The sequence below is a fragment of the Lactuca serriola genome, chromosome 2, assembly GCF_051521515.1.
Source record: "Lactuca serriola cultivar US96UC23 chromosome 2, Lser_US96UC23_V15, whole genome shotgun sequence".
NCBI classification, from domain to species: Eukaryota; Viridiplantae; Streptophyta; class Magnoliopsida; order Asterales; family Asteraceae; genus Lactuca; species Lactuca serriola.
The window spans coordinates 156,450,264-156,522,352 of NC_136409.1; the positions used below are offsets into that span (position 1 = coordinate 156,450,264).

At 35.6% G+C, this 72,089-nt stretch overlaps 5 protein-coding genes across 5 annotated transcripts; 1 reads left to right on the forward strand and 4 right to left on the reverse strand.

Moving 5' to 3' along the window:
• Positions 1-5,966: 5,966 nt before the first annotated feature.
• On the reverse strand, positions 5,967-7,044 carry LOC145087120 (protein RSI-1-like). The gene is made up of 3 exons (XM_079025023.1): positions 6,851-7,044; positions 6,572-6,596; positions 5,967-6,468 (listed from the first exon to the last, which is right to left on the reverse strand). Exons 1-3 carry the CDS (start codon positions 6,932-6,934, stop codon positions 6,287-6,289), a joined length of 291 nt encoding a protein of 96 aa, XP_078881149.1. The 5' UTR covers positions 6,935-7,044; the 3' UTR covers positions 5,967-6,286.
• A 23,445-nt stretch (positions 7,045-30,489) lies between these two features.
• Positions 30,490-31,414, reverse strand: LOC145087121 (protein RSI-1-like). Its single transcript, XM_079025024.1, has 3 exons — positions 31,212-31,414; positions 30,966-30,990; positions 30,490-30,865 (listed from the first exon to the last, which is right to left on the reverse strand). Exons 1-3 carry the CDS (start codon positions 31,293-31,295, stop codon positions 30,684-30,686), a joined length of 291 nt encoding a protein of 96 aa, XP_078881150.1. The 5' UTR covers positions 31,296-31,414; the 3' UTR covers positions 30,490-30,683.
• Positions 31,415-40,372: 8,958 nt separating this feature from the next.
• Positions 40,373-41,401, reverse strand: LOC145089694 (uncharacterized). The gene has a single exon (XM_079028094.1). The coding sequence runs from the start codon at positions 41,399-41,401 to the stop codon at positions 40,373-40,375; it is 1,029 nt and encodes a 342-aa protein (XP_078884220.1).
• A 4,289-nt stretch (positions 41,402-45,690) lies between these two features.
• Positions 45,691-47,431, forward strand: LOC145087122 (Pentatricopeptide repeat (PPR) superfamily protein). The gene has a single exon (XM_079025026.1). The coding sequence runs from the start codon at positions 45,741-45,743 to the stop codon at positions 47,385-47,387; it is 1,647 nt and encodes a 548-aa protein (XP_078881152.1). The 5' UTR covers positions 45,691-45,740; the 3' UTR covers positions 47,388-47,431.
• A 114-nt stretch (positions 47,432-47,545) lies between these two features.
• Positions 47,546-49,010, reverse strand: DHAR3 (dehydroascorbate reductase 1). The gene is made up of 6 exons (XM_079025027.1): positions 48,723-49,010; positions 48,475-48,565; positions 48,259-48,402; positions 48,060-48,177; positions 47,841-47,981; positions 47,546-47,739 (listed from the first exon to the last, which is right to left on the reverse strand). Exons 1-6 carry the CDS (start codon positions 48,937-48,939, stop codon positions 47,653-47,655), a joined length of 798 nt encoding a protein of 265 aa, XP_078881153.1. The 5' UTR covers positions 48,940-49,010; the 3' UTR covers positions 47,546-47,652.
• Positions 49,011-72,089: the final 23,079 nt, after the last annotated feature.

A 72,089-nucleotide genomic window follows, 5' to 3' on the forward strand; every position in this document is an offset into this window, starting at 1 on the left:
GCTAATCTTCGCAAATCACTTGCAAAAATAGATGTGAATAACCAACTTTCGCATACTACAACATGGATGTGAACCATGGATGCGAACGAAACACTTTGATACCAACCCAATCATCAATCTTAGATGCGAAGCCTAATCAATACAACCTCATATGCAAACTCAATTGAGACCCAGATGCGAATGGACAAATCAATCTGTTCGTTCACTACTTCAATCTGCATCAAGCGAACTCGCACAAATCAATCTTGCGAACTGATTTTGACCTCAAAATTGTTTAACCAAATGCGAAGTGAGTTTGACATCTAGACCCAAATTCATGATCTTGTTTGATGACATTTCTGGGTGCATATCTAACGACCCTTTTTCTTCACTTCTCGTTCCAGTTGCAAACGATCTTGACCTCCAATTCAAAACAAGATCGATATGCGAACCCAAAATTGATTCTCATGTAACCCAATGAAACTGATTTCAATCATTCGACCATTTACTATCGATTGCGAATCTTATTTCGTTCATCACTATCGATTCAAGCTTGACAACCATCAATCGTAAATCAAATTCGACCATTGACAGTATATCATCGAGCTTTTGCTGTTGAATTTCAAAATCAATCGACATTCGCTTTTTCTTTCACTAAATTCGTCACTTTGAGCTTTGAGACCTTCACACACATCAATTACAAATCAAATCCTCAAAATCTCGTTCCCAATTCATCTCCTTTGAAAATTCGACTTTAGTATCAGTTCCATACAAAATCAATTTTGACTCACTGAACAAAAGTCGATTTTGACTTTTCTTAATGTTTGACCGTTCAATTCCAGTCAATCGATCATAAATCAAGTTATAATTCTATAAACAACTCCAACCAACACATTCTGTTCGATTTTGATTTGAGCTAAACCAGATCAAATTTTGAGTTTTGATTCACTTATCGTGATGTTCGATGATGAACATTCAAATCAAATAACACTTCCGAATTAGAATTTGTTTTCAGTGAATCAATAAACATCAAGTGATTATTAGAGACAAAGGAACGAAATCGGGACTCAAAAACAGTCGTTTGATGAACAATCGACGAAAGAGAAACCGATGAAGACTGAAATCAACTTAGAACAAATTGTACAACTAGGTAAAGCGTATGCGTATCAATTTGCTTATCTACAATCAAATGATATCGGATCCATACATATGTGAACAGGCTTGAGATGATCTGACTCATTAGATTGCAGATTGGGCTTAAATTTGAATAAAAGCATGAACAGTAACCGAAATATTGATTTTGGGCTTGAAAATCGGATCATATGAACAGTAACAAATTAACAATTCAAGATATTAGATCTGAATTTTGATCTTAAACTCAATTCAAACAAACACTTGTAATTTGAAAATCAATTAGAACAAAAGAATATGAGATTGGATCGGGCTTTGATCAACAAAAAAATTATTGGATCAACAAATGGATTTTTCAAAGAAAATTTGATCCAATGAGTCAAATGATCACAAATCAAAAAACGTAACGCACGATTCAATGAAATTAAGAGAGATCATAGAGAGAGACTCACCAAAATTGTTCAAGTTGCGACAAAAGTTGCCAAACCGAGAATCGTTCTTAAAAAATCACCTTGATCTTGAAGACCCGCTCTGATACTAATTGTAGTGACAAAAGAACATGGTTTGACATGCGGAATTAAAGCTTGCACAATTGAACATGGTGATTTGGGTGTTTAAGAGATGTATTGATTGTATATGGTGTTACAAAAAGGATCTAGATCTAGACTACATAAATAACACACACTTACACACTCAACTTTTACATCTTTAAAGCACACCTCTACAAGTGGTATGAACCCACTATTTTATAGAGGTGTTTACATGTCTCTCTCTCACTCTCTATCTCTCATGTGTCACAAGGCTAATACTCCACATGCAAGTGGGTTTTACAAAAGTCAAACATTTACAAAGTCATGAATGAATAACTTTGCACCCCAACATTGTATGTCTTTAATTCACTTGAATTTTCTTGAATTACCAGTTATCAAGATATTATTGCAAATTCTTCAAGTGGATTGATCTTCCACTTAATCAACACTACTCTAACGTCCCAAATTTTCAACCTAAATTTTCATTTTAAAACAAAAGCCATCGCTTCCAAATTCATTCTCAAAGAGAGATAAATAACCATTTGTTTTTAGTTGATAAACCATAATCAAATCATAGTAACAAAAGATAGTAAATCAAAAGTACGGAAGTCTCCAAAGCAGTTCCACGGATATGATGCAATCAAACCGTGCCTTCCCCTTTTACTACCAGAGCAACCTGAAAGCATTTAAACTTAACAATTAAGTACAAAGCTTAGTGAGTTTTTCAAAATATCACACACCCACAATAATAACCATACATATCGATAATGGGTCTATAGGCTTTCTCCGTCATTCCTTGGGCCTGTTTAGCTCACGAATCTATGTCGGTCTTGCTATCACCCCTAAGAGTTTGTTTAACTCATAGCTCCATGTCGATCTTGCTATCATCCCAACGGGCCTCTTTAACTCACGACTCCATGACGGTCTTGCTATCATCCCTACAAGCCTGTTTAGCTTACGGCCCCATGCCAGTCTTACTATCATCCCAACAAAGCATGAAAACATACAAGCATACAAGAGTGACCATGCTAGTCTATCTAATCATACAATCATGTCATATTGTTACACAAGCATCCAACACACAAAGGATCCAATCATGACATAAGTAATACAGTGGGAAGACTTACATAAATCAAAGAACTGAATTCCAACTACTCGAAGTCCCAAAGAATCAGCTACACGAACTGTCTAAACCAATCAGAGGCTAAAACTCAGTCTACAACTCAAAACCTCCAATTTGACTAAATGTCAAACCGGTCAAAAAGTTAACAGTCAATGGTCAATGTGTCGCGACTAGCCCTTTGTCGTGTCGCTACCACTAGGCGACAAGATAGTCATAATTTCTTCCATATGTGCACCACAACCATCCAAAAGGTTGTGCCGCTATTCTCGACTAATCATACTCATTCTTTAAGTCCTTAATCCCTTCAACCAAGGGTCATAACTTTTAGATATGAAACATATGAATGTATTAATGGATAAAGTTTCCAGTTTGATCCATTCCTTTGGCTTAATCGAATCCAATATCAAATTCTAACTAAATAAGAGTCCTAAAAAGACTTCCTTTCTTGCATGGTTCCAAAGGAACCCCATACATGCACTCAAAATGTATTAGAAATGTCCATATATCCAAGAATAACAAGTCTAATGTTATGTAGTTCTTCAAACTCCAAAGTTCAAGCATAAGGGACCATAAAGACCCAAAACACATCTACATCCTAGATCTTAACATGAACACACACATTTTCTTATATGATTATATAAGCATCAATTCACACATACACAAACTTTTATCCATCTTATTATACATATATTAGGTTATGTATGATTCAAACATATTTTTAGGTTTACGCACACCAAACACACATCAAGCACACACATAACCCTAAACTAAAGCTTATTTCTTATTTTAAACACTCACACCCAACCAAACTTGTAAGACAAATTGGGTTATGTTTTAACCGTAAAAACTTAAAAGATTGAAGTTTGTTGGGCCAAGCTGGATTTGAACCTACATAGACTTATATATTCTCAACAAGTTTAGAATCCATCCTCATTAGCCACTCGGGGATCAACCCAACACCTAACTAGACATTCCATAATCAACTTCCTTTGGTCTCCTAGACGAAATTGACAAATACATTTCAACTTTGATAAAATACATTAAATGAAGCTGCCACTAAGCATAGAGAGAAGTTTGACAAATCCATTTCACGTTTAATAAAATGCTACTCCTATAGTCTTGATGCACCCAAATGGAGTTAAATTTCATATTCTCCATGAAAGAAAAAGGTCGTAACCAATGTACACTTATCAGAAACATTAGACCACACGGTATGGGTACAAACGAGAAGTAACGCCGGTGACATGGCGCATCGCGATGGCGTCGTAACGGGGGGAACACCGCCCCCAACTCGTTGCTTCTCGTCATGTAGTTCTTGTGGCCACGGAAACGAGTTGAAACACGTAATATTTAACCGTTGGAAAAGTTACCGTTTGAAAACGGTCAAATGCATTAATTAAAAAAATAAATAAATAACCTTTTTACCTCTCTCTCTCTCTCTCTCTCTCTCTATATATATATATATATATATATATATATATATATATATATATATATATATATATATATATATATATATATATATAGTTATATATATTTACATATACTCATTTCATTTCAAACCTTATCTACATTCTTATTTCTTTCTAAAAAAATGAAACAAAACCAAAACACCTCCTCATCATCAAACCGAAACACAACCTCGCTTGTCGGGTTTGCCGGTTATGAAGGTTATTTCAACCTTTTATCGACTCAAGGCTCACCACAGATCCCATACCAAGGCGCAACTTTCAACCCCGCTTCACCGCCACTACAGTTTCCCAACTCACCTTACTTTCAACAAAATCAAGGTGGTCAAAACCCAAATTTACAACAAAATCTTTTCCCTTCTTTTACTTTGATGCAACAACAAACCAACCAACCATCGCCTACGACACAACAATCGGGTGAAGCGGAAGCGGGAGGTAGTAGGAACAAGAAAGGGAAAGGGAAAGGAAAATCAAAAGGGAAATCAATAGTGGTAGAAACAGAAACTGCAGACGTTCCACAATGGTGGACACCGGAGGAGGAATACGCTTTGACGGCGGCTTGGTGTGCTACTTCAAAAAACGAACTTCACGGAAATGGAATGAAAAAAGGAGCTTATTGGGGGGCGGTGCTCGACAAGTTTCATGCTATTTTAAAGAAAAATCCATATCGCAACAATGACATGTTGAGCGGCAAATGGGGTATGATAACTAAGCGGTGCAACAAATTCAACAATATTTACAACCAGCTTGAGAAGCAACAACAAAGCGGAACCAACGACTTCGATTTGTTCAAATCTGCTAAGGAACAATATCGGGTCGAAATTGGTCATGTTTTCGACTTTGAAAAATCATGGGAATTGTTGCGAGCGGATCCAAAGTGGAATAAAACGCCTACATCGTCGGAGGTTCAATCCAAAAGGTCTCGCAATTCTAGGTCAGTCGATGTGTCGGACGCATAGACTAACATCGACCTAAACGCCGATGACGATGAGATCCCGGATGATATCCAAGAGATATCCCCACCACGACGACCGCCCGGACGCGACAAAGCGAGGCGCGCTGCAAGACATGCGGAGGAGGTGGAGACGAGAGCAAAAGATGCGGTGGAAATGAGAGCCAAATTCGACGAACACAATTTATTAATAAAAGAAAAAAATGAGTTGAAACGTCGTCATTTAGAGTTCCTAGAAAGGCAGACATGGGAGAAGCAGGAACAAAAAGAGAGGGAACTAATGACACATCAGTTGTCGATTCTTCAGACAAGCGGGGAGGGTTTAGCGCCTGCTGATCTAGCGGTGCTACAAGCGATGAAGGAACTAATTAGGAAAAAATATTTGAGTTAATTAGGATTGGTGTGGTTTTAGTAGTAATTTGAATGATATTTTAGTTATTAATTTAAGTTTAAAATTATGTTTTTTAATTGTAATCGAAATTTTAGATTTTAAATGTTATGTCTTTTTTTGTTTTTAAAATTATATGTTTATAAAAAAAATATATTATTTATTAAAAACGAAAGCAAAAAAAAAGTAAAAAAAAAAACGAAATAGTAAAAAAAATACAAAAATAAAAAAATTTATTTTCAAAAAGTTGGTGTTGCATCTTGTTGCCCATTTCCCCACTTGGTGTCATAACACCATTTGCTTATGTGACATGTGAAGTGGCATAACTTGATGTTACACCTTGTTACCCACACCCAATGCTCTTAATGATTTTTTATTTTATAAGGACATGCACTTATGCCAAACACCAATTAATATATTTTTTTTCTTCATAAAGATACATTTTTCTTCACGACACATCATCATAAATGCTCTAAATACATAAAGACAAAAGCACACTTACAACTTGATAAGTTGACATGAGATCCTAGTTTAGCTTAGCATAAAAGAGGGCAACACCCTACGGACAACACTTTGACTAAAATACCCCTCGGTTATCCGTACACTTCCCTTATTCGAATCAACAAAACAAACATAAACTGGTGAAAGAAACAGTTAGACCCTTTGACTTATAAAATTGTCAATGAAACCCCTCCGATCTTTGAAACATAAAAATCAAGGACACTTGGGTTTGCCTTCCTTAGTCTTCCAGTTGTTGTAGCAAGCACATGCCTGTTTGTTGCCATAAACACCTTTTGGTACACACAAGCATTTCGCACAACACTTTTGACAGAAGAACATGCATGGCTTCTTGTGTGATGTTGCAGAGCATCGATATGTACATTTGGGTTTACAATCTGCACAACAAATCCAATAAAAAAAACAACATTTTAGATCAAAAACAAAACTTCTGTTCTAAGTATTCACAAACTGAATTTGAATATGTTCATAATGCAGTACCTCTAGGACGAAGCTTCTTGTATCCCTGTAAAAATGAAAATCCAAAAGTTAGGTTAAATATAAGAAGGCTTGAACTCATGATTTCGTTACAAAATTTGATCCAGAAAAGTACAAATGTGTTCTTTAAGTTTATGCAAATCAAAATCATGTAATCTTATAATGAATTTCAGCATTATGCAGACAAATTCATCATCGTTAATGCATTTGAAAACTACTGGGTATGCTAGATCGACGGAAAACGTAGCTAATTCGACCTGTTTTATACAGAATGGAAGTTACCTGAGCAAAATCGGCGAATGCGATCAAGAGAATCAACGATAGGACCAAAAGCAGAGCAGTGTACGAACGCCCTCCTCCTGCCATTTGATCTCACTCACTCACTCACTGAAAAAGAAAATGGAAATCTGATGATATGTGAGTGAGAAAGAACAGATAGAATGCGATGGAATGTTGATTGTGAAGAAGAATCGCAGTGGGAAGGTTATTATTTATAGGGAGCAGGGGATGTGTTTTTCTTGGAGAATGGGGGTTGGTTCGTAGCTCAGATTCACACACAGTAGATCGTGTTTGTGTGTGTGTGTGTGTGTGTGTGTGTGTGAGAGAGAGAGAGAGAGAGAGAGAGAGAGAGAGAGAGAGAGAGAGAGAGAGAGAGAGAGAGAGAACAGCGGTGGTGGTGGCCTGGTGGAAGCGGCGGGGTGGTGGTCGATGCGGAGGTTAAGGCGTGAACAGGGGATGCAGCCACTTCCGTCCTCCGGATCGTGAGATCGAAGGAAATTAAATTTACCGGATAAAATGCCGCGTTTCAGGAACTAAGGCGCCATTATTTTGTGTCCCTTTCATACTTAATTTATTATTATTATATTATATTATTTTTGGCTGTTGAAGAATATTTATTACTTTGAGGCTTTGGGCAATAACGAGATATGTCTAAAATGTAAATGCAAGAAAATAATAAGGATTAATTACAAAAATATCAAAATAGGAGGTGTCTTTGTAGTTAGTTGATATATTTGTTCAACATTTGTAACAGGATGATCACGTATATTGCGAATGTTGTTTTCATGATCTCCGAAATGGAAATCAACGGTTATCAACTAAGGTATCAAACTTAGGGTGAGCAATTGGTCTAGTTGGGTCGGATTGAATCGAACCAAGACCATTTATCATATAGTGGGTCGGACATTGGTTCTCAAGACTTCTGCCAATTTTGTGCAACTTTGTGATAGAACGACCATTCTAAGGGATACATTCATACATATAGGTTGCCCTCCCACACTTAAGGTATTGTGTTACACGTTAAATGTTTGGATTTAGCGTTGTTGTCAAGCATCTTATTCACTACTAAAAAAAGGTGTGGATATTTTGCTCGAAAGCTTGACGAAAAAGTTTAAGCAAAAAACATATTTTAGGAAAGAGGTCCAGGTAGCTTAGGTGGTTACAACTAATGAATGGAAAAAAATGTGTGATGATTTAGATTGAGAAAATTCGAGGAATAACCAAAAAAAGTGGATGGTTTGAAGAAAAATAAACAAGGAAAAACACATTTTGGAAAATGACCAAAGGATCCGCAGAGCACCCTCTGCGGATCCATTAAAGCCTCTGCGGATCTAGCTACAGCTCTGCGGAATGTTGGTTTTATAATTTTTATAATTTTTTTTCGTTTTTTTTTTTGCGTTCATTTTCGTTTATTAATATATATATTTTTTAAATACACTTATACCTTATGTGATTATTATGTAAAAAAAATGACAAAAAAGGGTTAAACATAATGAAATGTTAAAAAAAGGTAGTCGGACATGGCCCGACTCGTCGTGTAGACTCGTCATTTATCGGGGATTTAAGTGGCCTACTCGACGAGTCGGGAGACTGACTCGGCGAGTAGGAGTTGTCTGAGTGAAACCCTAAATTTGAGGGTTTGCACCCTATTTAAACACTTTATGAGGACTCCATCCCAGCCTCCATCACCTCCATACCCTGTTTACGAAACCCTAATCCTTATTTAAGTGTTCTTGAGCTTTTTGGTTCCATTTTTGTGTGATTGAAGTTTGAGAAGGAGAAGGAAGCTTGTGAGATCAAGAAGGAGCAAGAAGATTCAGGGTTTTGGGCACATTTCCAGCTTATTTGAGGTATAAAGCTGAAACCATGGCTACTCATCGCTTAGATCTTGATTTGGGGCTATTTTCTATATCTTTCTAAGTATTAGTGAAGTTATATTTGGGATTGGGCTAGAAGTGGGTTTGTGCTTCAGATCTGGAACCAATGAGGGTTCCCATGGCATAAAGGTGCCAACTTTATGGCCATGGGAGACCCATGCATCTTGTAGACCTCTTTTTATGGCTTTTTGAGCCAAAGGCCCCTTGCATGTACATCAAGTTTGAAGCTTTAAGTATAAAATGGACCCTAGGAGGTCAGATCTATGGTTTTGACACCTTAAGACCCATTATAATCGAGTGTATAGTTTTGGACATAGAGGGACTCGACGAGTCGTTCTTGGGTCTCGACGAGTCGGGGGTGCATTTTCCACAAAATCCTTCTGTTTTTGGACCAGTTGTTAAGATCGAAGGTTTCCCCAGTTGTTTAGGTTCACTAGGGACCTGAAAATCATAGGACTCGATGAGTGGATGAATAGACTCGGCAAGTTCAAGGCAATGCCCCAGCCACATGAAGACGAATTCGGTGAGTTCAAAGGGAACTCGGCGAGTCATAGACTGAACATCTTCTTATGGATGAAGATAAACTCGGCAAGTTCAAGGACGAACTTGGCGAGTCGGTTGAAGATTGTCCGATGTGTTGTTGAAGGTGAACTCGTCAAGCTCTTGCTAGACTCGATGAGTAAGGATGGGATTATGGCATTTTGTGGATATGGGGACTTGACAAGTTGAGTGGCTCACTCGGCGAGTTGAGTCAACCAAATGTTGACTTTGACCAAAAGTTAACTTTGGGCATGGATTTGACTTTGACTTTGACTTGGACTGAGTGACCCTTGTAAGGGTTACGAGTATGAGTCGATAACGTAGAAGAGTTGTCGTCTAGGGATTAAAGAGGCGGGGAGAGTCAATTTCCACATCGAGATCATTGCAGACACTACACGACTTCGAGGTGAGTTTCCTTCTAGTAGGGGTGGGTCTATGGCCACAATGTCGGCCCACAAGTGAGAGTGTTGGATAAATGATTGTCATTGTGATAATTATCTAGGATTGATATGTGATATGCTTACTGTGCTTGATATGACTAATGTGCTTGATATGATTTTTTTTCTAAATGTGTGTTAGCAGTAGTAGGGGTGAAATAGTCCCCGGTTACTGGTTGAAAGATACCGAAGGGGAGGTTAGCTCCCAGTTACCGGTTGAAAGATACCGATGGGGAGTCCAGCTCTCGGCTATGCCTGACGGTTACCGGTTGAAAAATACCGAGGATTATGCATTATTTGGTATGGGTATGATGGGGGAACTCACTAAGCTTTGTGCTTACGGTTTTTAGTTTTCATTTCAGGTACCTCTTCATCTAAGGGGAAGGAGCCGACGGTGTAGCAGCGCATCACACATTTGCACATGATTTCCGCATTTGAGAAACCTGGGATTTGCACTTTGTATTATACTATTTGTAGGAATATTTTTGAAACTTATGACTTATGATTTTGTGGTAGAAGGAATTGTAATGTTGTTTTCGATGAATATTTTATAAGTAATATATTTTTAATCAAAAAAATTTGGGTCCCGACTTTGGGGTGTTACATTTAATATTGACACTTTTTCAAACCACTTGTATTCCTAGGAAAGTTAGTAGACAGGTACCCTGTCAGGCGTTGCAAAGACGGAGCATAGTAATATTACATCTTATCTTTTGCTATAGTTTTGATGTAAATCAAGCAATGTTTTGAACACAATTTAAATTATATATTAACAATACAATGGTTGTTGTTGCTTTGATTACTATTATACAACTGTTGTGATATTGTACATGATGTCATCCACCCCTGAACGTTTCCGCCGTTCCGGTTTGGGGGTGCGATAGTACTTGAGTTCCAAAGCACTCCATAACTCTCTAGGATCTTTGACCATCGCATAAAGATCATAGATCCGATTAGACTATGAGTTCTTGATGTGACCCACACATAGTTCCTCATACTCTCTACATAGAGCCCTTTACTTTTACAGATCAGAGATCATCATTGGATCCACAGTTTTTCCTGCATCGGGAATTGGATCAACAAGAATTTGGGTCAGTTTTGGGTCCAAAAAATAGACGAGGTTCAACACATGAAGCATGAACTACTTCTTGTCGGCCTAGCGGGTGTAGTTCTTACCATCAAATTGCTCAATCTTGACATACTCTTGGTTCATGTAGTGGAGACTAGCAGCTGGGATTTGGGTGTGTAACACCCATAAAATTCATGCCAAATTTAAAATTTTAAAAACATCTCAAATACTAAGATTTATTATAAATTTGTTTTCAAAATAGTTTCATATCAGAGTATCCCAGAAATCCAAATCAAAATATGAGGAAGTGTACGGTCACGCCTTCGCCTTCCTGCGATCACCAGGAGTACCTGAAACAAAATCAACAACTGTAAGTCTGAAGCTTAGTGAGTTTCCCCCAAAATACCAACGTCATGCAATCATAATCATATCATATAAACAAACAGAACAACCATGCATCTCGAGTCTACAATGTTACTGGTCCGCCCGCACTGGGTCTTCAGTCCACCTGGTCCACTCTCTGAGTCTACAGTATGACTGGACCGCCCGCGCCGGGCCTTCAGTCTATCTGGCCCACTCTCCGAGCCTCGACACATCTGGACCGCCCTCTTTGGGCCTTCAGCCTATCCGGACCGCTCGTCGGGCCTTCGGCCTGACTATGTGCCCTCTTGGGCCTGCATTCTATCCGGTCCGCCCTGGGTATGTTGGCCTACAACACGAAGCAGGACCCGCCTCAACCTAACCCCCATACAAATCAAACAATCATGTGCACATAAATATCATACGCTAGCATGTATGTAACAAATAATCATATTGATCTAACATATCACTAACACATCAACCATCCTACAACCAGGATACTGACCTAACCGGTCACTAACATAACATCATCCTATATACCAGGATACTGACCTAAACCAAGTCACTAACATAATACCATCCTAACTACCAGGATACAGATCTAGCAGATCAATAAACATATCAAGCGAATACCCGGATACAAATCTGACAAAGGGCCGACCTTGGTGCCTTAGACCCTGTTGATATAGTGAGGATAACTCACCTTGCAATGTCGATCTGAACTGAAGTATCGACTACCAAAGTGCTGTCTCACCGAAAATCCCGAACTATCCAAAATAACGAATGCTGAGTCAACATATGGGCTATCAATCCTGACTAAGGGCTCCATATAGTCCATTTTGTCTTTTTCTTTAATTTGGGCCAAGACCCAATACCAAAGCAAAACCCAACACTAGGTAGGCTTTCCAATCCCACTAGTGTCCCACTAATGGCCCAATTTTCTAAATTAGGCCCAATCCCTCTCATGTGCCTTAACCAAAGCCCAAACATCTTCTTGGACCACATTATCTGACTTCTAATGGGCCACCAAGGCCCAAGAACCAAAATCCCCTGCATGGCCCTAATCGAGGCCAAAAACTCGCAAGGCCCATGTCCGATGAGTATGTTGGGCGTACTCCTATGTACGCTGGGTGTACTAGCTAAATGGTGAGTACGCTGGGCATACCTGCATTTACGCTCAGCGTACTGCCCTGTTAAGTCACTTTCCCATTAAGTGCTTAACACTCCAATCCAAAAGCTACAATCACAAATCCAAGCCCTTTTCAACGTCTTAATACATAAAGTCACTGACTTGGTGACTTTCAATGACCTTAATAAGCCCAAACTCCAAAATAGCATTCCATTCGCATAGAAATGATCTTAACTCACGCATGAATCCAATAAGACGTTCAAGATGGCAACTTTCTGCCTTAGGGACTCATTTTGAACTGAGAGTGACAACTCTAAGTCCAGAAATCGGATTTGAACCAAAAAGTTCTATACTTGGGACCAAAATGACTTCAAAATCAAACCACACTAGATCTAAGCATTCTTGAGGAAAGTTATGAACTTTATATCTCCAAATAGTCTCAAATGATGATGCTATTCCAGATCTATGAGCTCAAACTTCCCAAGTCCTTCCTTGTCAATTTCGTCTTTCTTCTTCCAAGCTTAAAAATCACCAAGATGGGCTTCTCAAGGTTAAAATCACACAAGAATGAAGGGATGTGACGTTCTAAGGTTTTTCTGAGGTTGGGGAGGCTGATAAGGGGCTAGGGTTCAAGTCCTCATGTTCTTTATATAGTGCTCGACCCTAAAATTAGGGTTTAGTGTCACTGAGTTTACGTTGGGCGTACATCTCGTACGTTGGGCGTACGTCTCCAACACCCGCGACCATTTAACCTTCTACGCTAGGCGTACCCCAGCTTACGTTGGGCGTACATGGTCCTTTCTTGCCACTTCCTTCCAACCAAGGGCCCGAAATGACATAATTAAAATCCGAGGGATGAATTTGAAGCTACTTGAAAAATGGGATGTTACAGGGTGTGTATTAGTTTGAAATTTATAAGCACAAATTCTAAAAACCTTTAAGAATGTTAAATATCAGAACCAATTGATACACAATGAAACCGAAAAATAATACATACCTTTGCCTTTCCACGATCATCTGAGGTACTAGAAACATAACGCAAAACTGTAAGCCCAAAGCTTAGTGAGTTCCCCCCTAAAGTACCAACACAACAAATAACACATATACAATAACAACATATTATGGGTCCAATCAACCATCGGGTTCGAATACCCCAGACCCCTCAACCATTAGGATGGAATGCAAACATACTATGGGTCCAATTAACCATCGAGATGCAATACCCAAGCCCCTTAACCATCGGGTAGGAATGCCAACATACTGTGGGTCCAATCATTATCGGGATGGAATACCCTAGGTCCTCAACCATTGAGTTGAAATGTCCCGGCCTGTTGGCTTACGCACAAAGCAGTGAAGCCTCAGCCACTAACCAAACATGTGCACATAATACAAATAAGCATATTATTAACCAACCATCAGACAAATAAACAGATCTTACAGATCACTAAGCACTGCATCATCCTATCTACCAGGATATCGATCTAACAGATAACTATAACATAACATCATCCTATCTACCAGGATGCCGATCTAACTTATCTCAACAACACAAACCATGCATAACAGGATATCAATCCAAGGGTCGGCATTGGTGCCTTCGACCCGCAAGTATAGTGAGGAAAACTCACCTCACAAGCAGCACAAAACTGATTAGGCCCGACTCTGAATCTCACATCTCAACTCAAATGCCTAGAACCATCAAGTGACCAATTCCATCAAAACCCAATAATACCCAAAATACCCTTAAAATTCAAACTTGGTCAGTCGTGGTCAAACTTAATCAAACATGGTCAACTCAAGGTCAAAACCCATAAACCCACTGAGTCAACCCAACCGAGTTAACGCGAAAATGGCTGAACCATGCGAGTACGCGGGGCGTACTCCTGAGGTATGCTCAGCATTTGTAAGCCTCGCATTGACTGCATTACGGGGACGTTGGCCGAGTATACAGGGCGTACTCCCTCCTACGCGGGGTGTACCCTCATAGAGCCCAAAACTTCATTAAGTGCTTAATGGCTTAAGTACTTAAGCCCAAACTTCATATCCATGGTCCAAATGCGCCCCAGAGTCATAAAGTCTCGAAATTTATGAATTTAAACCTCCAAAAAGTCCTTAACACATCGTCTTAATCCATTAAGACCATCTACAAGAAGCATGGAGCCAAACTAGCTAAAGGAACCTCATTTTTATGACTTAGAACCCTTCCTAGAGTTTGAAAGGACAACCCAAAATGTCTAAAACCAAACATGTATAACAATGGGACTTTTGGGACAAGAATAACATCATAAAGCTACCAAAATGAGATCCAAACAAACAAAGCATAAAGGTAGCAACTTTTTACCTTCTGGAGTATCCTAAGAAGGTGATGATCTAAGATCCATAAGCTTGCTTCAACTTCTAATCTCCTTGATGCAACTCTTTCTTCCTTAAGCACACAAAGAACACACTTTTAGCTTAAAACACTCTCTTATGGGGTTAGGATTTACCAAAAACGACTCAAGGGCTTGGAGGCTGAAAGGATGAGGCTAAATGATCCATAAAGGTGCTTAAATACCCTACAAACCCTAAAAATTATGGTTTCACTCAGACATAAGTATGCTCAGCGTACATATGTGTACGCCCAACGTACTAGGGCGCGCTCTAGTACGCTTAGCGTACTCACATGTATGCTCATCATACAATTCATGCTCCCAAAATTACCATTTTGCCACTAGGGCTTCTTAGGGCCTCATTTTTACAATCCAAGGACCAAAATGACATAATTTAAACCAAAGGAAGGATTTGATAATACATGAAACCCGAGATGTTACATCCTTAAAGTTTTTTACTTTGCTTCTATCTACTATAAGAAACATAGTAAAACCCCCTGAATTTATTGCAGATTTACCGAGTTTCCAACATCAATGGAAAACGATAAACACAATGTGAATACTGAGAATCCGGGAAGAAATCGCCAAGAGAGAGAAAGAGCCTTGAGTTTTCGTATGTAGAATATAGCTCCTCGGGAGATGTATTTATAGGTTTCGAAATCCTAGAAGGCAAAAAAGGGACGTCATAGGCCGACCCCTAGAAGTGAAACATGAACTTGACCTTGTCGGTCGAGCGGGTGTACTTCTGACCATCGAATCGGTCAAGCTTGGGAAACTTTTGGTTCATGTAGTGGAGACTAGCAGTTGGGATTTAGGAGTCCATTAGTTTGAAATTTATAAACACAAATTCTAAAAACCTTTAAGAATGCTAAATATCATAACCAATTGACAAGCAAGGAAATCGACAAAGAATATTGTGAATTATATGTCGATTAGTTGAGAATAATGGATCCAATTATTATTAATATGATTACCACGTTGCGTCAAGAAACCAGATCAATCCTTCTCGATTAGATCTAATTATAGGAAAGGTAGGAGAAGAGTGTCCTGTTATTGGATGAAAGTAAATGCAAGACAATAATGTAAAACCGAACTATTGACGGTTGATCTTTATCTTAGAGAACTGAACGGATCGGACTCATGTCCTTAAAGGTTTTTACTTTGCTTCTATCTGCCGTAAGCAACAGAGTAAAACCCCCCAAATTTAATGCAGATTTACCGAGTTTCCAACAACAATGGGAAACAATAAACGCAAAGTGAATACTGAGAAACCAAGAAAAAAATCACCAAGAGAGAGAAACTTGAATTTTTGTGTGTAGAATATAGGTCCTATGGAGCTGTATTTATAGGTGTCGAAACGCTAGAAGGCAGAAAAGGACCCTCATAAGCCGGTCCTTAAAAGCGAAGCATGAACTTGACCTTGTCGGCCCATCATGTGTAGTTCTAACCATCAAATCGGTCAAGCTTGGCAAATGCTTGGTTCATGTAGTGGAGACTAACAATTAGGATTTGGGAGTCCATTAGTTTGAAATTTATAAACACAAATTCTAAAAAAACCTTTGAGAATTTTGAATATCAAAACCAATAGACATGCATGGAAACTGACAACTAATATTCAGAATTATAAGTCGATTAGTTGCGAATAATAGATCCAATTATTATATTAATATGATTACCAAGTTTCGTCTGAAAACCATATCAATCCTTCTCGATTAGATCTGATTATAAAAAAGGTAGAAGAATAGTGTCCTGCTATTAGGCAAAAGTAAATGCAAGACAATAATGTAAAACCGACCTGTTGACTGCTGATCTTGATCTTAGAGAACTGCACGGATCAGATTCCTATTCTTATAGGTTTTTACTTGTATTGGTTGTAAGCAACAGAGTAAACCCCCATGATTTAATGCAAATTTACCTAGTTTTCAACAACAATGGAAAACGATAAACCAAAAGTGAATACTGAGAAATCGAGAAGAAATCGCCAAGAGAGACAGAGAGAGAGAGAGAGAGACTTGAATTTTCGTGCGTAGAATACGGCTCCTAGCGAGCTGTATTTGTAAGCGTCGAAACCCTAGAAGGTAGAAAAGGACCCTCACAGGTCGTCCCCTAGAAACCCTATTAGATCTGATTATAAGAAATGTAAAAGAAGAGTATCATGTTATTGGACGGAAGTAAACGCAAGACAGTAATGTAAAGCCGACATGTTGACGGTTGATCTTGATCTTAGAGGACTGCACGGATTAAACTCCCGTTCTTAAAGGTTTTTACTTTGCTTATATCAGCTGTAAGCAACATAGTAAACCGTCGGGATTTAATGCATATTTATCGAGTTTTCAACAACAATAGAAAACGATAAACCAAAAGTGAATACTAAGAAACCAGGAAGAAATCACCAAGAGAGAGAGAGAGAGAGAGAGAGAGCCATGAATTTTCATGTGTAGAATACGGCTCCTATGGAATTGTATTTATAGGTGTCGAAACCCTAGAAGGCAGGAAATGGCCTTCATAGGTCGCCCCGTAGAAACCCTAGGGTGACGACTTACTCTCCAAACAAGCCATTTTCTGAGCCTTCGGATCGGTCAAACCGACTTGACCCGAACTCGTAAAAAATAAAAACTCATCAACTTCCAGCAACCGATTCATCATGAAAAAGTGTCAAGTGTGCAGTGGCGGACCGTCTTAGGGGCCAGGGGAGGCCATGGCCTCCCCGCTTTTACGTCTCGTAGTATTTGTTTATACATCATTTCGTAATCAAGTTGAAAGAAAATAAAACTAGAATGACATATTTGCCCCCCCCCCCCCATGGCCTCCCCGCTTTTACGTCTCGTAGTATTTGTTTATACATCATTTCGTAATCAAGTTGAAAGAAAATGAAAGAAAATAAAACTAGAATGACATATTTGCCCCCCCCCCCCCCCCCCCCCCCCCCCCCCGGTTTCTTGATCATATGAATGAATTTACATAATATAGATATGAATAGCTGGTAACAAAAATTTCGGAAAATACTAACGAAATTAAAACCAACCTTGTTTCTTTAGGATTATATAAAATAGGAAACATAATATTTATTTAAAACTACAAAAACCCCACTATCTAAATAAAAAATTACAACATTTAACCCAAGTTTGAGGTTAAGAAAACTGAAATGTTTAAACCTAAAATCTAAAGTTTATTCCGGCCGCCGGGAAACTATTTCTCGAAACTCACCGGAGAACAACGTCACCTACCGCTGTTGTTTTGTATTCTTTTCCGGTCGCCGGATTGTTCACAACGTTCGTACCGCACTCGCTCTCTCTCCACTAGTCGCGAAAGCAAGGACTGTTGATTGTTGAAACTTGAGCTCCGTTGTCCGCCGACCGTCGTGCGCTTGAGTGCTCTTTTCTAGTCTCCGTTCTCACTTCTCTGGTACGTAGCTTTGTTTCTCTCTTTTTCTTTATATCTTTGTTTATTGTCTTTCTCTCACTAGACATTAGGCTAGAACAATAGTGAATAAAGTAGAATTAATATATTTCACTATTTTTTTGGTGATTATGACTATACACAGCTACACCTTCTGATAGAAGGTATATGTTGAGTTAAGCTGTGTAAAAGTATATGTATATTTTACTTTATATATTTATTAGTTTATTATGCGTTCTAAAAGGAATTTTTTGTTACATTTGCAAATAAATTCACACCTCAAATGGTATAGTCGAAATAAGATGTTTGATATATATATATATATATATATATATATATATATATATATATATATATATATATATATATATATATATATATATATTACTTCATAATTATTAGTTTACTATTCATGTTAAATGAAATTATTGATTTATTTGTATATAAACTTAGAATATATTTGTCTATATATATTTGTTGTTATTAGATCATATATAGTTTATATTATTTTTTGAAAATAAAAAACTGTTTTTATTTATTAATATTTGTTAATTGTTAGTAAATCTGGTTGTATAGTATATATCAACATGAAAAAACAATCAACTATTCATGGGTTTAAAAAAAAACACAAGTTCTTCTCAAGATTCCAAAAAACCACTAGAGATTATTTTGGATAAAGATAACCTCACGCCTAATGTTTATAATACAAAAAATCGTTTTGATCTTAGTACACCAGAACTTAGTACAATAGAACGATGTAACAATCTTTATATTTTCTTGTTTATGGTTTTGATATGTAATAATTTTAAACAAAATAAAACTTGTTTATATAATTAAATTATGAAGTTTTGATTCTGGCCCCATAGTTGTAATGCTTGTGTTCCGCCTCTGCAAGTGTGCCTAAATCATGCAATAAAACCTTTCAACACCTATTAAGGGAAAAGTCTTATAAACTCACTAAATGTTTCTTCCCTATCAATGTGAGATAGATGCAACTTATCAACTTGTTATATTTCCTTTATAATTTTCAACATTATATATATATATATATATATATATATATATATATATATATATATATATATATATATATATATTAAAATGTTAAAATCTGTTGGCTAGTGTTGTGATGCACATGAGGAAATGAGCGGTTGACGCCGGCAGTTCGCGAAGCAAGCAGCGGCATATGGGAGACCGTGCTTGTACTTTCTGTTCCTATACTTCACATCTAATTAAAATGAAGCTTTCATACCCATTACCTACTAAAAAACGGGTAACTTGTTAACGGTTTACTTTTAATAGTATTATTCTTGTACCTTTCAAAAATCTAATTGTCTATTCTGTTGTTTTCAAATGACTTCGAAATAAAGGTTTTTTCTTTTTAATCTGATCGAGATAATTTATCTTCTTTGATATGTTTTCAAATAGTATTATTCTTGTATTTCACATCTACCAATGTACCATGTTACACTAACATATATGTTAATTTATTCTTAAGTTAAATCACTGCTTCTGTTCGAACTATCAACCATTTGGTGTCAATGATACAGAAGATGCCAGTGAGCTACAAGCTTTTGATGTGTGTATTACTTGTACGACTTTATGTGTTGTGTGTGTTGAGCATTCAAAAATACATATTAGTTTGTCGAATAAAAAATTACTTTTGGATAAATTACCATATAATTATTTTCATCTGTTTTAGATGTAACTTTGTTAAAACAATATCAGGACAAATTACGTGAGCCAGATTCCTACACCGGTTAGTTTGATGGATAATGGATTGATGTTGCTGACTATACTCTATGTCCTTCATGTGATGAATCTGGTGACTGTGGATTACTTGGTCTTAGTTGCTCGATTTCTATGACTATTTGGGGTTTGATCGGAAGATGTTGGAGAATTGACTGCCTTTCTCTTAGTATATTTGTGGATTTTCTTACTTGGCTGTACAAAGTTTTTCGTAATCCAGCATAATGGAGAAGACTGCGAAGTTTTGATGCAGTCATCCTTACTACTATTCGGATGCTTTGGTGGTTTCGTAATAAAACACAATTTGGAATGGTAAAGCCGAAAAAAGGGGATGTTTAAGATTCAGACGGGCCTTTTGAAAATAACTAATACCTGAATGAACAGACGGGCTGTTTAAGATTCAGGTTAATCGGGTAAGAAAACTCAGGTAATCAGTTTACCCATTGTAATAGACTAATATCGGGTAGATATATATTGTGGGTATACCCGATTAAATTTGAAAAACTAAAACAAAATACCCAACATGGTTCTCTTTCTCTTTCTTCTATATGGAATCACCGAATCATAAAAAACCTTAAGTTTGGCCGAAAATATCGTGTTTACCTTCCAACAGATTTTTTATTCGTTTATGCTGCAAAATTATCATTATTTTGTTGATTTTGCCATTTTTACCTGTAACAGCAGGTTTTCAGGATACCATGAAATATTATTTGCAAAAAATTCTTAAGTTTACAAATATTTTGCAAAAACCGTTAAGATTATAAATCTTAATAATGGTTTGGAATATGTTATTAAGGATTCTCGAATTCGTATTGATGAACACAATGACATCGTTTCTTATAAAGACCGAATGGAATAAAATCCTTCTTAGTAAGGTTAATATATTTCGATAGAAAGTTTCTTTGGGCCGTTTTCTTACTAAAACAAACTTGTATAGTTGTGGTATTGACATTCCTTGTTCCTTATGCCCAATTTGTAACAACTGAATAGAAATATATCTGACATGTGCTCATTAGTGTCAAGTGACGTCCCAATATCATCTCAAGATAAGTTGTTGGTGTGATATAAGTTTGTCTAATCTTATTTTTATCCGTGATTTATGTGGTTTTTTTGGATTTGTTTTTATATATCCATGACTCGTAAAAGTAGTTTTGGAGGTGAACATAGTCACTATATAGTGACATTATTTCCATGCAATTTTTTTTAAGGAAATAAAAATATTTTATATGTTTAAAAGGTATGTGTTTTATAAATAATAATATATCATATTTTTTATAAAGTTAAATATAGTTGTATAAGTTATTTTTTCTAAAACACAAACATAAACCTTTTAAAAATATAAAATATAGATATATTTGTCTAAGTTATTATACAAATATATTTATTTTTATAAAAAATATATGATACATTATTATTTCTGAAACTCAAACCTTTTAAACATATAAAATATTTTTTACTTTCCTTTAAAGAAAATGAATTGAATGTAATTATTATCATATTATTCATATGTTTAGCTATTTTAGCATAGTTAATTACTAGATAGCATACGTTTTTTAATTTTGATTTGAAAAGTTTAAGTACTAATTGAGGAATATATTCAAAATTTGATAAAACTAAATAAATTTCAAAAATTTAAATATCAAAAAGTTTATATATAAAATTTAGGGAAAATGACATATATGCCCAACAAACTTTTTAGGGTTAACTTTTTTAGTCACTTAACTTTTTAAGTGGCTTTATAAGAGAACAAACTTGTGGCTACCTGTCTTTTTAGTCTTCTTGGCTTGTTATAACCGGTTTGAGTGCCACATATCCAAAAATTGGGCCCATTTCTTTCCTGTTTATCATTTTCCTCTGTGTTAAATGGAAGAGTTTGAAACAAAGGCAGTCGATCGAGAATGAAGAGGAATGCAATTAAAATCAGAAAAGTCGGAAGCCTTTCGGTGCCTGGTTGACTCGACGAAGGTGAAACGAAAGCAGAAAAGTTGCAATCGATGGCTTGTTTGTGTGCGGCAGCCGGTGGAGTTGCATGGGCGCCATAGATGTAATTTGTGTTTTGAAGCTTGGAATCTGTGTTTCGCCATCAAGATTCATTGTTTCAACATAACAGATTGCATCATCGTAGCTGGATGAAAGCAATAGAAGATCTGCAGGGAAGAATTCGTCTTTATCTACTTTCATTATATCTCCACTCTTAGTTTCTTCCATTGGCTCGATTCGGAAACTCCACCACTACGATGAACTTTAACTTTTTCGATTATTTACCTCATGATCCCGAAAATAGATTAGAAGTTTCGAAATTAAATAAGGTTTAACTTCCTATAAGATCCACCATTCAATAATGAAATATCTAAATTTCAAACTTATGGACATACCTGTTGTTGTCTTTGCCAATCTTCGATCCCTTCTTTCACCATTGTAGCACCAATGACGATAATAAGAGGAAGAATCAGGTGAGTAAGGAGCTAATGGTGTAAAAGATAAGGTCCCAGTAACAAGAAAGTAGAAATTAGCGACAATGATTTTGGGAGAAATGTTATTGGGTGTCTACTTTGTTAACCTCACATAATTATCGGCGTAATCAGAACATGACGACATGATTTTGATGTTTACTAATGTGTATCAGGTAACATGATTGAGGGATATCAGATGGGGAAGAAGATGAATAGTACTGGGATAAAAAATAATTGGTCAACAAACATCTGATGTGGCAAAGGGGTAACCGGATGACCCCTTCATTTTGCCCAAAAGGACCTAATCGACCCGACAAAGTGTAATTTGTTCCCTTAGAAAGCCACAAAATAAGTTAAGTGGCTAAATGGGTAAACCCTATAAAGTTTATAGGTCATATATGTCATTTTCCCAATGAATTACCGTGCTTAAAGGTAAAAATATGTTTCTGTTTTGGTTTCAATATATGAGTACCGTAAAATTTAGACTAGTTTGATATAAACTTTTGATATATAGATTTTAAAAAACTAAAACTATTTAGCTTTATCAAATTTGAATATATATATATATATATATATATATATATATATATATATATATATATATATATATATATATATATATATAATCTTAAGGGTTATTTTGCATAATATTTGTTAACTTAAGGATTTTTTTCGCAAATAATATTTCATGGTAAACTGAAAATCTGCTATTACATATAAAAATGACAAAACCAACAAAAAAAAAATGAAAAATTTACGACATAAACAAACTAAAAATCAATCGGAGAATAAAACCCATATTTTTAACAAAACTTAAAAGATTTTTATAGCGTTACCCGTAAAACTAAAACAAATAGCAACCACACTAAAACAAATAGCAACCACACTGTGACGTGGTATATTGTATGTTTGAGACATGACTAATTTTATTAATTATCCAATAATGTTGTTAAAGCTTTACTTTCAAATATATAAAGTGATAGAGTGGAATAAAAAGTAAAAACCATTAAACAAAACCTATACATCAACAAAAAGTTGTTTTTTTTTTTTTTTTTTTTTTTTTTTTTTTTTTTTTCGTTTTAATGACTTGAATAGAAAGGAAGAAGTGTAGGATGTAAAATTTAATGTTATCGAAATCAATTATAATGGAAAGGTTTAACTCCCCATTGTTTTTCGTTTTTATTTAATTAATAGGTTAGTAAGACGGCTGATAAAATAAAACAATTCCAAAATTTAACTTAAAATTAATAAATTAATAATACATTTACAAATAGTTATTTTAACCGATCCTTGATAAGTTTCATTTTTAATTATGACTTAATTCTTTTTACTAATTTATATTACTTCCGTCCCATATTTATTGTCCACTTTTGACTTTTGAAGTTATTATTCTTCAATTTTGACCTTAAATATTTCTGTTTTTGATACATAATATTTGATGCAAAATATATGAATGGATTGTATTTTAAATGTATTTTCATTGTTATAAGTTTCATAAATTAATATATAACACAAATAAAAATATTTAAGGTCAAAGTTGACGAATAAAGACTTCAAAAGTCAAAAGCGGACAATAATTATGAGACGGATTAGTTGATAATAACTAATTTTGGTAAACTAATAATTTCAAAATTTTGAATATTACCAAACTATTATCCTAAATGTATGACACCATTTCAAAAAAGTTAAAAGAATAATCCTTTAATAAATATATATTATAACATTGTACTTTCAAAAAGATTATAGCATAGTACATTCATTTATTCCTATTACAATGTTATAATGAAAAGAAAAATCAATTTATGAAAACAACAAAACAATTTCAAAAATGATTTTTTTAAACTCTGGTTAATTACCTCTTATGTAAATAGGTCGTCTTACTATTTGTTGACCCTCTTAAGGCTTTCACGAGTTTGCAATAACTACTCGCCCTAAGTATGTTGCCTTAATATTCTAAGACTTTGTAATCAAGCTAATAATATTAGTATACAAAATAAGATGAAAATTAGAAAAAAAAAACTTCAAATTATTAAAGGTTATTGTTGGTTATTCATGAATAGAGAGTACCCATGCTTCCTAAATTTGTAGAAAGGAAGCAAAATAGTATCATTAACAATAAATTTATTGCAAATGAACTCTTAGTGCTTGAGTCTGACATAATCGATCTACATTACTAATAATAATAAGGTCTAATAGGGAATATAGAGAAGAACTTGCATTTAGGACTAGTGACGGAGCTTGAACATTTGAGTTGGGGGCGAAAAGTAAAATATGTATAAAAAGTGGAGAATAAGGGGGACATAGTCATTTTTTTTTTAATTTTAGGTCTAATTTGTAAAAATTTTAAAAGTAAATGACTAGTTCTAAAAAAAACGGGGCGGGGGGGGGGGGGGGGGGGTGCACAGCCCCCCTCGCCCTTCTGAAGATTCGCCCCTGTTTAGGAGTGTTTTTTACACAAGTTGATAAAAAAAAAAGAACATTGTTATTTGTGGGTTTTGTATAGGCCTAAATGCAAGTAATAGCAAATTACTTTGATATATTGGAGCATAATAACATCCTACTCATATCCTTTTCTATTACAATGTTGTTCTTTGGTGTTTGTATAATCTATATGACTTTACATGCTGCAATTTATCCAATATCTCTCTATCAACTTGATTGAACAAAATAAATAATGATTATTTTATATCCCATAACAAATAAAAAGAATCCGGATGAAATCAAATTGATAATTTAAAATTATGTTTTAGGTCCTCGAGTAAAGTAATTGCAATTAAATTCTCGCCCAATAAAAAATGATAAACTTTGATTATGAGGTCCACAATACTCTCTTTCAACTTTCACATTAAAATGTTGATTTCGGGCTATTGAACACAATGATGTTAGTTTTGCAATAATATACATGTCACGCTGAATCTAAAAATAGACTGATACAATGGATTGAATGGGTCTTTAAGCAAGATGTTAGGCTCGATGTAGATTAGATAAGTATAAGTTTGGCTTAACACATAAAGTTTTATTTAGATCAAGTTGATTCATAATTTTTATCCATCAGACATCTTAACATCATTGCCCATTGAAGAAGGGTTTTTTTTTTCTTCGGGTTTCAAACCAACCATTCTACCTTCCTCTCTTAACATCTAAAATATTAAACTGAAATCCAAATAACATATGCGACATACGAACATCATTTTTTTCGTTTTAACTTGCATACAAGAAAAAATAACAATGAGAAACAATAAACTCATTTATATACTAGAAAGGAAAAAAAACTTAAAAAAAAACTTACAACTTACTTTCAGCATTAATTTATTTAGCTACATAATTATTTTTTGTTATGATTTTAACCAATACATTTTTATACCGTTTCTTTTATAAATATCATTTTCCCAGTGACATAGTTTTGAAAAAGCAAAACATATTGTCACCATTTTACTGATGTTAAAACTATTGTTTTTTCAGTTATTAAAATAATAGTTTAGTGGATAAATTGATAATAGTCTAAAGGCTAAACAGATAAAATGGTAAAAGATACACTGTGTTTTTTGTATTTTACCTCGATAACAAAACCATAACCAGAAAACTGATTTTTTTAACTATCAAAAAAAGTTTAACGGTTTAAATAATACAAAAGAAATAGTGAGGTGGCTAAATCAATAAAAATATGAAAGTTCAAGTGTTTTTTCTATCATTTAGCCAAATAAAAATTAAGATCATTTTTTAAAGAAATACTTGGTATGAAAATTAAAATTACAAACATGAGGAGGACCTTTCAGATTTTTGCGAAGATCATATTAACAAAGATCAAAAATATCCCACTCCAATGGATAATCCACTTTCTGAAAATTTTGATAAAACAAATAGTTAATAAAATATTGATTTTTAAGTAACAACATACAATAATTGTCAAATTGACAAGTAAATTTGATAGAGAGTGGGTAAGTTTATTATTACTCTCAAAATCTTTGCTTTCTGAATTCCTTCTTCCAGATAAATCATACATAGTGTATATCAAATACCTTGCAAATAAAGTAATAGTTTTAAGAAAAGTCAACATACGTTCAAAAATTAAACATATTAAATTTTGACCTAAATTTGAAATAATAATAGAGGTCTTAACCATTAATGTGTGAATCCCTCAAGTAAACTGCATTGCTCCTCAAAGAAGGAGAAGCCTTTTCTAGCTCTAATTTCAACCCCTGAATAAGATAAGTCAAGGATAAATTATGATATGATCATGTAAATGACCTAATCAAATAAGTACAATAACAAAAGTATAATTCACTTAATTGTTTCTTTTAATGGTTATGGCTGCTAGTTGTTTTGCTTAAGTCCTGCATGAAAATGTTCTTTACTACAATATGGTCAAATTGGCCTTAGCTTTCTTGTATTAAAAATTACTTGGATTACAGATCAAACATTTGAAGAAAACTAATAAAAAAGCCAAACCATAGAAATCATACCTAGCGTCTATACTCATTGAAGAATTTTGTGGAATATTTGGTATGTTTGTCTAGAAACAATGTTAGCAGAAAAAAATTAGTTGACCAATTAGTGAAAAATGAAACTCAACCATTAAAATCATCACTCCTTGGAACAAATTGACAAAGAAACATCGATAGAACCATAAACATTTAATTGAAAGAGATGAATAGGAAAAAGATGAGAAAATCCAATTCAAACTAAGCCAAAGATGAAATTTGGTCGACGTTAGATTAAAAAATCAAATAACTCACTACTTCTAGATCAAATAACTCCAGGGTTCAAAAAATTTCAACGATTAAACGTAAAATTGAATGTGGTGGGCTTGTATTTTTTACAAAGATTAAAATTTGGAAGCGATTGCCCTCTAATTTCTTTGAATCTTGCTAACCAACCCCAAAATATCGGTTATCAATAACTGATTTCTCGGCTAGAAGATGGAAGACCAAATTGTGAGATTTTATAGTACGTTTGATAGATCAAAAAAGGTTTAGAGAGAAAAAGAGGTGTGCTTAAATGGTTTGTTTGTGCATAAAATGACGGTGAAAGTAGAACAGCGGCAAGAGGGTGGAGTTGGAGAGCAATGGCATCGAGTGTAAATTTATTTATTTAGAGAGATTCAAGGTATCGATAATTTTGGAGAAATATATGGTTGATGGTTTTGAAGATTCTTGATTTTCTGGGACTAACTGAAATATTCAACAGAAATAGAAAAATATATAAGCAAGAAACCATTAGCTTAGACTTTAAAAAAATGTCATGTGGCGGAAGCATTGTGTAAAAATGTGACATATGACCTATACAATATTCTTTTATTAGAAAGGAGATTTGAATGATTTATTTATAAACATAATAATTTTGATTATCATTTATTTTTAGAAATATAATATGATATAACACATTTTTACGAAATTTTTGTATATATGTATGTTTCAAAAATTAAAACACATCATTTAAGAGATGTCTGTTCATAGTATTTTTAGGTAATTCATGTATCTATTTAAATAACCACACAACCTAAATACCCAAAATATAATTCAGTTTGGGTAGTTTGGGTATCAGAGAAATTTTCAGCCATAAATTACCTTAATTATCCGACCTGCATTACCGAAACCCGAAAATATATCCGATCAAGAGGCATACCCGAGACTTATCATTATGTATTAATTAATTCAAGTAAAATTAAAAATAAAATAAAATAGTAAATATTAAAACTATGATACAATTAAATAAACACTTAGTGTGTGAATTTTCTTTTTTCTGAAGTAAACAATAATCTACGTTTAAGGAAAAATATAACAAGTATTGGTTTAAAAATGCATGACTCTACACGTTCCGACACACAAAAAGATTATAAATGGTTCTGGACGATAAAATATTAAAATGATTTCAAATAATGATGCTAATTTTATATGTCTAGCTATGAAGTATGAATTATAATCCAAGCAATTCATAAAATTCTAAATATGATATGATTTATATATCATTTTTGTTAATATTTGTAAATGAAGGTGAGAAATTGCATTCGATATTAATTAGTATTATCTTAACTACAGAGAGTTTTCAGTTTTCATTATATATCACAGTATTATGTTGGAAACCTAGGTTTTATATTGTTTAATAACGTGTTTAATAATCTTATTATAATGTTGTTTAACATTTTTCTAGGTTTTTGTACATAATTGTTACGTTAGTTCTCATTTATGTGCTAATAAGTTCCATGTAATTATAGTTTTAGTGTTGTAATATGAGAAAAACTTATGTTAGTTTTTTTTTTTTTTTTTTTTTTTTAATTTTTTTTTGCATTATAGCATGTTCCAAATGAAGTGTCTAAAACTATATTTTTTCGTTTGTTAGTTTAATATTCATTTAATAATATTTTCTTGCATATTTGATGTTCTATAGTTTTCACATGTTATCAATAAACTATATTGAATATTTCATTCATGGTCAGTTCAAACATATTTGGAAACCCATGACAAAACAAAAGAGGTATCACAAATAAAAAAATGTTAATATAATAACTTTTTTTTGTATAGATTGTTTTAAGAGACGTACAACAAAACTTAAATAACAGGCAAATATAAATATTCAATTATAAAAGCTTATTATTATATGTATAAATGATTTCAAATGAATTTAACCAAAAAATTCAAAAAAAAAATGTAAAAATCAATAGTTAAACTTAATCTTGACATACAGTGTGTTATTATTTCTTTTACAATATATTTGCAATATTAATTACAAAGGAAAACAAAGTTCTAGGAGAAAAAAAAAAGTTAAAAAAGGTTGACAACATAAAACGACATAATATAGATTATTAAGGAAAACAATAGGTGAGGAAAAACGAGAAAAACAGTTGTTTCCAAGGATCGAACTTGATAAACTAGTTAGAAGGAAGACGTTTTACCAAATGAACACAAACTATCTTTGTTAACTTACATAAAACAACTTTATTATTAAAAGATATCAACATAATTAAAAATGGGCCTAGATGGCATGGACATCTAAACGGTTGCCCAACTTGTCCCCTTACGGGCCGGCCCGATTCAATTAGGAACATTATATTTACCATGTATATTCCATTTGGGATATTTCATTATATAGGTATAATATGCTCAATATTCTATGATGATATATGTTCAATATTCTATGAAATACCATGACAAGAAATAATAAAAACTTTATTAATGTCCCCTTACTATTACCATAATTACAAATGCTGATTTTGATGAATAAGATGAAAGGAGAAAGACGAATAGAACTTTAAAAACCCAACCAGGAGAATGAAGACGAGCAAAACGAAAAAAAAATACTCTATTTTTCAAGAGAAATAAGTTTTCATAAGTTGTCCTTTTTGTATTTATAATCTAACAAATACCCTTTTGATTTGGGTAAAATTAAAATGGTTGTGCCGGTTTTTATGCCCATCGCCATTCGCCAACTTCTCTTGGACCGGTTACACTACATAAGCCAGCCCCAGAACCGGTGCCAGACCGGTTAGAATGCTAGCTTGCGCTGTTACTTTATGCCTAACTAAACTGGGCCGGGCCCGGTTATGCAACACCTCTTTTGTGAACATTTAATGATATTCGTAAATCATAAGCAACACCAACTCTTATATTTAAAATAAATAAATAAATAACCTCAAAATATTAATATTTATATTTTTGACAAGACAGATATTTTTTTTTTTTTTTCCGAAGATTACCTAAATACCCTTAAAGCATTAAAAGCAATTATCATGTATTCTATTTTAACCAAGCTAATCACAAAATGACCAAAAATATCTAAGAATAATGATATCGTTTTTCATTTCTATTATAGAATAATCACTTGTTGGTTAACCACACTTTCTCCGAATATCTACCAAAGAACTATCTTAAGACCCAATAAACTTGTTGCAATTTTTTGATTGTGTCAGGTTTTAGGATCATACTTAGACTTTGATAAAAAAACAAATTGTAAATCTTTTCTTGAAAGAGTTGATAACTCTAGAAATCAATTGGAATACTTTCTTATATTGCTTAGTTGTGTAGATAATTTGCATGATATTTGATTATCAATTTAACATAACGCCATATTTTAACCATCATCATCTAATGGTGTTTGAGTAGGCTTATCACCATTTTTACATTATGCATATAACAATTTCAAAGTAAAATATATTGTTATGAGATTTTATAGGCTCGAATATGTGCAAAATCACGAGAACAAAACTTCATATAAAATGAGGCAAATTTCTAAAACAAGTAAGTTTGATTTTTTTTTTTTTAAAAATTTTTTTAACATTGATACAGATAAAAGGAGGCAAACACAATTTTGGTCGGATAACATTTTGACTAAAATGCCCATTGTTATCCTTTTAATAAAATAACAATAAACTTGAAATTATTGAATGAGAAAAAGAGTTAGGTCCTTCCATTTTAAAGAATTGTCAATGGAGCCCCTCTAAAGTTTGAAACATAAAAATCAAGGACACTTGGGTTTGCCTTCCTGAGTCTTCCAGTTGTTGTAACAAGCACACGTCTGTTTGTTGCCATAAACACCAGCTGGAACACACAAGCATTTAGCACAACACTTTTGACAGAAGAACATGCATGGCTTCTTGTGTGATGTTGCAGAACACCTGTATGTACATTTAGGCTTGCAATCTGTACAGAATTAACAATGTCAGTGCTTTAGTAGATTGTAAATCTGTAATGTACAACCTGATAATGCACAATGGAATGAAGTTTCGAGTTTCGATCATACCTTGGGGACGAAGCTTGTTGTATCCCTAAAATGGAGATGAAGAAGAAGATGAATAATTAGCTTATCAACTCTTGAAACGAAACAAATCAAATTCAATTTCAGCTTGAAAAGCGAGATGCGATTGTATGATTTTGTGGATTTCATAACAGTTAGTTAATTACTATGTAATCTGATTTAAACACTGCTTATATAGCAAAATTCATCGATTGTTTGAAAAATTAAAATGAAAGGAATTCGAATTGGTACCTGAGCTACATCGGCAAATGTGATCAAGAGAACCAGCGATAGAACCAAAATGAGAGCTGTGTATGAAGATCTTCCTCCTGCCATTCTTTCTTCAACCAAATCGAGATCTGATGATACTGTGAAGGAATGGAATGGAATGGAATAGAGTGTGAATCTGTGATGATGAGTTGAAGTGCAGAGGGTTATTTATAGTGAGCGAAGGATGTGTTTTTTATGGAGAATGGTGAATTGCAGCTCATGTTTATGCACAGTAGCGAGTGTTTGTGAGTGACAGTGACATGTCGAGCGGTGATGATGACGGTGGTAGCCACGAGGCGCAGGTTAAGGCGTGAAAAGGGGAATCTAACTTTCCTAAATTTAGGATTTCTTTTCAAGTTACTTTACAAATTTAGCATCTTTATTTGCTATTTTTACTTTGGTACAAAACTACAAATTTCGTTAAAAAAATAAATACAAATTTCATAAATAAAAAAAAAAGATTTTTTTGCAAAATATTAAAAAGAAATATGCATAATATTTTGGTTCTATTGATAAAAAAATTACTATTTATTTATTTATTTTTAATTTAATTTATTTTTACAATTTAACAATTTTAATCAGCTACTATTATTTATCATTGGGATCATTTTTAGGTTCACGCACCTGTAAACAAAGTATCAAAGATTTTTGATCAATAAGTAAAATATAAATAATTTTTTTTCAAATACATAGTAATTTTTAACTTCAAGTCTTATTTTTAAGATTAAGATGATATGCATGTGCACCACATGAGACTACACATAATCCTATTTTTGCTTTATCTTTTTTTTACATTTTAGTTAATTAGAAAATATTATTTATTAAATAATTAACAAAAATAAAAAAGATACAATGATATGGAATAGGAAATATTTTATAAATGGTTGGTTAAAAAGACGTTGAAACGTATCATTTTTAAGACGATGTGTATGTCTCAAAATCTTAATATCTCACAGGACCCAACAAGAGATGTTCTAAATAGAATATACATAACAAAATGATGCTTATACATAAACATGTAACATCCTTACAACACCAAATCTTAAATTTCATATCAAGTTTGGTGTGAAATTACTGCAACTCAACCATATTTTTATATTATTTTCGTGATAATAATACTAATATAAAAGATATAATAATATTTTATATGTTTACCTTAAATTTGATGTTAAACTTTTACTTTAATAATTTGGTTCTTGAACTTTGAATTTTATGTTTTTAAGTTACTATTACATAATGATATTTTAGATGTAATACCTGTTAATTTGTATATTATAATATAAATCAAATCTAAATATATTACATCTTATATAAATAATTTATTTTAGCTATAATTGTTTAGTAACATAATTTCTAAAACTAGTGTAATACAAAAATGTGCTTCAATTATCAAAAAGTGAAAAATAAAAAAGGTTTTTTTTTAAGAATTTACAGAAGTGAAATAATCTATTTTATATATTAATATTAAAAAAGAAATAATACAAAAGATATGGCCTTATACCATATCTTTAGATGTTAAACTTTTATTTCAATAATTTGGTGCTTGAACTATGAGTTATATATTTTTAAGTTATCGTTTTACCTAAGGATATTTTATGTGTAATACTTGTTAATTATTGTATTATTATATATATATATATATATATATATATATATATATATATATATATATATATATATATAGAGAGAGAGAGAGAGAGAGAGAGAGAGAATAGGTTCAATTGAAAACATAAATAATTTGTGAAAATACAAAAACAAAATTTGTCTTATAAAAATCAGACACATGTACTTTAGAAATTAAATTTATTAGCAATAAATTAAAGATAATAAGTTTATATGAGATGATGTTATGATAATATAGATTTAAATGTGGTTTTAACAACATTTTTTTTCCACGTCTTTAACCACTTTTAAATTCAAGTTTTCATAATAAAAAAATCAAAAAAACATGTATTGCTAATATAAAACAATTTCTTATATTCCATCAATTATCATCATGTAGTTTAAATTTTGGATGAATTCTTGTCGAAAATATAAGGTTGAGGTCACACAATTTCATAGATTTTCCTTGGTTTCACGTTTTCACAAATTATTTGCATTTTCATATGAGCTCTCATATATATATATATATATATATATATATATATATATATATATATATATATATATATAATTTATTTATTTTAGTTGTAATTGTTTAATAACATAATTTCTAAAATTATTTTAATACAAAAACGTGATTTTTTAAAAGTGATAAATATAAAAGGTATTTTTTTTAAAGATTTTATATAAGTAAAAAATAATCTAAGTTTTTTTTAATATTAAAGGTATATTTGACGTACTAACTGAAAAGCTAACTAATAGTTGAAAGTTAATTGATAGAAAATACCATTTGGTAAAACTAACTGAAAGATATAAAATGAAATAAAATGGCATTTAAACGAATATGTTTTTTATAATTAATTAATAAGTATATTTGGAAAAAAAATTAAAAAGGTCATGAAAAGCTAGTTTAAGGCTATGTTTGGCGTATTAGTTGAAAAGCTAGATGATAACTAAAAAACTAACTGATAAAGAATCATGTTCTGTAAAACTAGCTGAAAATTTTAAAATGACATAAACGAACATTTAAAAAATATGTTTCGGTGATTATTTAAGGGATATATTTGAAAACTTTTAAAAAAAACTTCTTAAAACTAGTTTAAATAGTTTTTTAAAAACTAGCTTATAAGGTATTTTTAGTTTGCTAAACATGACAACTTAAAAAAGTTCGAAAAATAAGTTAATTGTACGCATCAAACACAACTAAAAAAGATTTAATAAACTGGAAATAAATAATTTTTTATAATTTTTTATAAAAATTATATTAGTATATGTAAGAAAACAACGTAATTAGTTAGAAATTGTATAGGAAGATTGTCAAAAAATTCTCAATATTTACGGAAAAGTTTCATTTTAGTACCAAAAAAATTGAAATAAAAGTATCTATTATTTAATTTTACACTCTAATATGTCATTTTATGTTAAAAGAAAAAATGACTCTTTTATTAATTCGAGCCATAATAAAATAATCGAAATTTTTATGTTCAATTTTTTTGAAACTAAAATGGAACTTTTTGAAAAATATTAGAATTTTTTTAACAATTTTCGTATATTACAATCCTCATGGGTCACCAGACACATCTTACCGCTACTTGTGAGGGAATTTAAATGTTATTTCTATAGTAATTTAAATGAAATTACCCGATAAAAGCGGCGCATTGTTGGTGCTCTTTATCCTCCTATTCTAATTATTTTGTCTCCCATGTTATAATTGAGATTTTTCTTCTTTCATATTTGGCATCATGTGACAATAATTTCAAGATTAGATGCATTATTTTTTGATCTGCATCATATCAGATCACCGCATGTTCACTCAATCTAACTTTTTCTTATTTGTTTTATAAATTTAAGATGATTACATTTCGTATCAATATATTCTCTACGACTAAGTTAACATCATCATTATAATTTCAATAAATCATGTCATATATATAAGTATATATAACATAGGCTAGGATTATGTTTAAGGTTAAATTGCAAAAGACGAAGCCAATTGTTGTTGATGTATTTCGTGGATAATGGCGGTCCACAGCAACTAGTGATATTATTGTTGTGGTTCATAGTAACAGACGGTAATAATGACATTGAATGATCTAGGTAATGGTCCATAGTGGTAACATTGGACCATTAAAAATAATTTTTTATGTTATGCTATAAATAAAATCATTATATTTACTGTATATCTAATAATAAATAAGTTATCAATGTATTTTGAATATTATAGTTTTTGATCACCTTTTCTTTGTTTGTGAGCATGCGAAGTCGATTCGGAGACAATGGCGGATCTACTATGGTGCCAACGGTGATACCGGCAACACCTAGTTTTTCCAGACGTAGTGCAAAATTTTCGATTTTTTTTCTTTTTTCTACTATAAAATGTGTCACCGACAACACCTATTATGGATCGGTAAAACCTACTACGGACCGGCAACACCTACTACAGGATCCTACGTCCGCCCCTGTTTGGAGATGGCTTGGTTCGTGGTGTGGAGCTATGGTGTCGATTTGGAGACGATCTTCGTGTGGTTTTACAATCCCTGAGTAAATTTTTTTCTTAATATATCCGTTGTTATAAACAAAACATAACAATCAACAACTTTATAATTTAATACATCGAGGGTTTATCTATAAAATGAGTTGTGGTATCGAATTTTGGTCAGTTTCAGAACAACCTGGTTTTTTTGGGGATTAATTTGGGTTGGTCTCAGAATAGTTTCGTATTTTTTCAGCCTGGTCTCCTTTTTTACGGTTTGGTCTCGGTATTCTTTTTGGTATCGGTCCGAGACCGGTCTATTTATTCATATCTAATACCAACATCATAGCTAGAAGTGTCTAGTTTGCTATGTAAAACAATGACACCAAACATCTTAATTAACAATTCGAGCATTGATTCGTATTATATCTATTTTGATCCATTTATCTAATTGGCAGATAAATAAATTGGTTAGTTGATCTAATTGACAATCTATGATAAAGTTGCCTGCAATAGGCAATGGGTTCAACGAAAGTTACCAAAAGAGAAGAAAAAGAAGACATAGAGGAAGGAGAGTGAAATTTCTGAAATTGGCTGCCTTTTACCCTAGCCAAACCTTTAATTATTTTTTTTAGAACCTAAGAGGAACTTTATACAACTAGAAAATAGCCGGTGGGAAGCTAGACGTGACAAAATACAAGAAAAGGGTAAAAAAAAAAAAAAAAAAAAAACACCACTATACTTTAGGGATTGCAAATTGGATATTTGCTTGATCCAAGAAAGAGTTGTAACCTAATGTCATACGTTATCGTTATTGGAAAGAAATTTCCTCTTTTGAAAACAATTAAATTATGTGTTTTCCAAACAAAATAGAATAGTGTACACTAAGGCATGTAGGACCTTCATAGATGAGAATATGACTAATTAAGGTAATTAACTTTTTGGTTTGTTCACATATAGGTAACTATCTTTCTTTTGTACACGTCTAGGTAATAAACTTTTTAGAACTGTTCACATATAACCATTATGACCTGTTGTAGCAGGTTTCATCCGGCTACAGTAGGTCATAATGGTTACATGTGAACACTTTCAACAAGTTCGTTACCTAGATGTGTACAAAAGAAAAAAATAGTTACCCAAATATGGACAAAACCAAAAATAAGAGTAAATTACACGAATGGTCCCTGTGGTTTGGGGGAATTTATGCGTTTGGTCCCTAACTTATTTTTTTAATTCCGATGGTCCCTACTGTTTATTTTTGTTGCGTTTGGTCCATGTCTTACCTAAAAAGACTATTATGCCCTTATTAATTTAATTTTTTAATTAATTTTCTTATTTATGTATTTTTTTATATGTTAAAAAAACTAATAGACCCTACATATTTGTATCTTCTCACCATCCCATCTCTTATCATCCTCAACTTCTATTTTTTTCATCTTTAGTGACATCGACGTCTTCACCATCCATTCTTTTTCGATTCTTCAACTCCAGTGAACCAACACCACAACCTACTAAAGTAAAGAGACAGTGGGTTATGGTTTTGTTCGCGAGAGTTGAAGGACCAAAAAAAGAATGGTGAAGACTTCCATGTCACTAAAGATGGAAAGGAAATAGAGGTTGAAGAGGATGTGAGATAAGATGGTGACCGGTGGGACCCAAATTAAATTTCTTAAATGTGGTTTCAGGTTTACGGTGAAGAAATACAAATATATGGTGTCTATTAATTTTTTTAAACATATAAAAACAAAACATAAATAAAAAAAATTAATTAAAAAATAAATTAATAAGGATACAATAGTCTTTTTACTTAAGATAAGGACTAAGCGCAACAAAAATAAAAAGTAGGGACAATCCGATTTTAAAAAAATAAGTTATGGACCAAATGCACAAATTCCTCCAAACCATATGGACCATTCATGTAATCTACCCTTACTTTTGGTTTTGTTCATATTTAGTTAACTATTTTTTTTGTACACATCTAGATAACGAACTTGTTGAAAGTGTTTACATATAACCATTATTACCTATTGTAGTTGGATGTAACCTGCTACAGCAGGTCAAAATGGTCATATGTGAACAGTTCCAAAAAGTTTGTTACCTAGATGTGTACAAAAAAAAGATAGTTACCTATATATGAACAACCCGAAAAGTTAATTACCTTAATAAGTCTTATTCCCTCATAGATGTCAAGCCACTTTCAATAAGAAGAAACACATGATGAAAGGATGAGAGAACCATGTGACAAGTCACACTAGGTGTAACATCTTGAAATTAAAATTTCAAGATGTTAGGCCTACAAGAGTGAGGTTGTGATGGGACATTATGGATGTAAACACGACCCTTAGGCAGAGTAAGGAGAAGTGGTTGTTGTTGGCTGTGGTGAGAACCACACTTGACTCTTCTTTGTCTCTCTCATTTTCTTCCCTTTCTGTCTCTTAAATGTACAAGATATTAAGCATAAAGTACAAGCATAATAAATTTGATGTGGACTTGTGATCATTTCCTAGGTGTGTGATGAGGAAGTGATAATGTCGTGAGGATTACGTGGCAACACTTTTCGAGTGGTTCAGTGGTGACCACTCCTGATAACCTTAAGATAATAAATGGAAAGAACAAGTTATAAGCAGCACGACTCTTGAAACTTGGAAATGGGAATAAGCTTATATTATGTATTGAAATGGGACAAGATGTGGAAAATAGCATAAATTGGAAATTCCATTGTAAATAAGATTAGTATGTGTTGAAAATGGAACATATCAAGAAGGAATATGAAGTGGTCTCTTAGTTTGATTTTTTCCATCGTCAACCCTAATATTCTTGAACTTGTTTGATTTTCGATTAATAGGATAAGACCTTGTTTGATATGTTGCTGACCAGTCATACCTATTTGGCTGACTCGGTCAGCTCAATACGTTTGATACCTTCCTACGTTGCATCTTACTCGGCCATGAATGTCTGACTAGGTCATCTACAAAAAACTCGTCGACTGAAACAGAAAAAGCTCCTTCCCTTATTTGCCCTTCTCCTTGCCCATCATGACATTTGCAAAGGCAAACCGAGATCAGCACCACTCTTGCCTCCTTCTCAAGTCGATTTCAAGGTTAACAACAATGTTCCACAATCTTTCTTCAGCCGGTAAAATTGATTTCCTTTCTTCTCCTCTCCATCCGTGAAATCGATTTCCTTTCTTCTCCTTTGCATCTATGAAATCGATTTTATTTCTGATTTTGTATATAATTTTATGATTATCCAGCGAATGTTATGTATTGCTCTGAAATATTATTGTTTAATTGTTGAATTTTTACAAATCGAATTTTTGGAAATTGATTTGTTATTTAACAATTGGGTTCATTTGTTGTTTCCTCTTCAAAAATCTGTAAAACTTCTATAAACATTAATGAACTATGCATCCCTACATAAGTAGTTGAAAATGGTTATATATTGTTTATGTAGATGGACTCCAATAGAGTTATCTTCCAAGTGTTTGTTGATTTGCATCAATGAGATTCATTCCACTACTCATAATTGGCTTTATTTAGATGCAACTAGAGGACTCTCTTGAGAATGTTGTTGTGAAGCTAGTGAGACAAGCCGGTGTAAAACAAATGATCTAGCTGGAAATGGTGCCACCACTTCCATTATCCTTTCTTATGACCTCATTGTGGAAGGTGTAAAGGTATGAAAAAACATAGCTTTATCTCATCAATGAAAGACAAACACAATGAATTCAATTGGTTTTTGCTCTTGAATGTTTCCTGTTGATCTTGATTTTGAGACCTAAAGGCTGGTAATTTTTGCTCATACATATATACATACATATCACGTGTTAATGGAGATGAAAGATGGTGATTTTGGTGGCTGATATAGAGATAAGGGTGGAAAGGTTGATGTAAGGGTAAAATGATTATTTTTCATCGGTCAGCACATGTACAATCAAACAACATGGTTTCTTACTCGGTCATGATTTCTTATCCAGACATTTCCCAGTTAGCACTTTCTCAACCAGCAACTATCAAACGGGACCTAAATCCTTAGCTAATTGCTTCAGTTCCATTTTTGGACAAGTTCTTAAAATTTATAAAATTAGAAGAGTGATTTTATAGATGTTTAATTAAAATGTCTGCAAGCAATAATGGTTATTTAGACAATGAAGAAGACAACAAAATACAAACATCCCATTGTTTCACAAAGTGATTCAAGTCATACCCGAAGACATAAAGAGGTTAAAGACATTATAGGTTTTAAAAAGGTTTCATTTTGTTTTATAATTTGATCTGAAAGCTTCATTTGTGCTTATGAATTATATTTGTCTATGTCTAGGGACGTATATGTTTATAAAAGCTTCCTTATAAATGGTTTGATTTGTGTTTATGATCTAAAAGCTTGCATCTCGACATCCCCTTCATTTGTTTATAAACGCTTCATTTTGAGCTTATGGATTTGATTTAAGTATGTCTACGTATTTGTTTATAAAAGCTTCCTTTGCTAATAATATGAATGATGATAGAAAAATACAAGCTTTTAGATCATAAACACTAATCAAACGAATAAACATTAAGCAAATACATTAATAACTACTATGAAAAATTATTTACAATTAGATGAATCATGAAATAAAGGATAATTACAAGAATAACACAAACTCATTACAACTATTTACAATGTTGATCAAAGAATAACATATACACAACAAACAGTATTTCAGCTCATTACTACAATATTTCACACTTCCATCTCATCTTCACAATGTTTCTCCAATTTTCATGATGTTCTTTCTCACATTCAACCTCCATATTTTGAACAATCATGGAAATACTATTCTAAACAACTTGTAAGGCAACATTAAGAGCAACTTATAGAACTAATGAATCATAGTATATTTAATCAGTGAAAATGGATATATTCATAACTCATAAGGCAAACTATGCAAAAGTACAGAAATAAGTCTAAGTAGAAATGGGAACCAAGTTATCATAAACTGAAATGACTGAAGAAGATCAACAAAAAGATTTCTAAATATAAAGAGTAGTAGTTATATCATATATGCCAATTTTTGTATACAAAGATTTTATTTACTAACCAATGAGGAATGCTCCACAATTAGCTTCAGACGTTTGGCCAATACATCAAACTCTGCAATATGTTGATCCCTCCATCGCTTCTCAAAGCTAATCTCTTTCTCAAGATTTGAATTTCTTTGAAGATCAATCATCGTTTTAATCTCCTTCAACGACTGATCAAGAACATCAGCAAGAGTCTTGTTTGCAAAATGCATAACATCATCACCACCACTCTTTACCCTGACTTCTTTTCGCGCCATTTCAGCATTACGCTTCAATTCTACATTCACATCATTAAGCTTAACATCGCCATTGAAACCACCAGCAGTAGCAGCACCAGCAGCAAGGTTGTTAAATCTGTTACGGTTGCTGCGATTGTTCGTTTCCTTAATCACAGACGGCAAAGCTAATACAGCCATAGAAGTCGAAGGTAGCGTCGGCGAGAAACTAACCTTAACCCCAACCAAATTCGGCTTACAGTTGTGATTATTAACCGGGTTAGAATCCGAATTGGAAACGCCAGATGGTAAAAACGGATGATCCGGCTCCCAAAGTTGCTTCGAAAGATCATACAACGCACGATCCTGCGGCGAAAGCAGCGCCTTGTCGAGCCCTTTCGACAGACGCGAGGAAATCACCCTGAACTTCTTCCGGAGACGACGGAGCTTCTCAGACAGCTGCGATTTCGTGTACGGCTGCGACATTCCATGGGAGAATCGAGAGTAGAATATTCCGAGATCTCGAGGGAAGGACAAGCCTTGGGAAGAACAATCGAGGAGTCCCTGGAGGAAACGGATCTCATCTGGCTCGGTCCAAATCCGATGAAATTTGAAAGGAGGTTGCCTGGCGATGGCGTCATGATCGGGATCGGGATCGGCGTCGTCGTCGTCGGATTCGAGTTTGGGCGTTGAGAGGATTAGAGTGGATGTGGGGGTTTTGCGCTTAATTGGAAGCTTACTACCAGAAGAAGGGATTGATGAAATGGGGTTGGGTTGTTGTATAGCCATAGGAGGGTTTGATGGTGGGGTGAAGTCCATGGTTCTCACCTTGTTTGTGTGTTGTTTGTTTGAATCATCGGTTTTGAGTGTGGGTGTGGGTGAGGGTGAGGTCGTGAGGGGGGTGGTTTGACCAAGATTTGGTCAAATTTGAAGTGTTAGCTGTTAAGGTAGGGTTGGGACTTTGGGATGTAGTTTAACCTCGTGATCCTATAAATGTGATAATATTGTGAATTCCACCATAAAATTTGGAGTTAATTTTGAGGAAATGATTTCTTAAATAACTAAATGAGATGTAAATAAGATTAATTTTAAATCTTTATCTATAAGTAACAATTTTGATAAACTAATTTTTATTGAGAATACTATTTATACTAAACTAAAGCAAATAGAATGAGAAAATGACTCTACATGATAAAGACTTCTAAGACTTGTTGGATAAGTAAACTAATAAGAAAAAGAAGATGACTTAAATTAGGAAACAAATATCTATATGTATCTCAATACTCCCTCTTAAATTGGACTGTGAAGGTTACGAACACCTAACTTGCTACATAAAAATCAAAACCGGTCCGCTCCCAAAGCTTTAGTGAAAATGTTTGTCGTTAAAAAGTCTGACCAAATTGGACATGGTTTTATCTCTCTACTAGCAACACGCTCTCTCACGAAGTAATAATCAATTTCAACATGTTTTGTGTGTTCATGATAAACATGATTAGTTGCAATATGACGAGAAACTTCATTATCACACATTAATGGTGTAGCATACTTTTGTGTTGCATCAAAATCTTGAAGAAGCCATCTTAACCAAAGAACTTCACATACCGTGTTAGCCATTAACTTATATCCGGCGTTAGTGAAAATTTTTGTAGGTAAAAAGTCTGACCAAATTGGACATGGTTTTATCTCTCTATTAGCAACCCGCTCTCTCACGAAGTAATAATCCATTTCAACATGTTTTGTGTGTTCATGATAAACATGATTAACTGCAATATGACAAGAAACTTCATTATCACACATTAATGTTATTCGTGGTTTTTTGAGAAACTAGCTCAGCTGGTTTACGAAGTATGCAATATTTGGATGTGGGACGGTAAGATAAAGTAATCTTCCTACAAGGAGACGTTATTTAGGAGTATCTACTTCAGGACTGTTATCATCTTTCTTGAGACACAAGTTTTGCTCCATAGGAAAAGAACAGGGACAACTTCCTGGAATTCCACAATCTTCTAAAATATCGAGAGTATACTTGCATTGACTGATTACAATGTCATCTGGTGATCGTGCTACTTTAATACCCAAGAAGTATTTTAGTGGTCCTAAATCCTTGATGTTGAACTGTGTTTGTAAATATGCCTTCACTTCTTCAAGTTTATCATTATTGTTTCCCATGAGAAGAATATCATCGACATATATAAGGGCTATAATGTGTGTAAATTCATTTTTGAAAATGAACATGGAGTGATCTGCTTTTGATGGTCTAAAACCGTTGTTGACTAGAGACTTGGTAAACTTTTGATACCAATTTCGGATGCTTGTCGTAAACCGTATATGGATTTTTGTAGCTTGCATACACAATCTTCATATGTTTTAACAAATCCTTGTGGAATCTTCTTGTAGACTTCTTTATCAAGATCACCCTGCAAAAAAGCATTGTTAACGTCCATTTGATGGATGATCCATTTCCTTTTAGAAGCAACAGCCAAAACACATTGAACCGTTACTAATTTTGAAACAGATGCAAAAGTCTCATGGAAATCAATTCCTTCAATTTGTGTATATCCCTTTGCGATTAAACAAGCTTTATATCTATCAACTTGTCCACATGGCTTGTATTTTATCTTATAGACCCATTTTGAGTCGATAACTTTCTTTCCCGGTAGAAGGGAAGTAAGTACCCAAGTTTCGTTCTCTTCAAGAGCACTAATTTCTTTGCTTATTGTGTCACACCAATTTGGATCAGCCACGACCTGCAAAAAATTATTTGGTTTGCCATGTGCCGTAATAGCCGCAAGAAATGCCCGATGAGCTTTCTGAGAATCTATTATAAGAAACGAATTGGGAAATTGGATGCGTCGTTGACTTATCTGATGTTGATATAGCATTCATATGTTCACGCATTGATGTTCGTTTGGATGGATCGTTTCGATCCGATCCAATTAAGTAAATCCAAATGGATTTCGGTTTTCACTATATGGATCCGAATTATCCAAACTAAATTCAAATCCAATCCGATCCAATGCAATTACAATTTGGTTGGATCGGTTTTTATAATTCGGTTTTCAAAAGGCATAACATTTAAAAACGATATATAATTAAAATATTATCCAATTTTTATAAAAGAAGCAAAAACAAATTATTTAGTTGGAATTTGTAATTTATAAACAACTATTAAAATGATATATTATAATTTAATATTTAATAGATAAAACATTTTTGAGAGAAAATGCATATTAATTTTTTTTATTAGGTGAAACCTTTTGAACTTTTTTGAAAAAAAATATTTTGTAAAACTAATAAATAATTATAGATATATTAAAAATAAATATATAATAAATTGTTATTCAGTTTTTTTGACTATTCGGTTCTTATTTTATAAATCAAAACCAATCCCAAATCCAAAATAATAATTCGGTTTTGATTAAATCCAATCCAAAAATCCGAATATCCGAACCAAATTGTCCAATTGGATAATTCAGTTTTATCCAAATAGTGAAGAACCTTATGTGCAAGTGAAGGTGGTAAGTCATAACAAATTCATCTAGGTGTTTCACCTTGGTCTTTGTTCTTGTGTCTCGCCAATTTTGCTTTGACTTTGGTTGAAGCTGAATGATAACAAATCTGCCTCTTCAATGTTTGAATTTAGAATTAAGTGGGAACTCTTCATGTTCTGGATCCAACCCATTGTTTCCTTTAAAATGCCAAACAAACTATAACAGGTTTTAAATTTTAATTACAAATGTATTTACAATAGTGTTATGTCTTTAATTTTGAGTTGAGTTTAAAAAGTGCTTAACAAGACCTTAAAATAATGTTGAAATGTTAATTATGATATGTCATGATTACCATTACTAATACTTAGCAATGGCCTATATAACCAAAACGTATATCGGTATATGCAGTTATGTGGTGGCTCACCTTTTTAAGGGTTTTTTAAAAGGATGATAATATGATATGAGTTTTGTGGGCTCTGGCCCATATACATGTTTAAGCCCGTTTTCTTATTGTATATAGATCTCGTTAAATATTAATGTTTCTAAATTGATAAAAAAAAAATAGAAAAAAAATCGTTTGGAGATTTAAAAGGATTAGGGATGGCAAAAAGCCTCATACCCAATAGGGAACCCGAAACTCGCACCCGTTTTGACTGGGGAATCCCCAGGTTGACCGGGGATGAGGAATACCCGAATAAAAAAAGTGGGGATGGGGATGTGGATACCCATAATCCCCGACCCTGGACCTGCCCCCGATATATATTAATATATAAAAATAATACATAACATATATTTATAGTATAGTTTATAATACATAAACTTTGATCTAAGTAACCTAATTCATTAGTAATTATTTGGTTGAAATTATACTTTTTGCTTTTTCTTTTATCTAATTTAAACTTTTATATATATATATATATATATATATATATATATATATATATATATATATATATATATATATATATATATTTCTCTTTGGTTGATCTATTTTACGTTAAATATCAATCTGATAATTTTTTTCTACTTGATTTTTCATGTATGTCTTTAAATTTGGTAGAAAATTTATTTATATTTTTTTATGCAATTTATGGGTACTTATATATTTTATAAAATCTTTAAACTTATGCTGGTAAAATTAAAATATAGAGTTTTTTCTTACGTAAAAGCTTGTATGTTAAAAGAGAAAAAGAAATCTCCGTTTCCCCGTTGGGGATCCCCAGTGCCCGTTGGGAGTGGGGATGAGGGTTTATTTATATTTCTTGATGGGGATGAGGATTGGAATGACGATTCGGGAGTGGGGATGGGGATTGGGGTATCTTGTATTCTCCGCCCGCGTTGCCATCTCTAAACAGGATTGTCCCAAACGTATGAACCCTGTTAATCATTATGTTCTTTGCATCTTTAATAACGTGTTTGTTGCGAAAGCCCTAACAAACATGCACTTACAAAAAGATTATTTTATCAAGTTCATATACCAAACTTTTGATGTTCCAAATTAAATTCTCAAAAGCTTTGGATGGAAAAGAGAGACGTTAAAAAAACGAGGGCTAGACATGTAACTTCAGAACATAAAAGGGGCGAAATATGAATTTGAGTTGACTTAGGAGCAAATCGTTGTTCTGCCTGACGTGAACTTTAAGCAAATTGCAATCAAACTTCCGCTGATGAAGACGCTCTTACGCCGAATTATCATTCCTTACACCAAATCCTCTTCATCAATCAATACTAACCTTCCTCGCTTTCAGAATTGCATTAATACGGCGGCAGAATCACCACACACGGCGGCGGCGCTGGAAGAGGAAGAGAAGACAGCGGAAACAATCACCTGCGTCTGCAAATCCTTTTCAAATAACCTCAACTGGGAAACCCTTAATCGGAAGCTTAAGTTCATCGACGTCAGAAACTCAGCTATCATCAACAAAGTATTGATTCAACTCCAAGAACCACCAAATGCCAAAAAGGCTCTGTCTTTCTTCCACTGGTCATCCCATTTCGGCAACATCACACACCAAACACGAACGTACGCTCTTGTAATACACATTTTGGTTAATGCGAAGCTAATCAAAGATGCCAGCGCGTTAATTGAATCAGTTCTTATCCGATCTGTTACAGGTAATTTGAAAGATCCTGACTGTAAAGGATCTTCTTCTGTCCTCTCGTTTATTCATTCGTTGATGAATAGTTATGAGGTCACTAGTTCAACTCCATTTGTGTTTGATTTAACGATACAAATTTGTTCAAAGTTGAGGATGATTGATGAGGCTATAGATGTATGTTTTTGTTTGGGAGAACATGGATTTAGATTGAGTGTTATCAGTTACAATACCTTATTGCACGTAATTCAGAAATCAGATAAGACTAAGTTGGTTTGGAGAGTTTATGAGCAGATGATCAAACATAGAACATATCCAAATGAAAAGACTACCGGGATCATGATTAACGCATTGTGTAAAGAAGGAAAGCTGCAAACTTTTGTTGATATGATAGATAGGATTGATGGAAAGAGATGCTTGCCTAGAGTGATCGTTAACACTTGTTTGGTTTTCACGATGATAGAGGAAGGAAAAATCGAAGATGGGTTAGTTTTGTTAAAGAGGATGTTGATAAAGAACATGATTACGGATACCATTTCATATTCTTTGATCGTGTATGCCAAGATAAAGCTAGGACAATTAGAGTCTGCACGGGAGGTGTTCGATGAAATGCTCAAGAGAGGTTTCAAGGCAAATTCCTTTGTGCACACATCTTTTATAGGAGCATATTGTGAGGCTGGAAAGGTTGAAAGTGGAGATGAACTGTTTAAAGAAATGGAATGTATCGGTTTGAAGCCATACAATGACACATATACTCATATGATTGTTGGTTTTTCAAAAGTTGGAAGATTTGAAGAAAGCTTGAATCTTTGTCAAAAAATGGTGCAAAATGGATTCATTCCAAGTTGTTTAACCTTCAATGAAGTGGTTAAAATGGTAAATGGACATGAGAGTGTGCATAAAGTAGATGAAATGTTGACTCTTTTGTTGGATAAAGGGTTCTTGCCAGATGTAAATACATATACCTATCTTGTTGCAGGTTATGGACGTGATGGAGATATTGAGGGGGTTTTGAAGGTTTATTATGAAATGGAATACAGGAAACTATCTCCTGGGGTTTTGGTGTTTACTTGGTTGATTGTTAGTCTTTATGAATGTGGAAGATCGGAGGAATCAGAGAGATATTTTAGAACAATGAAAGCTCGATCTTTAGTCCCCATAGATTACACATATCATAAGTTGATTTCCAATCTTGAAATAGAAAATGATATAAATTAGATCATAGTCGCTTGAATTTTTGTGAAAAATGACACTTTAACCAACTCAAATGTGTTGTGAAAGGGTAAACAATACTATTGGTTGTCATTTTATAATTTATATCATTAACCCTCTATACAATAGTTTTGTTATCGATTGACAATCATAAAACCAAAAAAGATGACAACTATTTAAATCCATATATTAAACACCATGTCATATAATGCAAATGAAAGCTACAATAAGCAACATAGATGATACGACAAAATGAAGTGGATTCAACTCTTTAACCCATGACTTTTGGCCTCCATCCTTCAATTACATCTTCTGTGAGTGGCATAGTTTTTGTGAATGACTCCAATGAGAACACAGTCTGTATGCATACAACAACATTCAATTTCATCAATTAACTATAAAGTTGATAAATTTATGCAAATATTAACAAGAATTGATGTAGAAAGTAAAGTAGAATACCTTCATGTATGTTTTGAGATGAGGAAGTGAATCTGGAACTGACCACTGCTTATAATGACCTAAAGCAATCTCCAAATGGTAAAGCTTTGGTCCAAGTGACAAGTCAGCACCAGATATATCCTTGCCATTAATAAATGGGCCCTATTCAAGAAAGTCAAATTAAAGTCAACTAACAAATAATAGTGTCTCTATTCAATATAAGATACGAGAGAAACTCACATTTTCTTTTATGTAATCATTGAAAGCAGATAACTCATTAAGTAAAGCTTCTTCTTTTCCATCGTTAGGGTCTTTGCTTTTCAAGAACCCAATATATGTTGAAAAAATCTTTGACCCACTGCACATATCAATCACCAATCACCAATGAGCAATGAAAGTCAAGAATTGGACAAAAGGGGGATAAAGAACATAAACATACATGGAAGCTTTCTCGGGTGGAGTCAACAATGGTGGTTCAGGGAACTTCTCCTCTACTGTCTGTGTAATAACATCTGAATCCGCTATCCATTTGTCATCAAGCTTCACGATAGGAACTTTACCTTCTGGGCTTATACTTAGAAACCTACATAAAACTCGAGTGTCAAGACTACAGAAACTAAAGTATCGGAAAGGAAATACTGTAGCGTATGATTACCATTCTGGTTTGTTAGCAAGATCAATTAACTTGAGATTGTAAGGAAGATGCTTCTCCTCCAAAGTCAATAAAACTCTCTGAGTAAAAGGGCCTGAAAACAAGGAGAAATCGCTCACAATAACTATACATCCAAATTTTATACCACTCGTGAAATGTCGCATTAATTCATCTAATGTCAATCAAATAAAAGCAATTGATGAATTGAGCAAGTTATTCTACAAACCGGAGAAGAAGGAATAGGAACTTACAGTCGCCGAGCCTATTAGGGACAGTGATAGACGATTTGGCGCAGACCTCGAGAGGGTTGGAAGACATGGCGATGGGGGTTAGGTTTCTTCTGAAGCCAGAACGCTTGAAATTGCGAGAATTGGTGGAGAAGAGGTTGAGGTTATTTGGGTTGCAGGTGAGGTGTTTGATAGATATCGTCAACGCCGTGGTAGGCGGATGGATTCTAATAGCAGACATTTTTGGCCGAAGGAAAGGAATTGGTTAATAACGTGACGCCTGACGGAGTATTATTTTAGAGTGAGTGATGTCGCAAGCGATGAGGTTTGTGTTGACGTGTGCAATTTCTTTGCCAAGTGAGAATGAGGATGAAACAAATTATATTTCTTACAAAGTTTCTTTTAATATACTACTAAACTTTGTTAAAAAAACAATAATAATAATTAAGGAATAAATTTTACAGATTTTTAAAATGATATTTTTCAAAAGGATTTAATTGGTTTACATGCCTAGTGTAAGTGTAAGGTCCGAATTGGTATTTCGACTCTATAGTTGTTTTACTCAATTTATTAAACACCTAGAGAGAAATTGAAAAAAAGGGAAGAGAAACACTATTATTTAAGTATACTATGGTCATGTTTGGTAAATCGCAAATATGACACAATGATCAAAGAACATATTATGAAGAACAGTTTGACATTTAATGATCATATATATGTTACAATTTATTGTTCCTTTTCTGGTTATGGTCATAGGATTGGATGCTCATCATATTTCTTTCGGCACCAAAACCGATCTAAACTACAAACCCAAATATGATATATAATAAGCTGAAAATCCAAGAAACATCTTTTATACAGTTTAGTATTAAAAGACATGAGAAGTGATTTAATTTTAAATTTTACAAAAGATGTGGATTTTGCTTTCAGGGAAGAGGGGTTGGAATTTTTTTTATACAGTTTAGTATTAGGTTGCATTCATGTTCTCTTTTAGTAGTGCCACAAATTAATTATTTAACTCATTGTATTTTCATGTGGATCTGTTTTTACTTAAAAATAAAAGTAAATTACTGAAATCGTCCATATGGGTTGATTAAAATTGCACGTTTGGTCCCTAATTTTGTTTTTGTTTTTGTTTTGTTTTTTTTTTTGCACTCAGATCGTCCCTGTGGTTTGATTTTGTTACGTTTTTTGTCTCTTACATACATAAAATTAGAGACTAAAACGTGCAATTTTGATCAAACCATAAGGACGAAAAACGTAACAAAATCAAACCACAAAGCCAATCCAAGTGCAAAAAAAAGTTAGAGACAAAATGTGTAATTTTGACCAAACCAATCAAGATTAAGATGTTGTTTGTTTTTTTGGAAAAAAACATCTTCAGACCTCTTATTGCTGCGCGACACAACATTTTTCATTTCGCAGCTGTTTGTTTTTTAGAAGTTTTCAGAGTCAAAAACCTCTGCGCGTGCTCTGTTTGGCGCAGCACTTGTACTTCCTCTTCCAATCTTTTTTTTTCTTGCTGAAAATTTTATTATATGTTGTTGAAATTGTATTTCACTTTTTTTTCGTTTTTTTTTGTTTATTCTTGTTGATTTTTTTTTTGTTTTTTTTATATTGAATAATTATAGATTCATGATGAAATATCATTATTTTTTACTAAATATCTTTACTTTTTTGTTGAAATATAATTATTTTTTATTGAAATATCATTAATTCTTGCCGAAATGTTATACATTATTAAATTTTCCGTATTAAAAAACTATTTTTGATTTATAAATTTAGTTTATTTTAATTTTTTAATATCTGCAGCAGTATGCAGATGTTAAAAAAACAAACACGCTTCTTATTACATTCTGCAGCTGTTTGGTCCATCTCTTTTACTACAGAAGGTTGCAGAGTCTGCAGACTTCATGAATTTTTGCTTCAGAAAATCAAACAATACCTAACTGTTTCACTTGGCGTTTAGCTCAAAATTGAATTTCTCTTGCACCAAATTTACAAAACAGGGAAATTAACATTCAAAACTAATGTCTTCATTTTGTAATCTGATGGAAGAAGGAATCGATGGCTGCTTTTTTTAATTGTTCCTGCACGATGATGATTTGGATTTGGGCTATCGATTGGTGTGGGCTTGGATACGGGCCTAAGGGAACATTCTTGGATAGGGCAAAGTTTTTAAATGGGCTGCAATGTTCCTCCTCAAGGCTCAAGTTTGTGTTAGCTTTGAAAAATGTTCTTTTGTATGTGTGGAAGGATAGAAATGCAAAGTTTTTCAAGAACTGAAAATATCTCGATAAATACGGCGGATGAAATACAATAAAAACCTTTTTAATTAGGTTAAATGTGGAGCCAAAAGGTTGATCTTAATTGGCATTATTGGTGTTGGAACCCTTTTATTTCATGTTCATTGTAACTCATTCTTTTTCTTGTGTTTTCCTAGTTTCTAGCTAGCTTGTTTTTAATTTTATGTCTGCTTCATAAAAAAAAAAAAAAAAAAAAAACAAAACAAGGGAGAGGAATCAATTCATGTAGTCCACAATGCTTTATTTAAAAATGATAGTTATACATATTTATCAATCATCTTTTTATAGATTAAATAAAGAACAAAGTTTTACATAGACATAGCGGGTAAACGAGCAACAAGCTGTGTCGCAACCCCTTTTTGGATGGCAAAACTAATTTTTTTAAAAACAAAATCTATTGATCTTGGAGTCATAACATTACTATGCATTACCTGTTGGACTCTATTGAGTAGCTCCACAGCTTCCGGCGCAAGGAAACCGAAAGTATCAAATGCAAAGGGTATAAACGTGTGTTGATTTTCCATGCACGGTTTCTCATGTTTAGCCACTTTGCTTGATGCAACTTTTAAAGCAGCTTGCCCCACAGTGAAAACTCCACTCCCCAAGCCCACAAGAGGGGGAACCCCTGTTAGATCCATGCATACATGTTCATGTTTTCCTCCATTCCATCCAAATACTAAAACATCAACTGGTCAAAGTGTTGATCTTCCTTCCAATGAGACAGTCAGAAAATTAACAGGTGCCTCTTTCTTGGCAGAAACCCCAACACGCCTAAATATGTCGAAAAAAACATACCTAACCAGGTCGTGTCGGTACTTGAAACCCGAAAGCTCTTTACGATGAATTGCATGATCCCCAAAGGAGTCCAAGCATGCCTTGCGACAGACAAGGCAAGTCTTGTCATCCAGAAATAAAGGGATCATAAGGCGATACTTGAGGATGGCACAGTACTCCACTGGCAACATATGCTGGCCAAGACCGTCAATAGGAATAGTCATAAGAAAATCCTGAGCATGTGGGGCCTTAGACACTCAAAAATTGCTTTCTGCCTAATCGTCATGTCGAAGTAAACTTCTATGTCTTGGACAATTTTACTAAAAATGACACTCGCCAATGAATGTTAGGCTTTTGGAGGGACGGTGTCCTTATTAGTGAGATCGCTGAAATCAAAGCCCAAAATCGTATCACGAAGACAGGCCAAAGCACAAACATAATCTAAATCCATACAACATATGTCGTTATTTCGTAAGATGTGGTCTTGTAACACCCACGATTGAGCTCGTGAGGCTACAAAAGCATATGAGGAAGCCTCTACTGCTGAGTACAACCCCAAACCACCGAGCCTAATTGGTAACGAAGCCATTCGCCTATGAAGGTCCCCAAAGAACGGACCCCACAAACTATAATGTCCTCAATCGACCTACGTAACCCTTTATCAAAACACAAAACAACCTCTTCCATGTGAACGGGTTGACACGTTCTCAGGCCAAAGAAAAGTTTGATGATGCCCATGCAAGAACGAAACAAAAGGGGTTCACTCTGGGGGTCATGTAATTGTGGTAGAAGGCGCATCAAATCAACAGCCTTGGCAGCCCTCTTTATGCCTAACCCATTAATAAAACCCGCATCTCTACTAGCAGCTCCCCCAAGAAGCTTCACCCCCACTGATGGTCGCCCAATGTCAGCAGGGAATAAACATGTACGAAGCTTCCTACCATCGCATGAAGGCCAAAATAGCTCAGTTTTCTTGATATTCAGCTCAAGTCCTAATCCCGGGCTTGCCACACTAACGATGTCCAAAACTCTAGCCACCTCCTCTAAATCTCCAATGATGGTCCCATCATTGAGGTACCAAGCATGAAGAAGAAACTTGAATTTGTCTCTAATTTGATGTATAAGTGGGTGCAGTACAAGAGCAAAAAGAAGTGGTCCCAAAGGGTCGTCTTGATGGACCCCAGTACTGGACCAAATATGCTTATCTCCCAAATACAACCTTGCTGCATGTCCACATAAGAATTCAACCCATAAGGAAATAGAAGGGCATCTCATCCTGACCTCGTGAAGTAAGGCAGACCTATCCACTAAATTGAAGGCATTCTATAAATCCACACTAGGCATTGCAAGAGATCCATCATCATTACGTGCACTCAACACCCTATTGATACTATGAAGTACAACTTCAGCGCCACCTGACACACCTACTCCAAATTGAAATTCATTAAGGTATTGTGCCATTTCTTTACCAACTCCTTTCATAGCAACTTTGAGACCAGACACCTCCATATAGTGCCTACAACAATAGGACGGATTCCATTACTAGGTTTTGGGAGCGGAGTAAAAGGTGCATACACTACAAATTCTGCCAGACATGACAGACATCTTCCCCCTAGTCACATAATAACCATTGCTATGATGGCATGTAAGAGATCTGTAGCTATATCAGAACTCTCCCCATATAGAGCATCCAAAATGTGTTGAGCTCTCAAGCTGTGTCTACCACACGAAGTTCCTTTAACGATTTAATATAACCAAGAACATTATCAATATCTACTATAAGGGGAGGCTCAGAATAAATGGTGCTCGACATGGATGGGGGTGGCTTGTATGGATGCTTAGCCTCTAAAGCTTTGATAGCGTCACTGTCATGTGAAGCAACACCCGATGAGCACAACACTTTCACTCCTGTTGTAAAATGTCCATCAACAACCTTATGGAGACATTGTCTGACGTTGGTGTTGCCCTTAATTCTGTCATCCTGAAAGCGATCAGCTCTTTGGCTCGATGAACCAAGACCTGCATTATCGAATGTATTTTCAACTAATATGACAATAACTTCCTCTTTCCCCCATGTAGCTAAATAATTCAATATGCAACGATCTTATAATGATTTCTTGTTCCCAAACCTACGTTCTTGTCTGTTCTTAGGCATGAACACCTGCAAAGTACATCGGGGAAGAAGCAATAGCCTAACCCACGATTCCACAGACTCGGGGTGAGCGATCACCTTGTTAAGAGTTGTTTGCGACACTTGAGAGAAAGCCATACGACAACTATGAGGGATACTTTTGACGGTCGTGATAGGTTCCTTGAAAACATGATCAAGTAGCTCAGCATCCAAAGCCATCCCTTCAAGTACTACGGTTTCATGCCAAATGGAAGTTGTCTTTGAAATGCCAATAATGTGTACACTCATGCCGTCAACCCTACCAGTAAATTGTAAACGACCATCAGGGTGGTGGCAATAGCGACTCAATGCATGAATATTCATACAATTAGCACATATCCATTGACCAAACGCCTTTAATGTTTCTTCTACATCCATATACAATCCATGGTCCCCAGAAAAAGCGTCTCACAACACATTTTTACGTTCATTGGAAGCAAGGTGTACCTTCTTAATATGAGATATCAAACGAGAAATCCCCTTAGACCCCACCTGACTATCTGGGCAACAATGAAACCCCCAAAAAGGACATGGCCAAGTACCGATCGAAGAAGTAGAATAAGAAGCCATGAAATAAAAGATAAGAAAACTAAGCCTCGAGCTGAAGCCCTAAAGTAAACGCTGAAGCCCTATGATGGAAACACCACAAACAAAATTTGGCGTGCACCAAATGAAGAAATCACCGGGAAGAAAAGGCTACATTCCCTTGAAAGTAAGGGCGACGGCCTCACAATCAATCTTGATTCCAAATTTAGGGGATAAATAGCCTTAAAGATCTTTGTGCAATAAAAGCCATGGTTTTGCATGAGACGTAAAATAAAACAGCTTGAATAGAGTTAAAAATGTGGTTGTAGTATTTGAAAATTTTACTTTGGCATTTTATCGAACACATGGTGGGCAGTGAAGTCGACATTTGATTTCAACTTGTATGAGACATGCTTGAAACCCATCATTTGCTAACCATAAACAATAAACCCATTTTATAGGTGTTCAATTACAAAGTCTAGACTTGTAGACCTAATCCAAAATTCTTTTTGTAGACCTAAACCCTTGAGAAAGATAGCTCTAAATAAAGGTGGAGAACGAGGCGGATCATGGGGGAGCGGAGAAGAGGATAAAGCTGGCTTATGGAGCAACACAATGGTGCCGGCTGAGGGACCGAAGATGTGAGAGCTTGATGGTCACGACGTGAGCCCATCGAATTTAGGGTTTCCTTAATTTTTCATTTTTCAAACTTGAAGGTTTGTTAAATATGGATAAATGCCAAATTTTAAATGTCTTAAATATGGAAAATAATAAATATTATTTAATAGAGATTTAAATTTAAATAATTATTTATTTATTATTTAGATAGTGAATTTAAGTATTTAATATTATTTATAATACATATTTATAAATTTGAATATTAACCTCTCATGATTTATTAATTGTTACATTGCATCCTCACAATTAATTAGAATGAATAACTGACAACTAAATTAAAAAAGTTTTAAATTTACCATTGTATTTATATATATTAAAATTGTATCTACTATATTTATAAGAAAGTTACAACATGCGCCCTCATATGCTTTAAATATTGACATTGTCAGTCTTACCATGACTAGGCTCACCCATTCTGATGTAGAGGTTTAAGGAGGTCTCTATGATTCCTAATGAGGTCGGTTTTTAATATGATTCATGCTTACCACCCTCACCGCCCTATTGCATTTTGAGAATGAAGTTACTGAAAGGGTTTGACAGTGATAATGACCAATCTAAACGTATTCTAAATACAAGTATAAAACAAAATCCCGTTTTATTAATAGAATGTGAAGTTCATATTATCCATGAAAATTATACATTCTCTTTATATTTTGTTGGTGGAGCTCGTGTGGTTAACCAACACTCAATCTAGAGTATAGTTGAGAATGATATGGAACTCGCGAATCTCAAGTGTAACTTGAGCCGGGGATCGTGTGATTTTGCACGGTAATTCACAATCTATTTAATGTGAATCTTATGTTATCCATAAAAGTTGCACATTCTCTTTTATAATTTGTTGATGGAGCTCGTGTGGTTAAACGACACGTCAATTTGAGAATATTGGTAGAGAATGAAGTGGAACTCGCGAATCTCAAGCGTAACTTGAGCCGGGACCACATAATTTTGTATGGTCAATTCACCATCTGTTCAGTGATCCGCGGTGACCCCGTCATTGAATCTGAGATGAACATAATCCGAGATTAACAAGCCATTGACAATCAATGAATCTCAAAGATCTAGAAATTTTGTAGTGATCGAAATTGGCAAAGGGATTTGCCTACCTAAGTAACTTTATGGTGTGTTTACGACATCCATTTACACATCATGGAGCCAAATATGGATCCTAGCCTTCTTAAATAATTTTATTTAGGGTAATTATTTTCTAAGGATAAATGAAACAAACTATAATGGAAATTGATATTAAATGATGTCTATAACTTTATCCACTAAAATCTACTGCTAAAAAAATCTTTGAAAGGATTAGCTATAAGGACGATCAGTCTTGTCAAATTCGTAGTTTGGGAACAGTTCTCATAAACAAAAAGAAAGATCATGCCTTCAATAAAGCTCTTCCTAGGTTACTACAAACATTGCATTCAAAACAATTAGAAAGAGAAATTATCAAATGTACGTTGTAAATTGACATATTGAAGTAAAATGGAATTTCCTTGAGTTAGGAGTTGACTAGGGTTAGTCAACTAGTTGACATGTCCATATCATCAGTTCATTCTGATTCTGATATGAACAACTTGGAATGACCATGAAGGATTCGCGTAACAAGTTGAGGTTTCTTTTTGAAACTAACATGGCCAATCATAGAAACTCAAACTTCAAAACACTCTCACAAATTTACTATCATGAATAGAAGTGTCAAGAAGAAGAAAGCTAATTTCCCATAGGTTAAAAGGCGATTAGTGTTGGTATACCTAATCTAGGCCCAAATGCCAAGGACAAAGGAAGGCTTATTCTGAGACATGTTCTGATACATATTCATTTCCATAAAAAGAAAGGACTTATAAAGCATACATTCCCCAAATATATATTTGAGGTGAAAGGACTGAAACATGAAAAAGTTAAATTTGAACATGGATCACATGCCCTTGATACTTTCTATAGGATCAAAATATAACTAGTTCTCCTATGTTAGGTGTTCAATCAAATATATGGATTTATAATGCCATTGGAACATTATTTCAAATCATTAAGTGTTTTACTAAGGATTAAGTACTAAAATTTGCAAGAATGTGTAGTGACTAAAATGAAGTAAAAAACTGAAACATGGAGAAGATAATTTGATCATGAATGTCAAGCCCTTGCTACTATTCATGGGATTAAAAGACAATTCTACTAAATGTTCAGTCTATGGTATTATAATTGAAATTGTTTATACTATGATTCATGAGGTAGTTCTGACTTATTTAAATGTATCTAACATGTTAAAAGAAATTCATGAAATCTATGAAGCAAGTATAGTAACAATAGTTCAAAGTTGATTCAAATATTTGAATAAGGTTATTATTGTGTGAATATTTGTTGAAATTAGTTTACCTAATGGATCGTTCAGATTGACCGCAATACGTACCGATTCAAATAAATCCAAAAGGTTTGGGTGAAGTGTATTTGTGGAATCACAGTCTTGGATACATAAATGAAAAATGCATTACCAAGTATTCAGTTGGATCAGATTTTGGATATAATTTGACCCCGAGTCTCATGATAAATGCAAATCTTTTTTTATCAAGATAGATGATGAATACATCAATGGGTGATGAGAATATTTGTTGGAATTAGTTTGCATTAATGGATCGTTTAGATTAACCACGATACATGGTAAGACTAACTTCGTATGAACGTAAGTTTGGAACCTTTTAGGTGTTTAGTGCTCTCATAAAACGAAGTTAAGAATCAACTGGGCAATAGGATGAGATACTCATAGTGAGAATCTCAGTCCAAACTTATTGATCATCTAAGAATTTGTGAAAAAGTCTCACGAATTGTATCCACCCATAACACTACCACCTGGAGTGTTATTTGGATAGAGAAACAAATCATCCATTGATTTTGTACTAGATGGGTCGTACTATTCTTATTAACAATTCATGGATTGTATCATGTATAGTGTTACCATAAGTCTCTTGATATTGTACTAGCTAATAAGGTTCATGAAACACTCTATGACATGTGAAGTGTCATTCATTCCTCACTATCACATATGGAGGTTTACGATTATGAGGCTTACGCTCGTTGTGAAGTGCTCAATAATCTAGAACTTATAATAGAGATGTGTTATCTCTTTGGAGATCCCATCAAGCATTTGGATAATTGTTTAACAAACCTTTTGAGAACAAAGTGTATGTTGCTCGAAGGGCAATCTTCCAAGAGAGGGAGTTGATTTCCAAAAGGTCTAGTGGGAGCCACATTGATCTTGATAAGATTCAAAATTCAACCAACAAAGAACCTAAAGTTGGACCGAACATTTAATTCGGAATTGAAAGAGCTATTTTGGAAACTGACATATTTCCACCTATTCCTTATAGATATGATAGAGGACATCATACGCCTAGTTATATAAGAGTTTATATTACTGAGGTAAATGAGTTATTGGTATGGAGCAATCAGGGTGTACCATCTATCAGAAACTATGGTAGGCCATAAAGGCTATGACATGGAATGAGGAAACATAGAGCGAGATTCAGTCCATGTATGTGAAAATTAGTAGATCAAGTACTTGGCCTTAACTAGTAGGTATGAGTAGATCTTCAAGAAGAGACAAGCATGGATAGGAAAAAATACATAATAAACCCAAGATAGGTTGTGAGGGATGTGTAAGCTTAATAAGTTCATTTATGGAATGAAATAAGCATCTCATAAGTGGGATCATTATTTTAATGAGAAAGTTCAAAGAGTTTGAATTTTGAGAAATAAAGATGAGCCATACATGTGTCAAAGATAGTGGGAGTAATTAGAATCTTTGTTTCAATGAGAAAGTTCAAGGAGTTTGAATTTCAAAAAACATAGATAAACCATATATATATATATATATATATATATATATATATATATATATATATATATGTCAATGCTAGTGAGAGAATTGTAGTCACTCTTTTATTGTATATAGATAATGTACAACTCATAGGAAACTATATTCTAACTTAGCAAGTGTAAAAACTTGGCTTGGTATGAGAATTGTTTCACTATGATACACATGGGAGATACAGGACATGTACATAATAAGGATCTATGGAGATAGATCAAAGTGATTTGTTTGATTAAGCAAAAGTATATAGAATCTTGAGGAAACTCGACATACAGAACTCGAAAAGGAGTTCGTGCTTAATATGGCATGACATTGAGCAATGCTACTATCCTAGTTCTACTATTGATCTAGAGGTTATGAGTCGTGTACCACATGATTCTGCTATGGGATCGATCATATATACCATGACATGTGCTAGATCTAATGACTCGTCTGCCTTGATCATGACAAGTTGGATTAGATCAATTTGGCAAGAATCAACGAATCAAGATCAAGAAAATTCTTAAGTGTCCTAGGAGGACAAATGGAATGATCTTGATAGTATGGAAGAGATCATTGTAAAAATTACATTGATGCTTAGTTCCACATTGATAAAGACGATTCTGTTAGCAATCAGAATTCATGCTTTTACAGAATGGTGATGTATTAGCACGGAAGAGTACCAAGCAATACAACATAGTGGATTTGAGGAAAACTTAGAGTATATTGCATTTGGTGAAATTGCAAAGAAGACAATGTGACTGAAAGAGATTCATTGGTGATATCTTTGTTGAAATACAATCATTGATTGTCCTTTTGGAGGCTCCTATGACTATAAGGGTGAATTTACCTCGAGTATGGATCCCAAGTCACGCAAGCTCACAAGAAACATACTCAGTAAGTACCATCACATTTGATAGTGAGTTAAATGTAAAGACATCATGGTCAATAAGTCATATCGAAAGATAATCTTGTCAATCCATTCCATAAGCCAATGTCACTGACCAAGTCTGACAATCAGACAAAGTCGAGAGGAATTAGATTTGCAAATGAATTGGCCTAAGCGCTCTTAGTTTAGTTTGTTTTAAACTTGAGAACTTAAGCAATATAAGTGTTAATTCTATTTGGATATTATTAAGTGGAGATCTTAATATATGATAGAGTTCAGTCATTTCGATTAGCTTATCATTGTGTTCTTCTTTTGCATGTTTGGAACCCACTTCCTGAGTATTAATTTACTCAAAATGTCCATAGTCGGTCATACTCTTGGAAGTAAGTAGTGATTCAAGATTGTCTTGAGCATTAGTGGATTGTCCATAGTGATTGGACATAACATAGAGATTGCACTAACACTCATGAGTACTTAACATAGATTTATGTATTGGACCAAACTGCGCTTAGAGATTACTTCATGGATCTAGTCACGAGTAATTCTAAGACGATAATATCTTCTATTCTTCAAACCTAGATACATGTGGGGTTTTGCTCTATGATTATGTTATACATTAGTCTACTCCAACGCTATCCATAGCTGGTAGTTATAAAGGATATGTCCATGTGTAACATGATGAAATAGACAAAAACAATGTATTCGAAGTTTATTTGTTCCTCCTGCCTTAACAGGAGAAGCGATATCGATGGTTCCCTCGATGATTTGGTGATGACATCTAAAGTGCTTGGCTGAGCCCTAACCGAAATTGATGTCTACAATTTAGTAGTCAGATGTAGTCGTCACAAATCTATATTGGGAAACATAATCTTGAATTCTGAGATTGATCATTATCCATGTCTCGAGTTCATACAAATATCATAGAACGAAGGGATAGTTGATCACTTATCTAAAGGCTAAATCTTGATTAGATCAAGAGTTCGGTAGTTGCATTGGATGGCTAACTTTCTATTGATTATTGGAGAAATATTGGTCCTCGTATAGTTGATGACATGTATAAGTGGGAAACTGTTGGAAAGTGTGTCCAAGATCATTAACTATTGGTGATATTTCTAATAATAACAAAGTACTTTTGGGTTGCCCTCAAGACCCAAATTGAGTAGAATAAATAAAGTAGAAATTGGTTTATTAATTATTATGGTTAATAATTAATTAGAAACTAATTGGAAATATATTTTGGGAATTAATTAACAGTTTAATTAATCAAATGGTTGAATATTCAATTAATAAATAGTTGATTGATCAGGAATATTCCACAACCCTAAGAAGAAGGGTGATGTACAAAAACTCTCATAGGCTAAAGGGAAAATCGTTCTTAGGGTTATCCATCCCACACAGGCTTGAGGATAGAACGCTGGAAGGCATCCAAGGCTATAAATAGGGCCTTAGGGATTCATTCTTACTTGCTGATTCTTGGCTTGAAGTTTCGCCTCTTCTTCCTCCTCCCATAAGAACAATTTCAAACACTCTTAGGGTTTGTAAAATTGAACCTTCTCCTAGTTATTTTTATTCCACTCTTTGGTTTCAACGGGTGTGATACCATTAGAGAGATTTTGGTTTGGGACCTCTCATCCAAGCATGTAACACCCAAGATCAGAAAGTCCAAGAAAAGGAAAGAAACCTTAAGTCAATGATTGGACTCGTCGAGCCCAGGGAGGAACTCGACGAGTCGGAGCAGGATCCGGGGGATCGAGTAAGTGACCAACTCGGCGAGTCGGCTTGTGAACTCGGCGAGTCGGCTTGTGAACTCGGCGAGTTGGGTCTGAACGAGGAAACCCTAATTTCTGGACTTGGTACCCTATTTAAGCATCTTATTCTCTTCCCTAGGGCTCATTTGCGGCCCTATAGTCCAGAACCAGAAACCCTAAGCCTCCATTGTTGCTCATTCAAGCTTTCTTTCCATTTTAGGTGATTTGAAGGAAGAAGGAAGAAGGCACACATTGGGGATTCAAGAATTGGCAGTAGATCCAGAGTTTGTGAGGTCTTCTAGAGCATTTGAAGGTAATAAGTCGCTACCTTCCCTCTTTTGCATATAGATCAGCCTTTATCATGGGATTTGGGGCTTTTAGGACAAGTTTATGAACCATTTCGAGTTGGAATCCCAGATCTGAAGTTGCTACTTCAGATCTATGTGTATCTTGGCCTAGAGAATTATCAACCATCAGTTTATGGGTTGATTGTTGAGCCCCTTTGTCTCAAACCCTAGTTTATAGTGTTTTGAGCCTAGATCTCCTTAGCTACACGTAAAGTTTGCCACTTTACGTGAGGAATAGGCTTGGGAAGGGTAGATCTATAGTTTGGAGTCCATGCATGACTCAAAAGTCCTCTGCATGTATGTAGATCTGAATTGACTCGGCGAGTCCTTCGAGTGGACTCGGCGAGTAGCATGAAGATGTGGAGGAACTCGACGAGTGGGATGAACAACTCGTCGAGTCGGATGAAGTTAGGCATGAACTCGGCGAGTTGGAAGAACAACTCGATGAGTTGGTTGAAGATTGCCTTGGGCTCGGCGAGTCTATTCTTGGACTCGGCGAGTCAGGTCGCGAAACCCCAAACCCTTCGAGTTGAAACTTGAATCAGTGAGTCGGGTGGAGACTCAGCGAGTTGGACAGGTCAGGACTCGGAAATAGTTGGACTCGGCGAGTCATGGACTGACTCGGCGAGTCGAGTCGCGAATAGAAGGATCATGAGCATATGAACTCGGCGAGTCAGTAGGTGGACTCGGCGAGTGGGGTTGACCTGGAGGGTTGACTTTGACCAGGATTTTGACCTTGACCAGAGTTGACTTAGTTGACTTTTAGAGGGCTGTCAGACTAAGTGTCATATGATATTGATAGCTCGGAGAGCTAGAGGAGTAGCAGCTCAGGGGATTGTCGAGTAGTAGCCAGAGGATTATCAGCAGAGCTCAGCAGTTCAGGTGAGTTTCCTACCAGTAGGAACGGGTCTAAGGCCACAATGCCGGCCCGTTTAGCTAGCAGTAGTTTCCAGATTTTAGTCCGATGCAGTAGTTAGTATGTTTGATGCCTTTGTGGCTCAAACAGGATTTATGTGTTATGTGTTCCGGGCTACGGCCTGATGCAGTATGCAGTATATGTGTGTTCATGCTAGTTGATATGTTTATGTTATGTTCTGTTTAGTTAGTTCCGGACTTCGATCCGATACAGGGGGCAAGGCCCCAGTTAGTCCGGACTTCGGTCCGATGTGGGGGACAAGGTCCCAGTCAGTTTTCGGACTTCGGTCCGATGCAGGGGGCAAGGCCCCAGTTAGTCCGGACTTCGGTCCGATGCAGGGGACAAGGTCCCAGTCAGTTTCCGGACTTCGGTCCGATGCAGGGGGCAAGGCCCCAGTTAGTCCGGACTTCGGTCTGATGCAGGGGACAAGGTCCCAGTCAGTTAGTCCGGACTTCGGTCCGATGCAGGGGACAAGGTCCCAGTCAGTTTCCGGACTTTGGTCCAATGCAGGGGGCAAGGCCCAAGTTAGTCCGGACTTCGGTCCGATGCAGTGGACAAGGCCCAGTATGTGCTTTATATGTTATTGTATGGTATGTGGTAGATTGGGGGAGCTCACTAAGCTTCGTGCTTACGGTTTCCAGTTTTGGTTTCAGGTACTTAGTTTTCAAAAGAGGAGCTCGGGATGATTGCAGTGCACACACCACAATCAGTTAGCCTGGGAATGTTTGACTCTGATAATGGGATTATGTTTTGAATTTAATACTCGAAAGTTATGTTATGACTTATGATACGTTTTTATAAATCTGGTTTTAGTAATGTTTTAAAAAGAAATTTTTAGTCAGGATTTTTGGGTCGTTACAAGTTGGTATCAGAGCCTTGGTTTGAGGGATTCGGGCATACCCTCGGGCATGTCTGACCTCAAACTTAGGGATTGGTATAAAGGTTTTTAAAAGGAAAAGACAGTTTTGAAAAAGGAGTTTGAGAAAAGAAAAGAGTTTTAGAAAAAGCAAAAAGAATAATTAGAAAGTAAATAACTTGAAAAGAGAAAAAGGGTGTGGTGCATGCAATCAGCCGAGCTCAAGTAAGTACTCCCAAATTACCCATACAAGTTACGTTATGATTATCAGTATCAGTATCAGTTTCAGGATCAACTTCAGTTTTAGTTTCAGTTTTAGTTTCAGCTTCAGTTTCAGTAGAACAGCATGCTAGAATAGGACTAAGGATCTAGGATGATGCCTTATGTGCCTGCTTTATGTGTTTCAGCTTGATAAGAATTTCATACTAGTGATGAGTAGACAGTAATAGGATAGCCTGTGTAGGTTATGCCTGATAGTATGAGCTTAGCATTGTATGCTAGTACAGTTTCTTGTTATGAGAATAGTTTTGCCTGAGTATGTTTCCTTTATCTGAATGTTGCTTGCTTTGTGCTTTGTGGGACTCCGAGTGATGAGAGTTAGCCATTAGGTGAATATGTTACATCACATGTGAGCAGGGTTGAATAATCTCAGAGTGCTGGATTTGGCCCTATTGCACAGCTCTCGTTTGAGTCTAACCGTTGTAGGGACGAGACTTTTACTCGAAGGATTATCCGAGCCTCATTGCATGTGATGGTATTCAGGTGGTGGCTAATTGGCATTACAAGGAGGCCTTCAGCAACTGAGGATTGGTTTGGGTGGAGTCAGAGGTTCCCTAGGGCAAGCCTAGGATGAGAGTAGCAGAGATCAGTAGTAGAGAAAAGGGGACTTGGTGGAGTTGAGGTAACTCTTGAGGAAAGTACGGATATATGTGGAAGGTAGTATGGGCCCATACTACTGAAAGCAGAGGATCCGTACTCGATTCAAGAGGAGCCAAGGCAAAACTAGGGAACTAGTAGAGTGTGTGAGAGATCCCTCAGCAGTAGTGTGTAAATTGATCAGGAATTGTTATATTTTCAGCATGGTGACGTTGCGCGAGATATCAGTTGGCAGTTCAGGTGTCGGGGAGGGATCTGGCTCAGGCTCTAGAGCCGGGCAACTTGAGGATCAGATGAGGGATTTCATTTCCGCAGAGATCATGCACAACATCATTGATCAGACTCCAGTGATTTTCGGTTCGGTTAGAGAGGCCATTGTGGAGCTCATGGATAGTCATCTTGAGGCCTTTAAGGCCGAGATAGTTTCAGGATAGATTGGGGCTCGTCTAGACCCCGATTCTTATGGAGTTCAGGGATCCATCGGGAAAGGAGATCCCATTTCTAGTTTTTGCCATCAGGGGACAGGAGTGAGTGGGGCACCCTGTCTCCAAGAGAGACCTTTGCATGATTGGATAGTTGAGGAGGTTACGCGAGCCATTCGCGAGGATCTGCCCGACATGGTTGTGAGGATCACTGATAGGTTGATTGCGAAGCTCCAGGATCAGACAGCTGTTGTTTAGTCGACAGGCGGTGTCGACAAGGTAACGCAGGAGCGAGAGATGGGCATGGAATCGGAAAGGAAGAGGAAAACAGATGAAACTCAGGGAGCCTCAGGTTCGGGCAAGAGGCCCAAGGGGTCGGATTTGAGGACGAGGAACTATCAGAGCCGCAGTCGATGCGGGAAGTGTGGTAGGACGCACATGGGTACATGCAGGCGTAGAAGTGGGGGCGATGGTGGATGTTTCAAGTGCGGCCAGATTGGCCATTTTAGCAGAGATTGTACTGTTACCATCGTCCAGGGACTTGATCCGATATGTTTCCATTGCAGTCAGAAGGGCCACAAGAAGGCCCACTGTCCGAGTTTGTATACAGCAGGGCAGGTGCCATCTCCTGCCCTTGGGACTTCAAGTACCGCTAGTGGTTGCCGAGGTCGGGCAAGGGCGTCCACGGCTCGGAGTCGAGTTTTCCGGTTGATTTCAGCAAGGATTCGAGCAGCGCTGAGTTATGGAGGTATGTATCTTTTACCTCCCTGTCAATTATTATTCATGTTATTATTGTTATGTTGTTGCATTGATATCAATAAGTATATGCGTTGGGGGTATTATATTACCTACTTGTGACGGAGTTTTATGCCATCTGCATACCATGGGGTTAGAATGGTGAATTGGAGGTCGTTCCCTCTAGATCAGGTTACTTTAGATGAGGTGACTGTAACATGTATGTGTAAGATTCAGTAGTGCCTTACTACTTGCGGAAGGCGTTAGTCGAGTAATGGTCAGTTATATTCTCAGTAGTGATAATCCAGAGTTTTTAGTGGAGTAGCCAGCGGTCAGTAAGGAAGTGGGTTAGGGATGTGCACCCCAAACACAGGTTCTTGGGATGTAGTCCCTAAAGCAAATTCAGTTAAGGATCGAAGGGTGCTCAGTTAGATAGTAAGAAGGGTGCGGATCTGGTAAGAGTTAGTTGGAGCGCCGACGGAGGTAAACGTTGGCGGACAACATATCGCCCTTTTAATGGAAGGAAGGTTGGGAATCCTTTCGACCAGTGAGCAGTAAGGAGTTAGCCGAATCCAAGTGGGGGAGAATCCTCCGAGTATACAAGGATAAGAGTCACGTAGACCCAGAATGAGTGCGCGGCCTCTGAGAAGAAAAGATAGTAGCACAGTGATTGATGGATTGAGAAGTTCAGAATTGGGAGTTCGAGGACCTTCCCAGCAGTTAGTTCATGTAATCGAGATGGTTAGAAGCTGGTTGGGAATCCAGGATTGGAGGACCACCTGTAGGGCTCAAGTGAGTCGGAATGAGGATCCTGAGAACGGTTAGCAAGAGATGCTTTCGTATTAGTAGCCAGTGACAGAGTCAGCATGCAAAATTATGTAGATTCATGAGTTGGGAGTTTGGAAACTTCCCCACAATAGCTTCTTGTATCCGGATTAGTAGACGGTTGGTTTGGGAACTAAGCCGAAGAATTCCTCGACGAAGCGCTAAGTATATCAAGGATATAATATGTTGAGGTTGATGCAGAATTCAAAGACTGAGGGCTGATTTTGAGAAATCAGGATGAGGAATCCCTAGCAGGACAAGGTATAGTCAGGATGTCCTCAGATAGTAGTAGTAGTAGTGTTGTAAGTCTGTGGGGGTAGCCGTAACATTCACTAGCAGTCAGATAGTAGTAGTAGTGTTGTAAGTCTGCGGGGGTAGCCGTAGCATTCACTAGCAGTCAGATAGTAGTAGTAGTGTTGTAAGTATGCGGGGGGTAGCCGTAGCATTCACTAGCAGTCAGATAGTAGTAGAGTGTTGTAAGTCTGCGGGGGTAGCCGTAGCATTCACTAGCAGCTAGATAGTATTAGAGAGCTGTAAGTATGCGGGTGTAGCCGTGGCCTTTATCAGGTTGGTAGATAACATGAGCACGTTTTTGGACGCGGGGGAAATAGTAGTACCCACCAGTTCGGGTGCAGCAGTGAAGATATGGGAATCTCGGGTTAGATTTCGGATTTCCCCAAATGGTTTAGTTATGGTTAAGTCAACAATTTGGCTATAGATCGTCACATCAGTTATGAGATCAGAGTAGCAGTGGACCGTTTGGGTTCGGGTATGTTAAGGGCTACCGTCAGTCTGGGAGCCATCATGTTGTTAGTCGTGGAATTGATGATGTCAGGATGTGACGTATGGACCCGATCGGTTGAATCGGAAGGTTGTTAGAGCCATAGTGACAAGATAACTAGTGGAAACTAGTTCTAGAGAAAGATTTCGTCCAGAAGTCGTGGGAGCGACTAAGTGAGGAGTCCTTTGACTCCACAGTTGAGTTGGAACTCAGTGTTGCAAATAACCGACGAATGATTGGTAACCAGGAAGGTCTTGAGATAATTGGGAAGCAGTGTTTCGGGCAACTCAGTGATTCAGGCGTATTCAGAGTTTCAGGCATGTTCAGTGTTTCATGTAGTTCAGAGTTTCAGGCATGTTCAGTGTTTCATGCATGTTCAGTGTTTTAGGCAGTTCGGTGTTGGAGGCAGTTCCGTGTTTCGGATAGTTGCAGTGTGAGGGTCAGTATTAGTATAGTTGGTTGATTTGGAAATGGCAAGTCCCTCTCAGCAGGATCAGTTGAGCCTTCTGCCAAGTATAAGTGATCTGTAAGGATAGCTAGGCAGGTAGTTTTTCTTTCAGGATGGAAGGCTCGAGTTAGTAGGAGTTGAGTAATCAGATGGGAGATAAGCAAGCTGGTTCCAGCAGCATCGTTTCAGTATGAGTGGCAGAATGGATAGAACAGTTATAGGTAGTCGAAGTATCTTCAGGAGTCGCTGGGAGCGACTAGGAGATTGCGATGGAGTGTAGTGACCGGTGGGAGTCCGGTAACTCAGATATCGGCAGATTAGTTGGAACAGGGTGGTCTCAGTGCATCCGGTAGGCGGATGAGGGGTAACAGAATTTTCAGTTGGAGGAAGTAACGTTGAGGAATTTATGGAAAAGAGAAGAATTCAGTATGTACCAACAGTAGTGACCAACACTGTGAGTGGCTGGAGTGATGGACAAAAGGGTGTTAGTTTTCCCAGACAGAGAGTTGGAGGCAGTTCGCAGGACAGTTGGCCATAGCAAACTTCGAGGACGAAGTTTAGTTTAAGTGGGGGAGAGTTGTAACACCCAAGATCAGAAAGTCCAAGAAAAGGAAAGAAACCTTAAGTCAATGAGTGGACTCGTCGAGCCCAGGGAGGAACTCGACGAGTCGGAGCGGGATCCGGGGGATCGAGTAAGTGACCAACTCGGCGAGTCGGCTTGTGAACTCGGCGAGTTGGGTCTGAACGAGGAAACCCTAATTTCTGGACTTGGTACCCTATTTAAGCATCTTATTCTCTTCCCTAGGGCTCATTTGCAACCCTATAGTCCAGAACCAGAAACCCTAAGCCTCCATTGTTGCTCATTCAAGCTTTCTTGCCATTTTGGATGATTTGAAGGAAGAAGGAAGAAGGCACACATTGGGGATTCAAGAATTGGCAGTAGATCCAGAGTTTGTGAGGTCTTCCAGAGCATTTGAAGGTAATGAGTCGCTACCTTCCCTCTTTTGCATATAGATCAACCTTTATCATGGGATTTGGGGCTTTTAGGACAAGTTTATGAACCATTTCGAGTTGGAAGCCTAGATATGAAGTTGTTACTTCAAATCTATGTGTATCTTGGCCTAGAGAATCATAAAGCATCAGTCTATGGGTTGATTGTTGAGCCCCTTTGTCTCAAACCCTAGTTTATAGTGTTTTGAGCCTAGATCTCCTTAGCTACACGTAAAGTTTGCCACTTTACGTGAGGAATAGGCTTGGGAAGGGTAGATCTACAGTTTGGAGTCCATGCATGACTCAAAAGTCCTCTGCATGTATGTAAATCTGAATTGACTCGGCGAGTCCTTCGAGTGGACTCGGCGAGTAGCATGAAGATGAGGAGGAACTCGACGAGTGGGATGAACAACTCGTCGAGTCGGATGAAGTTAGGCATGAACTCGGCGAGTTGGAAGAACAACTCGACGAGTTGGTTGAAGATTGCCTTGGGCTCGGCGAGTCTATTCTTGGACTCGGCGAGTCAGGTCGCGAAACCCCAAACCCTTCGAGTTGAAACTCGAATCAGTGAGTCGGGTGGAGACTCAGTGAGTTGGACAGGTCAGGACTCGGAAATAGTTGGACTCGGCGAGTCATGGACTGACTCGGCGAGTCGAGTCGCGAATAGAAGGATCCTGAGCATATGAACTCGGCGAGTCAGTAGGTGGACTCGGCGAGTAGGGTTGACCTGGAGGGTTGACTTTGACCAGGATTTTGACCTTGACCAGAGTTGACTTAGTTGACTTTTAGAGGGTTGTCATACTAAGTGTCATATTGATATTGATAGCTCGGAGAGCTAGAGGAGTAGCAGCTCAGGGGATTGTCGAGTAGCAGCCAGAGGATTATCAGCAGAGCTCAGCAGTTCAGGTGAGTTTCCTACCCGTAAGAACGGGTCTAAGGCCACAATGCCGGCCCATTTAGCTAGCAATAGTTTCCGGATTTTAGTCCGATGCAGTAGTTAGTATGTTTGATGCCTTCGTGGCTCAGACGGGATTTATGTGTTATGTGTTCCGGGCTACGGCCCGATGTAGTATGCAGTATATGTGTGTTCATGCTAGTTGATATGTTTATGTTATGTTCTATTTAGTTAGTTCCGGACTTCGGTCTGATACAGGGGGTAATGCCCCAGTTAGTCCGGACTTCGGTCCGATGCAGGGGATAAGGTCCCAGTCAGTTTCCGGACTTCGGTCCGATGCAGGGGGCAAGGCCCCAGTTAGTCCGGACTTCGGTCCGATGCAGGGGACAAGGTCCCAGTCAGTTAGTCCGGACTTCGGTCCGATGCAGGGGACAAGGTCCCAGTCAGTTTCCGGACTTCGGTCCAATGCAGGGGGCAAGGCCCCAGTTAGTCTGGACTTCGGTCTGATGCAGTGGGCAAGGCCCAGTATGTGCTTTATATGTTATTGTATGGTATGTGGTAGATTGGGGGAGCTCACTAAGCTTCGTGCTTACGGTTTCCAGTTTTGGTTTCAGGTACTCAGTTTTCAAAAGAGGAGCTCGGGAAGATTGCAGTGCACACACCACAGTCAGTTAGCCTGGGAATGTTTGACTCTGATAATGAGATTATGTTTTGAATTTAATACTCAAAAGTTATGTTATGACTTATGATACGTTTTTATAAATCTGGTTTTAGTAATGTTTTAAAAAGAAATTTTTAGTCAGGATTTTTGGGTCGTTACAAAGCAACTTCATGGAGGATAAAGATCTCAAGCATGGAGATCAAGGGCTATATAAGATGTATGTTTTCTTCTTTGTTCTTATGTTTTTCATAGGATAGATGTAATTAGCATGAAACCATAGATCCAGAGGTTGCATGTACACTTAGGTATATCGTTGTTTCGATTTTTTTCCACTTCCTATATTTGATGCGTAGAAAAACTAACAAAAAGTTGGGCCCCATGTATATTGGTCCATACAGGGTTGTTGCATGGGTGGCAGGGTTACGTACCGCTTGGAGTTACCCAACAAGCTCAGTCGAATTCATAGCACGTTTCACGTCTCTCAGCTACTGAATAAGGAAGTAGGTTTGGTGAATGTGCAATGACAACACCAGAAGGGTTCATAGTAGACATGGGAACCCAAGAAAGAGATGATAGAGCATTACTAGAAGTTCTTTGTAGCGGAGGACTTCGAGGAGGAAGTTTGATACAAGTGTAGGAGAGCTGTAACACCCGTATCAGGTTTGAGTTAATCAATATAATTTAAAGTCTTCATTTTGGTGGCCACGACGTGGTGAAGCCTCACCACACTACAAGAAAAAAGGCCTTTTACGACGCGCAAAATACGACGCTCATTGATCTATGTTGCGCAAAGGAGAGTGACATTAGAAAAATGTCATCTCTTCAAAAAATTTAAGGATAGAAGACACGCATTATTGCGCGCCCTTAAATTAGTGTCTAAAAAAAACACGGAGGGCACCTATAATAAAATGCGCGTTGTCTAAGGATGTCGCTTTATAATTTTTAATGGAACGCGCGTTCCATCCTTTAACAGTAGGGGGAAATGAAATTCTGAAAAAATTAAAAATCCCGCCTTCCTTTTTTTTTCTCAATCAAGAAACCCTAACCTTTCTCTCTATTCACGAGCCAGTAATCAGCAAAGAAGATCAACAACAAACACCAACTGGTTCGATTTCTCCCTAAAACTGGTACAACTTCTCCTAAATCCGACTTCACTTCACACTCTGAGTTTGTTCTCTCCCTAATTGATGCATCCACATTCTCGTCTCTCCCCCTCCACCGGGTTTTCTCTCATCTCTCTCCTCCATAGATGAATATTTTTCTTTCTCCTTTGTTCGTGCTTCCTTATTGCAGGTGGTCTCGGTGGTGTTTGATAGTTGGAAACGAAAGCAACAGTGAGTATACAACAGGCCTTCCATTCCAAAAAAAAACTTTGCACGTAATAGAGAAGGTTAATTCCACATAAGGGATGGAGCCAGAAGATGTGGGTGATAAAAACGCAATCATTGGAGCCAGAAGATATCTCTCCTCCACCAGATGAAGATTGTCGAAGAGCTGAAGGGGGGACCAATTTCTATAAAGCAGTGCTCTATATGCTCCTTTTTCTGGTAATTCTACGATCCCTTTACAATTTATTCTATTTTCGTTTTTTATTTTATATATGTTCATGTTAATTTCTAAACATGAATCACTTCACCTTCTTAAATCTTGTGTTTTTTTTCATGAAAATCATCCCCCAGTTTATAAAATTATATGCCTAATTGTTGAG

Excerpts from the sequence above, each read along its gene's own strand:
- LOC145089694 (XM_079028094.1), bottom strand. The coding sequence starts at position 41,401 with ATGGACTTCACCCCACCATCAAACCCTCCTATGGCTATACAACAACCC.
- LOC145087121 (XM_079025024.1), bottom strand. The coding sequence starts at position 31,295 with ATGGCAGGAGGAAGATCTTCATACACAGCTCTCATTTTGGTTCTATCG. Across the intron at positions 30,991-31,211 it reads CATTTGCCGATGTAGCTCAG|GGATACAACAAGCTTCGTCC; the intron begins GTACCAATTCGA and ends TCTCCATTTTAG. Across the intron at positions 30,866-30,965 it reads CAACAAGCTTCGTCCCCAAG|ATTGCAAGCCTAAATGTACA; the intron begins GTATGATCGAAA and ends AATTCTGTACAG.
- DHAR3 (XM_079025027.1), bottom strand. The coding sequence starts at position 48,939 with ATGTCTGCTATTAGAATCCATCCGCCTACCACGGCGTTGACGATATCT. Across the intron at positions 48,566-48,722 it reads CCCTAATAGGCTCGGCGACT|GCCCTTTTACTCAGAGAGTT; the intron begins GTAAGTTCCTAT and ends CCTTGTTTTCAG. Across the intron at positions 48,403-48,474 it reads CTTGCTAACAAACCAGAATG|GTTTCTAAGTATAAGCCCAG; the intron begins GTAATCATACGC and ends AGTTTTATGTAG.
- LOC145087120 (XM_079025023.1), bottom strand. The coding sequence starts at position 6,934 with ATGGCAGGAGGAGGGCGTTCGTACACTGCTCTGCTTTTGGTCCTATCG. Across the intron at positions 6,597-6,850 it reads CATTCGCCGATTTTGCTCAG|GGATACAAGAAGCTTCGTCC; the intron begins GTAACTTCCATT and ends TCATTTTTACAG. Across the intron at positions 6,469-6,571 it reads CAAGAAGCTTCGTCCTAGAG|ATTGTAAACCCAAATGTACA; the intron begins GTACTGCATTAT and ends TTTGTTGTGCAG.
- LOC145087122 (XM_079025026.1), top strand. The coding sequence starts at position 45,741 with ATGAAGACGCTCTTACGCCGAATTATCATTCCTTACACCAAATCCTCT.